At 31.7% G+C, this 72,089-nt stretch overlaps 5 protein-coding genes across 8 annotated transcripts; 3 read left to right on the forward strand and 2 right to left on the reverse strand.

The window, feature by feature from the left end:
* Window positions 1-4,809: 4,809 nt before the first annotated feature.
* LOC107914052 (agamous-like MADS-box protein AGL11) lies at window positions 4,810-9,237 on the forward strand. Of its 3 annotated transcripts, none has more exons than XM_016842773.2 (9): window positions 4,810-5,014; window positions 5,726-5,935; window positions 7,691-7,772; window positions 7,899-7,960; window positions 8,045-8,144; window positions 8,241-8,282; window positions 8,382-8,423; window positions 8,709-8,866; window positions 9,032-9,237. In XM_016842773.2, exons 2-9 carry the CDS (start codon window positions 5,754-5,756, stop codon window positions 9,033-9,035), a joined length of 672 nt encoding a protein of 223 aa, XP_016698262.2. In that variant the 5' UTR covers window positions 4,810-5,014; window positions 5,726-5,753; the 3' UTR covers window positions 9,036-9,237.
* Window positions 9,238-11,386: 2,149 nt separating this feature from the next.
* Window positions 11,387-14,560, forward strand: LOC107914051 (E3 ubiquitin-protein ligase RNF170). Its single transcript, XM_016842771.2, has 5 exons — window positions 11,387-11,541; window positions 12,285-12,484; window positions 13,299-13,400; window positions 14,069-14,120; window positions 14,203-14,560. Exons 1-5 carry the CDS (start codon window positions 11,451-11,453, stop codon window positions 14,313-14,315), a joined length of 558 nt encoding a protein of 185 aa, XP_016698260.1. The 5' UTR covers window positions 11,387-11,450; the 3' UTR covers window positions 14,316-14,560.
* A 7,317-nt stretch (window positions 14,561-21,877) lies between these two features.
* Window positions 21,878-36,489, reverse strand: LOC107914050 (vacuolar protein sorting-associated protein 52 A). Its single transcript, XM_016842770.2, has 21 exons — window positions 36,200-36,489; window positions 35,913-35,977; window positions 35,718-35,800; window positions 35,554-35,611; window positions 35,320-35,415; window positions 34,826-34,927; window positions 34,033-34,116; window positions 32,821-32,901; window positions 31,704-31,847; window positions 30,365-30,456; window positions 29,422-29,503; window positions 27,680-27,862; window positions 25,925-26,040; window positions 25,766-25,824; window positions 25,355-25,455; window positions 24,486-24,536; window positions 23,990-24,169; window positions 23,774-23,908; window positions 23,501-23,575; window positions 22,457-22,514; window positions 21,878-22,346 (listed from the first exon to the last, which is right to left on the reverse strand). Exons 2-21 carry the CDS (start codon window positions 35,937-35,939, stop codon window positions 22,042-22,044), a joined length of 2,112 nt encoding a protein of 703 aa, XP_016698259.2. The 5' UTR covers window positions 35,940-35,977; window positions 36,200-36,489; the 3' UTR covers window positions 21,878-22,041.
* Window positions 36,490-40,146: 3,657 nt separating this feature from the next.
* On the forward strand, window positions 40,147-46,740 carry LOC107914049 (ran-binding protein M homolog). Its single transcript, XM_016842769.2, has 10 exons — window positions 40,147-40,716; window positions 41,695-41,841; window positions 41,970-42,062; window positions 42,608-42,653; window positions 42,789-42,865; window positions 43,438-43,600; window positions 43,863-43,931; window positions 44,830-44,889; window positions 45,734-45,832; window positions 46,209-46,740. Exons 1-10 carry the CDS (start codon window positions 40,310-40,312, stop codon window positions 46,479-46,481), a joined length of 1,434 nt encoding a protein of 477 aa, XP_016698258.1. The 5' UTR covers window positions 40,147-40,309; the 3' UTR covers window positions 46,482-46,740.
* A 419-nt stretch (window positions 46,741-47,159) lies between these two features.
* LOC107914048 (uncharacterized) lies at window positions 47,160-50,964 on the reverse strand. Of its 2 annotated transcripts, none has more exons than XM_016842767.2 (5): window positions 50,723-50,964; window positions 50,064-50,639; window positions 48,107-49,381; window positions 47,953-48,023; window positions 47,160-47,715 (listed from the first exon to the last, which is right to left on the reverse strand). In XM_016842767.2, exons 1-5 carry the CDS (start codon window positions 50,816-50,818, stop codon window positions 47,382-47,384), a joined length of 2,352 nt encoding a protein of 783 aa, XP_016698256.1. In that variant the 5' UTR covers window positions 50,819-50,964; the 3' UTR covers window positions 47,160-47,381. The 2 variants fall into 2 exon arrangements, with proteins under 2 accessions (XP_016698256.1, XP_016698255.1); XM_016842766.2 differs by having other exon boundaries at window positions 47,160-47,721; window positions 50,723-50,963.
* Window positions 50,965-72,089: the final 21,125 nt, after the last annotated feature.

A 72,089-nucleotide genomic window follows, 5' to 3' on the forward strand; every position in this document is an offset into this window, starting at 1 on the left:
TAAAATACGAATTGTTTTTCATATATCATACTTCCTTATGCCATTAAATAAACACTTATTACAACATTTCAATCTCATTTCAATGCACTGTTGAACTAGTTCTCATTATAACATTTCAACATATCATTATACCAAATCACCATCAAAGTATTTAAAACAACATTTTCATATGTCATTTACATCAAATCTCATCATATTTTAGCCTTTATTAACTGAATGCAAACTTAAGAACAAATACGCAGATTAACCCCTTAACACTTCAGAATGATGTGCGCAAGTGCCAATTAGGCATAATTGCACTGATATCCCCCAACACTCCACAATGTTGCACACAATTGCTAGTACAAAAATGCACCCAAGTGCCAAGTAATATGATCTCACCCTCAAGGTATTGTACGAGAGCCAAATAAGGTGTGCACAAACATCAAAGCTTCCTCTTACTTAAACAAATTATATGGCATGCCAACTATACCTGAACTAGATCCAACATTGTTTAATTGGGTATTTTCAAGATTTAACATTATCAATACACAAATAAAGTTATAGTTTTCATCATAATATCATACTTAGAAAACACATATATGTTTAACCCAAAATATTTTTTTTATTTTTAAAGTAATTAAATCAAAGTAATACAGTTCAAATCATCAAACCAATCATGATAGTTCTTAAGCTTAACTACTTAATACTCTCATATAAAGAAAACGAATTAGGTTAGCACAAACTGAAATTGTCACACTTTGGATGTTTTCTCCTTTCTTTTGTCTTTCGAAGTCTTAGTCATGTATTTAGCTACATTTGATAATTCAAACATAAAAACAAAGTTAGATTCAGACATTCATACAAAGAAAGCACTGAAATCAAACATGAAATGCACAACCAAATCTTGACACTTGAAGCCTAAACATTTGATTTTCACATAACTCAAAAATCTCTTGTTCGAATCTAGTTTCGACTTTGAAAATATAATCTAGTGACCTCAAGTTATCCAAAAATATGCTAATTGTTCAAGTTCTTAACATCCTCTCTTTAACCTTCGTAAACATTCATCAATGGCTATCCAAACAAACCTTAACAAATTCTACATCTAGTTGATTGGGCTACACTTAACTATTATCTTAAGATATTAGTCTAACTAAAATTTAAAGAAAAGCACACTAACTTTAGTAGACAAACTCATGGCAATGGAGAAGAATAACATGCAATTTTTCTTTTCTTTCTTTCTAATTTCAGTAGACAAAAATGAAGATGAAACTAAAATGTCTCCACTAACTTTTCTATTTTCCTTAAGCTTAATTGTATTTAATAAAACAAATCTAATGGCTAAGAATGGATCGTAAAGTGGTTAGTGGAAGTTAATGGCATGGATGATGGCTTTTCACTAACTAAATATTAATCATGGTTTAATTGCACTTAAGGCCATGCTTAATCTCTCATCCAATCTTTCAAATCTAGTTATGTTATAATTTAGTCCTCATATATTAATTACTAACTTCTTTAATGAGTCAATAATTCCTTTCATAAATCAATTAATAATTCTCCTCTTTATTCTCGTTCTCGCCCCGGAAACCTCTCATTTTAATTTTTTGGAGTAGCTTGGTTTAAGAAACTCAACCTAAAATCATATTTTTTTGACACAGACGAAAATGGATCAATACACTACTCATCTTCTTTTGTTGACAATTTCACCATCTACTCTCGTCTTAGGGAAGAATAGGCCAATGGTGATGATTCACCAAACTTCATAATCATTGCCTTGGATAAACAACTTCATTCTTGTTTTACAATATGAGTAGTTTGAACCATTGAAGAGTGGAGGCCTCATGGTTGATTATCATTCTACCAACATTATGGAGTTTTGCTCAAATTCCATCAAACACACCTACTCCAAGGTAGAGACTTTTTTATGATGATTTTCCATGGTTGTTGTAGTTAAGCTCTTCAAGGATCGTGTCTCTTAATGGTTACCAATTATAAAGATCAAATGAACTAAAAAGGGGTGAATTAATGATTAAAAGTTTTGCAATTAAAGATGACAAATAAAAATTAACACTACGATTTAGAGTGGTTCGACCCGAATTGCCTACATTCATTACCTTAACTCTTCACAACTAAGGATTTTCAAAATCCACTAATTTGAAACCTTTTAAGGACAAGATTTAACCTTTATATTACTATATTTTAAGTAGGCAAGATAGAGCCACATCCCATTAAGGTTTTCTAGCCAAAACCTTAAGTAACCTCTCACAAAATTGAGAAATGAAAATGAAAGAAAGTATATCTCTCAAAGGCTAATATACAATGATCAAGCTCACTCAAATATATTACAACTCTTAAATGATAAAACAAAACAAAACCCCAAGTGTGTAAAGAAAAATATGAGAATTACAAGTGAAAAATTGGATTTTGACACAATAAGCTTTATAAACTTGTTTCTTGTCTACTTCTTTATGTTCTTGAGCTTTATTTATACCATTTCATTGATTTCTAGCTCTTTGGAGTAGTCAGAGGGAATATTGAATCGTTGAAGACATTTCCTTTGGCATTAAATGCAATTGCGAGTGGCTATGTCCCAATACTTGGACTTTAGGTTCTAATGCCCTAATTAAAATAATGTGGTCGTTAGAGCCTTAGATACTAGACCCTAAGATTGTGTTTTGATTCATCTTGGTTTGGGGTTAATTTCTTCTGTATTTAAGGTTTGATACCCTTAAGTATTCAAAAGACAATTTAGCCTCCTAGGTTTTGGAACACACGAGGCTTAGGTTCGATACATAGTTATATGTATCGACACTTACAACCAAGGGGTTCGATACCCTTGAAGCTACTAACTTCATGTGTTCCAATACCCTTAATAAGGGTATTGGACCATAGCCCAAGTTTTACCAAAATATGAACTAATTAATTAAAGGAATTTTGGGAGCATTCAACACTTATGCAAATTTTTAAGTGTTTAATTAATTTTTAAAAACCATTTGAAAATAATTTCTTAAAATTGAACATTAATCTTACAAAATTTGATTAAGGGAATATTTTGTTATATCAAAACATTTAAAAATCAAGGGCTAACAATTATGATCTCTAAACCTTTTATAGCCAATGAAATTAAAGATACAATTTTTTTCGTTGACCCTCTAAAGTCCCCAGGTTGGATGGAAAACCTACTGTATTTTTAATGCTTTCTTTGTTCAAATGTGTGAAGAACAACCCTCTTCGATTCAATAAGCTCTCATATAAAGTGATGCCTTGTATGCTTCGTTTGAGAGTGTGATACATTATTTTTGGAGATATTATTGCATTAGTGTTACCGCAATATACAGTTAAAGCTCATGTTTGAACATTGTTTTTATCACCAGTTTGAATAGTTTAAAAACCCACATATTGTCATACTTCAACTTAAATGATCATTTACGTGCATCCTGGGGCACATGCAAGTGAGTGTAGGAAGTGTCCCTACACCCCCTAAATGGTAAAATTTCTTTTAAGTTCATTGAAAAATTAAAAAAATATAATTAGTATAATAATAAAATTATCTTTTATCTCATATAAAATTTATAATTCAATGCGGACCTCATGCATTCTATGCAAGGAAGCTTGCATATGCCGACCTCTGAGCACTGTCGATGTCTTATCTAAAAAGTACAATGACCAGGAACTGTTTAGGAATCACTGCTATGATGCATAACTTCCTTACAATTCTCTTGCAAAGTCTTTAATGTTTCCTGGGATTTATTTACACAAGTTTGAATATGAAAATATTTATTCATGAATAAAAAGCATCTAGCAGTTTTTATAAAAACTATAATAATATTTATAGAATCAAATATAAGCAAGCCTCGATTGGCTTGCAAGGCTTACACTAACAATATATTAATTTTAATGTAAAATGAAATGATGTCAATGTCGTATCGCTTCAATTTTGGTAGTTGTTCCTATAAGCTCAGATCGGCCTATATTGGACAATATTAATTGTACAAATACTTAGTGTTCCCTATCAATTGGTCTAAGATTTTTATTTTCTAAATGTTTTTATCTTGATTTTTTTAGTATTTTTATCATAATTACATTTATAATAAAATATTTTTATTAAATTAGGTTATTTATTTATAATCATCTATAATTAATAATCAGTATATTTGAAAATATTTTATATTTACTTATTTGATATTTAAAAAAATTGGACACTAAATATATATAACTTTAAATTTTATAATATTTTCATATAAATATATGTAATTGAAATATATTTACATATTATTAATAAAATTGAAAATAAACTATATGTATGAAATTTTAAAAAAATATTGAGGCCAAAAAAGTTCATCAAAACACACCATTTGGAATCAAATTAAACAAAACCTTAAAATATATTTATAAATATTTTAAAAAATATTGATAAACTTTGATAGATTAATACCAAGCTAAAATCAACAGGTCCCCTAATGTAGTAGTACTGAAATTGTTGAATATTATCTTGATCTGGGGTTAGACTAATCTTAGTGGGGGTATTATTACACAGTGTACGTAGTGCAGGACTACGTGTATGGCACCAAAACCCTAACTCCATAGAAATGGAAGGCAAAGATAGAGAGTGTGAACGTTGAGTCTGAGTCTAAACACCGCCCATTAAATGGAGACAGTAGAAAAGATTCGAGAAGGGCACGTTAGTGAGTTCAGGGACTTTAAATAAGGATTACAAAATATGGAAACCTCATTGCTAAAAATGGTGGGAATTTGCACCTGCAAAGCTCTTTTCATTTTGCTAATTCTACACCCTCTTCTCTAACCCTTTCGGCAAATTACAATTCCAAGGTCTTTTTCCAACTCAGAAAACTTGAGTGAGTCTCCCACCCCATCTCTCTAAGCTCCCTCCCTATAATATCACCTATAAGCTTAGGCCTACCCTCCTCGGAGGAAAGTTATTAAATATATACTCTCAAAACACTTTGCTTTCTTTGGGATTCGTGATTTTCCGAAAGCTGAATTGGCCGGAACTCTTACCAAAATACCTCAGGTTTGAGGGTTTTCGTTTCTTTTCTTTTCATCATCTTCTTTTAATGAAGAAAAACAAAAACAATTGGTCTCAGTTAGATCTTGTTAAATATGTATATACTTACTTTTTTTAACTCTTATTTCTTTACCTAAATGCATGCTTTCTTTCTTTTTTTCTCATCTTCTTAGATCTGTGTTGTCAGAACCTTCTACTTCTTTGCATGATGAAGATCTGTTCTGTTCTATTTCTCTCCCTTCTTGCTTTTTTTCTTCACCATAATCATACAAAAATACATGATGGGTTTTCTCCATATTTCATGAATACTTCCCTACTTGTGTTTCAGATCTTTCCAAAAATCCCTTCAACTTAAGCTCTTTTTTTTTTGGAGTAATAATATGCAACCATAAAAGTAATATTACATCCATGAAATAAATTAAAAACCAAAAAGTCTTTGTTTTCATTTTACTAGGCCTTTAGATTTGTAAGTTTCTTGGAATTGAAGCTAGGGTATGGGAATAGGAATGGCTAACTTTTCCTCCATACCCAAAAGTTTTTTCTTTTTTTTTCAGTTTTTATTATTTCTATTTACGTCTCAAAACAAATGGATCTACTTCTTATACTCTCAATTTCCTTCATCTAAACACCATTTTTTTTTCTCAGATTTTCATTGATTCATACTTATCATCTATTTCCAAAAAGGTAAATATTATTCTAAACAGGCAGATCGGGTAGTATTTACAGGTACAAGTGATCAAAGAGAATGGGAAGAGGAAAAATAGAGATAAAGAGGATCGAAAACACAACAAATCGTCAGGTTACCTTTTGCAAACGCAGGAATGGCCTGCTGAAGAAAGCTTACGAACTGTCAGTCCTGTGTGATGCTGAAGTTGCTCTCATTGTCTTCTCCAGTCGAGGCCGTCTGTATGAGTACTCCAACAACAAGTAATATATATATTTACATCTCTTCATGCTATATATTTCATATTGTTTTCATTATTCGGGTTGAATTTCTGGGTTTTTCTTTCACGCCATTCATATATGTGTGTGTGTAATGTCAATCACATGATTTGAAACAACTTTTCATATGAAACAAAAGCTTTGTTTCGAGAGCTGAAAGAAGAAAGTCAGGCAAATGTTAAGTTAAAGTGGGTGAGAATTTTGGGTATTTGAGGGGTTGTCAGAAGCTATTTTCCTAATATGGGTTAAAGATTATGAGTACTACTTCAGTTTGTCTACAGTTATAAAACCATTACATTTCCATTCATTTTGGACATTGGTCAACGTAATCTTCTTCATCAAATCATTTATTTAATATCTTTTCTTCTTCTTCTGAAGATTCTAAACTATTTTTTGAAGTAAAAATGAATTATTGTTCTGATTTCAAGAATATATTATGCTCACCTTTTCAATTTCAAATACTATAAAATTGATTTATTAAAACAAAAAAAGAGCCTTTCATTGTACCATTTCTTTTAAGATTCCCAGATATCTTTTACTCTTCATGCATGCCCATTTTTAAAATCATTGGTCTGGGAATGTTTTTGTTTACTTGTTTATGTTGAATGAAAAAAGAAAAAGAAAAAGCATTACGGTCCATTCTAACATGTTGCTATCTTTGTGATATTTCATTCTTGTTGCTTCACAATATTATATACTTATTTATTGGAGTTTAAAGATGACATATATTTTAGGTTAAAATGTTTCGAAAACAAAGGCTTAAAGTGTTAGGCTTAATTTATTTTTATGATGAAGATACAACCATAATCTTAAGTGTGAATATATATCTTAGAGAATTCATGCATGAATATATATTTTAAGTGTGATTTTTAACCCTTCATGATCCAACGCTTGCAATTGATGGGGGTTTTCATACGACTAGCTAGCTTGCTAGGTCATCAATGGTGGATTCGAAAGATGGAACATTAAACTAAAACGATCATTGGTTTTCATAGTAGATTGGGATTGGCAATGCCAAGTGGTGTTTAACATATCCTTCTTATCCAACCCCAAGTAAAGTTGTCCACGTGTGAGATTAAGTGGTTTTCATAAATAGATTGGAATTGTCAGTGTCAAATGGTGTTATCATATTCCAATTTTTGTTTAGTATATTGGATTGTTTATGATGTTATATTAAGGTTAATTTGGTATTTCATATATTATCAATTAACTTTAGGTTGAATTTTTAATATAATAATATATAGTCCAGTTTTTTGGTCGTCTAACCCAAGCAATTGACAGTCTCCGATGAAGTTGTATACGTGTAGGGTCTTTGAACTATACATGCGTGAGGTCAATATATATAATATATAGAAAAGGTAAAATCTAAAGCCTCTCCAAGGAAAGAGTAATTAGGGTATGACATGCTATATATATAATATACATGTGATGCATGTGCAAGTTCAAGTGCAATTGCAACACATTAAGGCATGGTTGGCATTGGTTAGGTGTGTTTTTAGAGACTACCCAACCTTCCACATTGAGCCCTCCATGGATTATGTAAATTGTGTGAATATATACCATGTTATTAAGAGTGTATGTGATTTTTTTTCCCTAAGCTAAGAGTAGATGTCCATATTGGATTGGAAGTGTTTGATTCATTTGTACATGAAATTTACTTCTAGAATTGACCCAAAAATAAAAAAGTCGAATATATATATGTATCCCTTTTTTAACAATTTTGTTTTTTATTTGATGCAGCATAAGATCAACAATAGACAGGTACAAGAAGGCTTGCTCAGATACTTCTAACACAAACACTGTTACTGAAATCAATGCTCAGGTATATATAAATTTCTTATACATGTATATCATATATACTATCATATGTTAGCATTTGCATGAAAAGAATGATACATATACGTGTATATATGTATAGTGATTCATTAACTGGGTATGTACTATGTAGTATTATCAACAAGAATCAGCCAAGTTGAGACAGCAGATTCAAATGTTACAGAATTCTAACAGGTACTTTACTTTCACAAATTAACATTTCAATTTAAATTTAAAATAAAAAACTTGGATTTTTTTTTAATTTGTGTTTGTTTGAAGGCACCTAATGGGAGATTCCTTGAGTTCCTTAACTGTGAAAGAGTTAAAGCAGGTAGAAAACAGGCTTGAAAGAGGAATTACTAGGATCAGGTCCAAGAAGGTAACTTTATTTTACTTTCATTATTTTTTCTCTTTAATTCATTTATATTTCATTTTTCTCCTATATGTTTTAATTTGTTTCTGTTTGGTGCAACAGCACGAAATGCTGCTAGCTGAAATAGAGTTTTTGCAGAAAAGGGTGATTTGTTCTAACATATTTTTCCAATTTTCTACCAATTTTTACGACATTTATTATAACTTAATTTAATTTGCTATATTTATATATCATATCTCACAGGAAATCGAATTGGAAAATGAAAGTGTTTGTCTCCGAACCAAGGTAAATATATTACAACACACAACGTTGTATCTTCCTTCATAATTACCTCAAAAGACACATGCATTCATTTACTATTGCTAACGACTAGATACATAATTTGGGGTTTGAACTCTTCTCGATAATGCTTTTTTGTGTAAGGATAGATTTTGGTTTTGATTTAATGCTTCGCCTATGATAATTACTCGATAATTTTCGAAGTTTTAATAACTTATATTAAGGGTTTGTTTGAATAAGAAAAAGAAATAATTACATTTTTGGATATTTATTTTATATTAAAACGTTTAGATTGCAGAAATAGAGAGGCTTCAGCAGGCAAACATGGTGACTGGACCTGAGCTTAATGCTATTCAAGCTTTAGCCTCTCGCAATTTCTTTAGCCCCAATGTCATTGAGCATCCATCTGCTTACTCCCATCCCTCTGACAAGAAGATTCTCCATCTTGGGTACTTTTTTTTTTCCTTACGTACGAATGTGTCAAAAATAAAATTATATATATACGAATGTGTTAAATTTTATATAATATAAACAAGCACATATTCCGGGGTTTGCATTTTATTTTGACTCTGAATTTTTTGTATGGAACTAATGAGAATGATCATTGCTTGCAGGTAGAGGAGTTGGAGAAAACAAATATGGAAAATGGTGTTTTCCATAATATAATATGTTATATCATATTATATTATATATTGAAAGTTAAATAAAATAAGGAAATGACAACTCTTGTGAAGTTCGTATGATGTAAAACTGTGACTACTTTTGTTGTGTGCTTGTTTTTGGAGTATCACTTAATTACAAAGAAGCATAAATTTGGATATATTTATTTTTGGATTTTGCTTTTGAAATTGTTTTATTAGTTAATGAAAATATTAGTCTGAATGTTGGATAATAATCATATATGTTATAGAATATCTCACAACCAGATTGAAGGGTGGACATCAATGTGCATGGCGAGGTGAAGTATCAGTCTCTCACGAGGAAAACATGCCAACACACCCTTGTGACCCGGATTCCGACCCCTAATTGGCACATTCATGATCTCGCGAGTGGGATATCAATGTGTATCATAAGGTGAAATATCAGCCCCTCGCGAGGAAGACATGCGAACACAGCTCACCACCTTGTGAGGCGGAATATTCGAGCACTTATGATGATATCTGGGTGTGAATCTTATTAGAAAGACATGTTTATGATACGTGTCAAACTTAAAAGGGGTACATGTCGTCCTGAGTTATATGCATGGCACCTAGTTACCTCCCCAACATGTCACACCAAAAAAATCATGTTTTATAAATAAGGAAGAAATAATTCTCCAACTGGGGGAAAGTAAAAAAATAAACCACAACAATACCAAGTTTCGTTAAATTTGAAATTGAATATTTAAATAAAAGCAAACTTTTTCAATATTATTACTTTTAATCCAAAAACTACTCTCTCTTTTTTATCGTCTCAAAAGCCCAATTTTTAAATTTTGTAAAACAAGTTTAATAGCATTGCCCCGAATAAATAAGCCTAAAACATGAGTGATTTTGTGAGTTTTGAAATCTAACCACTAAAATTGAACCAAAATGAATATAAAAGTTTTGGGTTGGATTTATGGGAAATTCGGTATTTTTAATTATCAAATTAATTAATTCAACCCATTAAAAAATTGAAATTTTGATCTCTTAAACTTTTGATTTAATTGTTTCTTACATTGACATTACCACCTTTGTTTTCATTGGTAAGAAATAAAAATGGTTTAAACTCCTTTAAATTTCCAATTAACATCAATATCAAATTTCATCTCTAAACAATTTTTATTTAAAAGATTTAATAAATTTAGTTTTCTAATGAAGATAAAAGTAAAAATGTTTATGAGTCAAGTAAGGTCAGAGTCGAGGTCCAAATTTTAAAAAAAAAATTATTAGGCTCAGCCTATTTAAATGACTTATTTTATTGTTTAAATAATAATACTTTTTATTTAAAATTAATATAAATTTAATTTTATATTTTTATTATTTCTAAACAATAAAATAGGTGTTGATGAAAAATATAATCAAAATTCGCGCCATAAACACCTTTAGATAAATGCAATTAAATATAAATCTAAAACACATTTTATATGCATATTCACTTGATGATCATGGTTATTACAATTTTTTCCCAAAAAAAGACACTAAAAGTTGGTTGATTATTGTCTGCTAGATATTGGGTTAGGTTGCAACGAAATCTCTACTAGTATTTGTTTCGTGGGTGTAACCCAACTCAATTAAAAATTTAATGATATTAATTTATCTTTAATTTTTTAAAAATTGTAGCCAAGAGGTACTGCAATTTAATGATTTTTTATTTTTTATTTGAAATGGAAAATTGTTCTTAATATAGAGAGAAATGGGCCAAATTTGATAAAAATGTTGATTTAAAAAATTTAAAGTTTTGGATCGATTTCTGGGATAGTTAGGGAAATAGGTCGATTTTGGAGAGAGAAGATACATTTGCACTAAATGTTAGTAAAAATTATGCACGTGTTTTTACTGAACGTTAGTGAAAATGCATCTCTCTAAAATTGACCTATTTCCCTAAATATCCCAGAAATTGGTTTAAAAACTTTTTTTTTAAACCAACATTTTTATCAAACTGTCCGGGTTCGATGGGGTAAATGCATTAAAAAGGGACAAATTTTAGCGAATGTGCTGCTACAGTTGGTGGCGAACTCACTTTGGAAAAAACCGTACATGCATCAAAAAGTCAGCGTGTTTTCTATTTCTCTCTACATAATCGACCTATTTTTCTAAATATATTAGAAATCAGCTCAAAACCCTAAACATTTTTAAAAATCAGCATTTTTATCAAATTGGGCCGAGAGAAATGTATTAAGTAAGCGAATGCTTGGTGATTAAGAAATTGATTGGGCTCAGCGAATGGTACGGCTACGGCCCAGATTTTTACGGAGACTCCATTGCTTGTTTTTATACTAAACCCGGTTCCAGTATTTGATGATGTTAAGGAATCAGAATTTAGAATTCAGAATTGAGAGAGGCAAAGACAATGGAGGGGCCTCCGCCCAACGACTGCTGCTCTATTTGCCATGGATACTTTAACGTTCCTTGCCAAGCCAATTGTTCTCATTGGTTCTGCGGTGCCTTTCTTTTCACCTTCCTTTTTTTCACATGTTCAAATTGAATTTTATTTTATCTACACCAGGTGTATGGTTTTTTTTTTTTTGAAACTGTTGATGGCCATTTATTTGATGCTGTTAGGAGACAGATAAAAGCTAAACAAGAGTTAAGAAAATCAAATTAAAATTAGGGTTCGTAGGATTAGAGAGTTCCTTCGGTATTTGCTTGAATTAGTTGGCAAAATGGACAATTGAAATGAGATGAAAATAGTCAAAATTCTTCGAATTAGTGAGGTAGGGATGGATTCAGCTGCCCTGACTCAGATCCTAAAATGGCTTCAATATATGATAAACCTTTGCTTTCCATCTACTCTTTCAATCTCCATCCGCTATGAAATCAATTCCAATACATAATATACCTTCCTTTTACTTGAGTTACAAACTTTTAAGCTATGTTACTAAGAATCGAGTGTGTTGAGTACAAGTGTATGTTCAATATTTCTAAGTTTTTCCATGTGTTCGGGGGATCTTTGGAAGATCATATCCCCATACCCATGTCTGGATATGCGTTGTACAAGGGTATTTCGAAAAGAATGAAGAGTTGGAGTAACATTGCTTTTAAGCCTTTATTTTCTGTAGTTATGACATTAATTAAGCCATGTTGTTAGGACTGTAGGATTGCTTAAATTTGGACTTCGTGATTGTATCTTGTAATCATTGTTTTGTGATGAAATACTTATACCTGTTTCCCTTTTATTATTTAGGTAACTGTATTATGCTTGTTTGGCAACATGGATCCCCATTTCAAACTTGTAAATGCCCTCTGTGTCGGCGTCAGATTACTTTGTTAGTTCCTGGTGAGGCCTCATTAAGGGAGCGTCATAATCCAGCAGTTGCTGAGATTCTGGAAAAGGTTGAAAAATACAACCGTTACTTTGGTGGTCAATCCAATGGTCTCATTCAGGTATGTGCATGTTTGCTTCTATTGAATTGCTTTGCAACTTAACAAGCTTTATTCTGTGACATAGCCTTATTCCAATTTGTGTATTTACTTAACAGAATGTTATTCACTCTTTTTCTTTTTCCATCTTCTTTCTTTCTTGCTCAAGGTCCTTACAAGTGTGTAGAACTGTTTACTCATCTCTTCTGTAATTAGAGTCCTAGGCTAAGTGTATACATTGATTAAGAAATCTTTGACTATTTATTTTAATTTGATTTCATTCAAATATGCTCTTGATCAAGGAATAGAAGGTATCAAATTTCTGGATAATAAGGATTTCTTTCTTTCTTTTTTTTAAAGTGTCACTATTGTTTTGACTTGAAGTAAGAACTAGATGTGACTACATTGCTCATAATTGATAACACTGTGGTATACAGTAATAATCTTAACTTTCAAAATTAAAGTAAACTTGCGAGGATGATCAAACTGGTAGTCCCTAACATAAATAAACATAAAATGAGGACTGGATGAATGGGTCTTTCTGGCCTATGCAAGGAATGTCATGAAAACTTCTGGTGTAACTTATTTGTTTCACTTATCAGATCTGCATGTTTAAACTTTAAGTTTGTTTCCAGTAATCTGTACATTAACTAGCCACTCAAACTTTCTTGGTGTTAACATTCTCTTGCGCTTATAATTTATATGCATCATACTCATTTGTCCTAGGACTGACCTATCAGTGCAAAATTTGTAGACAGTTGTTAAGACATCCAATGTTTTTGACTTTTCTGCCGAGCTACTCTAATCTGATATCTGATTCCGGGTTTATTGTGTGCAGAGACTGCAAGACCTTCCTTTTCTGCTTCGCAGATTGTTACGAGAAATAACAGATCCTCAAAGAACTCTTCCTCTTGTTATCAGAGCTCGTATATATCTTGCAGTTAAGTTGGTTTACCTCATCACATCTACATTCATTGGAGAATTACTCTTCTTTTTTTCTCTCTGTTTTTTTGTGCTTTCATATGATGATATTTTTTATTGATTTCTATGGAGCCTTTTGTTTTTAGTTTTTTTTTTTCCCTTGAATTACCAGATGTCTTAGATTTGTTGCAGAATCTGTGGCTTTATGCTTGTAAGCATGGCCATGGAGCATTTGTGAATGTTTAGTTTCTACATGTCTCTGTATCCTATTTCTATATTCTTTTTAGCTGACTCCGCAAATTTAAAATATTGAATGAGAAGGGAGTCAGGGTGTTCTGATACTCCTATATCAAATACCTGTACTTGGAGACGATTTAACGATATGGTAGCTTCATACTAATGCTTAATTTTCTAAATGAGCCTAGATTTGGACTTAAGCTTGACCACAGTATAATAAACAAGGTCGAGTTGGATCAAGCTCTACCACTTGAATGCCTTCATTTATGCCTAATGCGATTTTCAAGCATCAAAAGGTTGTAATTGAATTTGTTACGACATAAACATTATGTTGCCATTAAATTATATCTTTTAGAGGAAAATGAACAATTTGTTCTACTTATGTTTCAGTTCATTGCCTCGGCCATTTATGGAAACTAATTCTCTTTTATCAATTTACTTTGTGCACAGATGTTCTTAAGTGCCATCTACGTATTCAGCCCCATAGACATTATTCCTGAAGGTATGTCACTTGAATTATCTTGAGAAATTCATTTGGTAACAAACGTTGCTTGATATTGTAAATGCTTGGAGTCAAATCACAGCTATCTTGGGGGTAGTCGGCCTTTTGGATGATCTTCTTATAGCACTTGTCGGTTTTCTCCATGTCGCCACCATCTATCGGTCTGTTCTATACTCTCGTCATGGAGGTTCTTGAAGTTTATCGGGGCATTGATACAGGTAAGGTTGCTAGTTCTCAAGAGAAAGCTAAACTCAGCAGAATGAGTTGGAAATATGTAGTTTTATGGATATTGAATCAATTTTAAATCTGTTTCAAGTAGTTATAAAGTGCGTAAAGTGTAGTGTTGTACAACTATGTTACTCCTTACTCGAACTTAGGTGTGTTGGACATGGATATATTCCTTTTTTTTAAAATATCATGTATTAAAAGGGTTTCTAGAATATCATCTCATATGCAAGAATTGAACTCGAAATTTGATGTCAATTTGGATTTTATTTCAACATAAGTCTTTTGTTATTACTTAATGGGTTTTGATTAGTTATTTTTATTACTATTTAATATACATTATAAATATAAATATAATTAACCTATTTTAATATAAAGTTTTTATTCTCGTCTCACTGTCACCCATAGCGTTTAATTCTAAACCTATTTCAGTAAAAATTTTAATTTCTTTGCTGCATTGTTATCATTGTTCTAATCTTATTGGAGTTGATTTTACTATCCGTCCGAATGGTAGACTTTCTGATTTTACTATCCATCCATAAACACATTTTACTGATCATAAAATCGAATCAAATTTTTGTTCAATTCATGCAATTGTAACAATGTACACCCATTGAATTGGGCGCTGGAATAATCCCCAGTTCTTTGATTGACAAAAATGGACCCAATGTCTCTGCAATGGGCCCCTGATTTAGTGAAAGTTTAATTAAACCATTAGTTTTTAAATTATGAGTAAGTTTTTGTTTTGATCATTTAATTAAAAGAAGTAACAATTTGGTCACTAAAATATTTTTAAAGTTTCCATTTAAGTCATTAAATTGTTAAAGTCGATACTATATGACTTTCTCTGCTCACACTGCATGTACTAATCAAAAACCTTCATTTTTTTCTGTAGTTTAATTTTTTTCATGAAACAATTTTGAAAATTACGAATCTGCGAACTAAATTTCAAACAGTTTTTTTTGTCGATCTTCAACATTGACCGTTAGATTGATTTGGATCTAACATATGCTCTTCTACTTATCAATGGATACTGATCCATCATACCGATTGTCAAATCGTCACATAGAGCTCACTGGCAGAACTTTAAAAAAAATAGTCCAATGACTTAAATATTTATTTTTAAATAGTTTAGTGACTTACATGAAAACTTTCGAATAATTCCGTGATCAAATTGTAACTTTTTTTTAGTTAGGTGATCAAAACAAAAATTTACCTATAATTTAGTGACTAATGTCATAGTTTACCCTTTAGTAAAATGAGACAGTTAGATTGTTTAAACATCGAACTACTCGATCAACTCTAAAGGTTTTCTCGATATTGAAAGAATTTAAATAAAATATTTAAGTATAAAATATATTGTAACACCCCATACCCATTCTAATTGTCAAACCCGGGTTATATGATGCTACAACAAACGACGAAATAGTTGCATGCAAATCTTAAATCAAAATATCAATTTAAACGTTTAAGAATCTCATACATACACACAAATCATGCTTTACAAATAAATAAATAAAAAGTCAAAATTAAGCTTGCGAAATCTCTAGAGTTGATCCGAAATCAAAAGGGGACTATTTTGAAATTTTTACAAAAAGAATGGCAATTGTGTAAAACAGGGGTAACACAACCGTGTGCCTAAACCGTGTAACTCAATGTGACCGCGTGGGTAAAACACCAATTCTACCAAAAGTCACATGGTCGTGCAATTGGGCCGCGTAACTAACTAAGGCAGTATGGAACAAAAGTTACCAAGTCTACAGTACTCACATGGGTGTGTTGTCAGCTCGTGTGTGACACATGGTCGTATGCCAGCCCGTGTGGTGCAAGAATGTGCCATTAAGTATCTAATTCATGCTAAACCAAACTAATGGCTCAAATGATGCACATTTGACCATTCAAACCTGCATAAAACCAATCTAAACACATGTTGATTCATCCTTTTAACCAACCACAAAACCATACAAGCTATTCCATATATAATCAACATTTTGGTAGACTTAATAATTTATATATATTCACCAATCACTCAAACAAGGCATACCAAACATCTTAACATTTCAAATTCAATCTACACATAACCAACATGTTATTTAAGCTTCTACCTTTACTTGACAAAAATGCCAAAGTACACATTTAATACACAACTCATTCACTAATTAAGTTTAACACCATTTAAGGTTCCAAAATCAACCACTTAGGATAACATCTATACTCAAGCATCACATATCCAAACCTTCTCAACACATTGGTTCAACCATTACACATTCAATACATCAAATATGTATATATCATGCCCCTCTCCTAACAGCCTTACTTATATACTTGTCGACAAACATTCAAGCATTCACATTATTCCTAGTTCAAACTCAAAATATTAAAAAGTAGACATATGTACAAAACAAGCCTTATTTACATGTCACATAACCAAGTTTGGAACGAATAAAAATCTACCAAAACGAAGACTGGATAGTGTGAGCTCTGCATTGATCCAATCTTCCCGATCCGCAAATTGCCAACTACAGAAAATAGAAAATGAAATAGAATAAGCATTTAGTATGCTTAGTAAGTTCATAGATAAAATTTTACTTACATTACCTTGATCAATTAATAATTTAAACAATTAGGACTTGCTAAGACTAACATGGAAATCATTTGACATCCTGTTACTTTCATGTACGTCAACAAGTACATTAAGGGGTTAGTCCATTTGCAACAAAACCTTGAAACTCAATTCAAGTACATATAAAACTATTTCATTATACATCATATACTATTCAAATAATGTTCGGACTATAAACACAACAATTCAATTCATGATCATACCTTTCAACCATTTCATTTCTATTTTAATTCCACAAACTATAGAGTTTATTTGCTTATACAAGCTTTATTAGATGCTACTCATTCAAGCTATCGAGAATCCACATTAAGTGTTGGATCTCAAGCATCGATAAAGAATAATTTGATTTGCTCACACAAGTTGTGATATTTGGCTACTCACACAAGTTGTGGGTCAGGTTTACCTTTGCAACTTTATTCGATGCTGCTTACTCTAGTTGTTGAGAATCCGCAACACATTATGGATATCAGTCATCGATATATAAACCCCTGACCAACGCCCAATTACTCTTTTGAACCTTAAATGGTATGTCATTCATATTCTAATTGTTTACTACATTCATTTAGGCACCGTTACAGTTTTTGTATCATTTCAATCCTGTAACTGTATACATACTTTTCATACATCGAATAACAATCCGTATATATTTTTAAACCTTATAACACCATCACATACATACTATTCAATTACATATCTGATCACATTCATTCAATATCATATACCTATTCAAATTTATTATTTAATTCGTATTTTACGATTGAGTCCATTTGATGCAAAAACGTTATAATCACAATAATACAACTAGAAAATTACACAATGTAACACAAACATATTATGAATTAATAAAATAAGTCTCATATGAAATTACCATATACAAACAACAATAGAAGAAGTGATAGGGACTAATTTGCAATTTCTCATTTTCCTCGATTATCTTCTGATTAGCTCAAATCTTGATCTACACGGTAATTCGTTTCAAATTATTAGTTCCAATTACCTTAAAAAGTATTATTCAACACTTAATTTCAGTTTTCAAAATTTTCCTAAAGTTTCACATTTTATTCAATTTACTCCCTAAAATCGAAACTATCATATCTTTCACATTTAAGCTCTATTTTTCAATCCGATTTCAATTCCATCCTTTTATAACCCTTTAGAAACCATAATTACAGAAATTTTACATCAAACTTAACATATTCACATTTTAATCCCTATACTTAAAATTAACAAATTTCACTTTATAAATTAGTCCTATTGTATTTCTAAGGTTAAAATCCGACCATTTAATATTAAAAACCTCAAAAATCATCAATGGTAATATTTTAAAACTTTAATAGTTTTACGATTTAATACCTAATTAACTAAATCGAACTACAACGATTTTAAAAACATAAAATTTACTAAAAAGGGGCTTGATTACACTTACCATGCAAGAAACCGAAGGCTTGAGAATTCAACATTGGCTTCCTAGGTTTCTTTGGATGAACTTTCGGTGGAAGGAAGGTGAAATGAAAAACAATTACCTTCCATCGTTTTGTTTTACTTATTTTATAATTTTAATATAAAATTCACGATTAAACTTAACCGTCCACCACTATTTAAAAAGTGGTTAATTGCCACTTTGCTCCTCAAACATTTATTAATTAAGCATTTTAACTAATAAAAATCAATTCCAATAAAATTTTACAGTTTTTACGATTTAGTTCTTATACCTTAATTAACTATTAATTCAATAAAAATTTCGGACCAAAATTCAATTCACCTATATAACAATTTTGTAAATATTTAATGAAAATATTTACGAACTTGGTTTACAGAAATGACATCCCGATACCTCATTTTTCAAGTCAAACTACTTGTACTGTAGCTGTCTAACAAATTAGCAAATTTTTCAGATTAAAATGCAATATACACTATAATAAACTCATAAATTTTATTAAATAATATTTACTGACTCAACCATCGAATAATGAGATTCAAAAACCACCACTTCTAGCACCATTGAAAATCAAATTGTTACATATATATATATATACTTTACAAAAGCAAAAAACTGAATTTGTGTATATGGAACTATGGACTAAAAATGCTAAAACTCCATGTTAAACAAACAAAATGCTAAAGCTCCTTTTATTATTTACTTTTTTTTTTCATTTACTAATTAATCATTATTTTCTAAACTCTTCAAATTAAGTGGGTCAACGTATGCTTTAACTAACGTTTTTTAATATTAATTTAGTAAAATGATAAATTTAACTGTCAATTTAACGCTTGTTTTGTTAGTAAAATGATAAATAAATTAATGTGTATAATTAAATCAAAATTAAAGTTTCACGTACATAATTACACTAAATTAAAATTCATATATAACAAATTTATGGAAAAAAGAAAAGTATGATTCAAAATTTTACCAAAATTTGCAGAGGGTTTAAATGAATGAATTGAACTAAAATTAGAATTTATTTACTCTTTTATTAACATTACATACAAATTTCAAAATAGAAGAATACACATATTTTCATCAAAGTAGTACAACTTTTATTTTCTCTGCTAAATTCTGGCCACATATTGAGAAAACTGCCCAAATAATAGATTCAGAATTGCTGAACATCCATTTTAGAACAGAAATTGGTTAATTTAGTTTTGGTAACTGAACATGATTGTTATAAATGATGATGATGGATGTTCTTCCAATTAAAAGACAACTGCAAAAATAGGTTTATTTTATCTCTATAAATAATTAGAAATACATTTTCTGAGACAATCAACAACAAAATGGCTCCCCCAAACCATTACTGCTTCTTTTCTACAATTTTCTTATTTCTCTTTCTTCTTTCTTTTTCACCGACGAATGCAATTCTTCCAAAAGTTAATGTTCGTCTTCCTGTAACTCCATCAAAACCAGTGAAAAGGGTTTGCAAAGGCGACACAATTGATCGCAATTTCTGCCTGCAAGTGCTTACCACCCCTGAAGCTGTTGCGGTGAAAGATCCGACCAAACTGGGAACCCTTATCATGCAACTAGGAGCAGCGAATGGTAAGGCAACGCTGGATGCGTATAAAGAAATGATTAAGAAACCGGGTTCACCCCAAACTTTAAAAGCACTTAATTCTTGCGTGGAAGCTTACAAATATGCAATCCAATCGTTTAAAATGGTATCTACGGAATTAGTTGACGATCCCATGACGGCAAATTATGATGTATCCATTCTTGCTCCTGAAATTACAAATTGTGAGAAGGCATTGACTGACGCCAAAGTTGAAGCACCTCGCCTCTACGATGGAAATCGATTTATAAAGTATTATATTGCGATGGGATCTCGAATCACATCAATTCTTGAGGACCAAAGTAACCAAAATAATTACTAGGCAAAGCAAATAAAGGGAATATATATATGTATGTATGTATATGTATAATACTAAAGGTGTTGCATGGCTAAAATTATGAATTACTGCCCGGATCAACTCGGTGGAATGTAATTAACTCAGTTGAATTGAGAAATTTATTCTTCCAATAAATAATCAGGTGTCTTTTAATTGTTGTATAATATTTTTTTTCACAAACTTCAACCATTTTGAAATTTTTTTAGACTGTGTTTGGAGGTGAGATATGGAGGAGGGATTTTATTTGTATCCAAGTTTTCAAAGATTCTAAAATAGGACTTACTTGTTTCGTTTTTTTTTTTTTTTGAATATTTTCAAAATCTATGATTAATTTCAAATCCTTTTTTCAAATTACACCTGATTTTTTCAAAAATATTTTATTTAATATACATTGTTTCACTATGCTAAACTTTCCAATTTTTTATTTTATTTTATTCTAATATAATTTAAAAAAAACTGTATTTTATTAAAAGTATTTATAAAATTCTAAAAGTATAATATATACCTATTAAATATTTTTAGATTATTTATTAATTTGTAAAAATCAATAATTTATTTTTCTTAGAACAATTATTTATCTAAAAAAATAATTATAATTGCTAGCATTTTGATTTGAGCATTTTAAAAATCTTCAAATTTTCAAAATTATTCATCGAAACACTTTTTTTTTCTTTTGAAAGAAATTAACTTTCCTTTTAAAAATTATTTTTCATTTAAATAAAGATTAATATTAAATTTATATATAAATTTTAATTTAATGCATAGATTTTAATTAAATACAATTATACGCATCAAACTTACTATTAGTTCAATCAGAAACATGAAACTTTGATGTCTTATTTAATAGTACATATTTTCAAAAAAAAAAATTGCAACATTTGATCTTCATATGTTACATAAAACATTAAACCAAAATTTATCTGATTTCATATATCAATTTATCAAAATTAAATCAAATTAAATTTCATATATTACAATTGCACATAACAATATATTACATAAAACATTAAACCAAAATTTGTAAACAGTTTTAAAATTTGTCTTTAAACTACATATATCAATATTTTTTTTTTCAAAATACTATTTCAAAAAAAAATTGCTTACTTAAGAATATAAATTAAGCTATATAGTGAGTGACGTAATCTAATTATAAAAAAAAACCATTAAATAAATTAAAATTTTCATTACTGAAAATCATTTATTAGTACATTTTAAAATAACATATAATAAAAAATAAAGTATATGATTTGAAATTAATTAATAATAATATATGAAATATGTCTGATATTAAAATAAAAAATAAATTAAATTAAATTAGATTAGATTAACTTAAAAAATAAAAAAACTCCCAACTCGATTGAATACTTATATGCCCAAAGCTATTTTCACAAAGCATAAAATTGCGGGTATCTTATACCCTTTTTTTACTTCGAAGAATACTTATATGCCCACATTTTCAATCAAACAAAACTATCTACTTTATTACTCTCTAAAAAAAACCCCAATTTACTTGAAACAAATCAAATACCAATATATTTTTCCTTAAAATATATTTCTCTTTAAAAAGTTAACAAAATTCACCTGCCAAATTCTAAGTAGTATCTGTAATGTACCATCACAAACATATTGATCCAACTCAACTTGCTTGATACAGGAAAGAGGTTTTGGTAAAATTTCTGCTGAGTAAATCTAGAAAGTCCTGGAGTATTTTCTGATTTCATACATGATAGATGAGATGGAGACAAGATCTTTGTTGAGGGCAGCCCCGCCATTGATTCTCTTTATGCAATCCGAAAGTCGTGTATAGTAAAGCAGCAGTTGAGTCAATGCAGCTCTTAAGATTTCCATCCCACACAAGAAGTTACTGAAAGACGTGATCACATCTTTGTGCATCAATTCTATTGCACCCTTCCATCTGCTGCCAAAATCCTTCACTATCGGCTCCACTTCACTCACACTTATAGGCCTTTCGTTGCTACCATTAGGATCCTCCGCTGGTAAAAAACAACTTCCACTAGTGAGTTGGATTTATCTTGGAAAATATGCAGTCTCAACTTATTCACCACCAACTTGAGTTTGAGTAACAGAGAGTTTTAGTACTTACAGGCTCGAGTTTTCACAAACTTTATCAAATCGCTAAAATGCTCCATCAGAAGTTCCTCCTGCAAGGTGGATGGATGAAGCTAAAAATAAGCTGCTAATAAAGGTTGAGACTAACAAAAATGTAGAATGTTGCATCAGAACCATCCCTCTTCCTTTCATCCCACTATGTATCCTAGAATCTGTCCTAAAACCTCTTGTGGTCTAAATCTGAAAATGCAAAATGGCTGATGAGGCCCTTTACCAATAGGTAGAGGTGACAAACAAGCAGATCCAGACACTTTGTATTTAGGTCATTTTTGGTCCAGGTTCAGATTTGGACGGTTTTTATTTCGGGTCATTTCTAGTGTATTTCATTCTTGGTTCATGCCATTTCTTGTTTTGGTTGGGTGTCAAGGGTTTTACATTTTTAACGAAAGGTTTAGTTTTTCAGCATGCTTTTCAAGTTCAGGTCCAAGTTGAGCTGGATTTTTCATGTTCGGGTAGTTTTGGGTTCATATTATTTGAGTCCGGATCATTTTAGCTTTGGGTTTTCTCAAGTTTGGGCCTTTCAGCTTCTTTTGCCATCTCTACCAACAAATATGCTAATTCCCATAGGCAAGATACACGCAGGTTCAACACGATTAAAACCTGCAGATTGCCACAATAGTTCTTTTGAACCATAGAGCAAGAGATTGGACCAGTGGCCACCATCAAGTAAGAATGTAATGCCAGTTCATACAAAGTAAAATTTTCTAATAGCAAAAAGTAATAATTGATAATGGTCTGGTATATTTAGTTTGATAAATGAAAAAGCATGCTATACTAACTAAAAGACTAAAGTTTCAACCTATGTTGCTCCAACTCTTCATTTTTCTAGAAGTACCATGCTCTTACATATTTTGGGACATGAATATGAAGATATGACCCTTCAAATACATGGAAAACCTTAGAAAACTTGGATATGGGTAATCATGCAAGCACACTCTTAACCACATATCCAATCAACCAAAAGTAACTATGATGCAAATGCACACGGTTTAAATACATATCAGAACCGATCACTTACTACAAATAATCCTGTGTTACTCTTTAGCATCTCCTCAAAGTGCTGTTGGATTTTCCCACCTTCAGGACCAGCTTCCTGGATTCCAATAAGAAAAGTGAAAACAGAAAGAAAACAAAACAGTTAAGATATTGCAGCTCTTTAACATCTAATACAAACAGATATTTCTGTCAATAGTTAGGCATTCAAAGCAAAAGAAGCTGTGAGGGACTCAACCTCTCTATAACATTATAGATGAAGTATAAGAAGAAACAAGAATTGAGAACCAATATTTACCTTCAGAACTGCAATTGTCATGTCACAGTTGTTTATTAGGAACACGATTTGTAATTTTGGTTTTGAAAACATTTTTGCAAGCTTCATAAGGAGCTCGTCAACAGCCATTCTCAACCGTTCCATATTTAATTCAAGCTGCATATTTCAGGGTAAATATTTCAGATGATTATGCTTATCAAAAGACTCATAATACAACAGTTTATGACGAATTCCAACCTGCCCATCTCCATATTCAACATTGATATGAATAAGAGAAGCTGTAAATTCAGCATAACGCCTCATGACATAATGAGGATGACTATCATCTTCCCATAACAACTTCACATTTGCATTTCGCAGACTGCTGAGGTGCATGTCAAATACCATCTTAAAACGAGGCCAGAGAGAAATGTTAACCTGTTCAGATTCAGTTGACACTTAGCTTTAGGATCAATTTGACACCACAAAAGCTTAAGGTAACTGCACAAAATTTTTGCAAACAGAAGCCGATGGAGCACTATGAAACAAACACTTCCATCTGTTATGATGTTATCCACAAATACAAGTTCCATGGTAACTCCTTTCCTTTATTTCTATTCCAATTATGGTAAAATAAATACTTTGAATTAGGTTTTCATATCACAATGTTTATTGCCTCCAAAAACTCAAATAAATATGTGCCTTAACATAACATAGAAGCTATTTTCTATGAATACCGCAGAAGATTACAAACCTTGTCTAGATATGAATCCAAGCATGGAATCCTTCGCCGAGACATAATAAGCTAGAAAGGAAAACCAAAATGTCAGAATTGGAAATTACGACCAAAAGACAGATTAAAATTACAAGGTATAGCTTAAACTGGTCAAAGAACAAGTTGCAAAAAGATTAAACCTGACTGGTTATGAAATGGGTTCAAGTTCAGATGCAGAAATCAATGAACCTAATAAAAATGCACTTAACATACTGTAAACCACCAGAGGTTATCTAAATCAAAGATGACTGAACAGGGGAAGGGGACAGAGAACCCAGAAGTTTGATTCAAAGTATGCTTAAACCTAAATGGATGAATCATGAATGAGATGCAACCTTACAAATCTGCTGTAAATCAGCATTATGAATCAAAAAGAAGCTGTTATGATAGGCATACTAAGATCCTTGCTTAGACCATTTAAGTGTAAACAATTAAAATCTTTCCCACGTTATGGCATCAGTATTGGGGAAAAGCACGGCTCAAACTACAGAAATTGGTGCAGCACATCACACGCATAAACACAAGTGTAAGCAGAAGAAAGAATGTTGTAATTTAAAGGCTTTATTTTGTTTTGCATATATCCAAATCGTGGTTCTCTTTCACCCACCAAGCAACACACGTAAAGTTCTCATCATATAACCACCAGAAATATATACATTCATACATATGCAAATCAAAGCCAGTTTATTCTTCATGAATCCCTTGATATAAATTAAATTTAACCATGTAGTATAGAAGTCTACTATAAATGTATGCTCAGCGTGAAAGCTTTAAACACAACTATTGGATCCAAAAATAACAAATAGCTGAAGGGGAAATATGAATATAAGACAACTAGAACCAATCACCTGGTGCTGGTGTACTATGCGTATCATAAGCATTAGGCCAATAGCATCATAACAATTTGGAAGGATAGAATTGAAGTGTTCATCAATGACAGCAAAAGGACCTGAAGACAAATCAATACCAAAGAAATCATTAGAAACCCCCCTCTGTAATCCTGAAGGTATAAGAATGGGTTTAGTGCCGTGTCCTTTTCTAGTTTTCAACAATAGATGTTTTTAGTTCATAAAAGCTTGATAAATTTCCACCACTTGTTGAATATAATGACATAAGGTTTCAATATCACTCATAACAGCCTATAAATGTGACAACAGCTGCTCACATGACGGATTGCAAACAACATAAACCCACAGTCCAAGTGTCTATGCAAGTCTGACAATAGTCCTAGTCATGCATGTGAGAAATCTGCACTTTACCAGCAAAAATTTCATAAAAAATGGACTCCTCCCCAAAGAACTCATCACAAAAAAGGTACCTGCACATTGAGAAAGGGGAAAAAGTTAAAATGTAAGCATGCACAGAACTCTGGACTTAAAATTAGTTGACAATTGAGCAAAGCAAGGAGAAAAGGGTACTCAGAAGTTGCTGTGTCCATAAGCAGCTTGTGCAAGCTCCGGAAGAGGACCTCATAAGGATACTTTAAAGAGCTTGCCTCTGCAATATGTGGAATAAGTGCAGGTTGATCAATTTCCTGTAAAACAATGTAAAACATTGAATCAATCCAAACAGTTCTAAGTGTTGCAACACAAATAACCATAACTGTTAATCAATTTCCTGAATCCAATCAATTTTAAGCCATGTGCTTATCAAATCAAGGATCTACAAGTCTAAAAACAACATACGCCACTATTACATGTAACATGCAGGTTTCTAATCTTCAACAGCTTTAGGATAAAGGCTTAATTAAATGTAGAATCTTGGTCAAAACTTAACCCACAGGACTTAAGCACTTAAAGTAGCATGAAAGAGATTTACCCTAAGCTTCTTTTTTTTTCTTTTTTTTTTGCATGATTCACTAAAGCCACTGTTGCCAGGTATCAAGATTTGTTGATTGCTGCAAGAAGTTGCCAGGTATAAAGTGCTACTTGGGGCCAAAATTAAAGGCGCAAAGATAAGTTCCAAAAGTTTCAGTCAATCTATGATATATCCATGATCTTCCCAGGTTATATACATGTAAAACAAGGAAGAGAAAGTTTCTTGATAAACTATTTATTACGCATTGTTTGATATCTACCTATGTAATCAAGGTGATTCAAATTGGAAGGAGATCTATCATTACCTTTGCCCATTTTCATAAAACCAAAACCAGATAAGGAAATGAGTCAATGAACTTTTGTCCCATGAAATAGGAACAAGCTCAGAAATGAATTTTTCAATTTTCTTCTAAGATAGGCAAGCTTACTAAGCAATGACCCATGTACCATATAAAATTAAAGGATTAGAAGAAGATAATAGACAAATAGCCAGAAAGGTAAATAAAGAAGTGCTTCATTTCCTGCAAACCAAAATTCTTCAAATGCTTAGCAATTTCTTCACGGAGTGATGTTAATAAACTTGTAGTTACATTCCTAATAAATTACAATAACCCCTAATAAATTCAGATGCTCACGAGTACTTCTCACTAGTCACGTGAGAGAATAAGTATGCAATCAGCTTACAAGGATTTGAACAATAAATCTTGAATTTAATGAACCACAGGTTAGCTATGTAGAAGATGAGAATAATCCATCTTTTTGACAACTCTAGGCTCTAAGTGGACTTCTATGCTAAACCTGTCCAATACACCTCCATTATCTGAAGACAGAAGCAATGCAGACATCCTAAAAGTGAAATTGATTTAAAAACATAAAAAAAGGAAATGAATAAATGTTATCAAGCATAGTGAAAAGAACACCATTCAAAAAATACAATAAAACTTAAAATGTATATGATTCACAAACATGAACATGCCGAGACCAAGTAACAGAAAAAGATATAGAATAGTAATGCATTTTTAGGAGTCAAGAAGATGGTTAGGAATAATAAACTGTGTGAAGCATTTCTACATCTACAGTGTCCGGTGGATTTATTCGATGACATAGAAGTAAAAAAGAATAAAAATCCTTTACATCTAAACAATTAAATGTCACATCAAATTCTTATATTATACTCATAAATTGTTATATAAAGCATAGATCTGCTGAAAACTTTCTCAGATAATCACTGAAAGGGAAGAAAAAGAATGATGCTCAAAGACTTGCAATTGAAAATTGTTCATTCAAAGGCGTATTAATAAGTTAATAGCAAACTATTAAATATATGACACCTATAACTAGGTTGACAGTCAGAACCTTTAGAACATTTAATCTTTCCCCCAATGCAAAAACAGCAGAACGATTTTTAAGTGGTTCTCTTCCTCTTGAGAAAAGACTAGTGCTTCTGGTCTCCACACCAATCAAATCATTAGATGTTGCAATATCCAACTGTAATTTCTCCAATGCTTGAATATAAGCTCGGAAATGAGCACTTAGAACCTGCAAATGTGCAAAATCATTCAACCCTTAGAAAATCACTTGTACCATGGCATCTCAGATACTAATAAGCTCATCTTTCACAAGATGCAAACTGACTAAGCTATTAACTAACAGTAAAGCTAAAAGAGGGAATGTGATAGAAGTAGATTGATCAAAAACTAAAATTAGACAATACAACTGCCAACATTTTCATCCAAGCTACTTAATAGTTAAATATGGTAAGGCTTTCCATAGAGCGAAGGGCAGTCAACAAGCTAAATCAGTTTTCTATTCTCATGTTAACCAAATTGCTACATGATTAACCTAAGAAAGAAAGGAAGCATTGCAGAGAACTCCTTCACTTTTTTCACAGATAGTCACAAAGGTTAAACTTGATTTAGAGCTTGTTAGGCCACACCAAAGGACCTCAGCTCAGATACACAGGGTTCCAATATATCATATGCTCTAACCAGTGAAAAGAAATGCCTTTCAAGATTGAATGGAGGGAAGTGCATACAAAGTGAGAAGGCCAGTTACAACACAATATAAGTAATCTCGAAAAACTGGCACAAAGCTTATGAGAAAATTTTCAACCTCCAAGTTGGTAGAGCCACCAGAGTATTAATATGTGAAGCAACTACCTCCAGATAAGGTTTTTATTTCAAGTAAAACCTAACTACCAAAACGAAGTCCCTTTTTTAAAATTTTACAAATTAAAAGGGAAAATTCCTCATAAAAGGTTTAGATTTATTGAAAAAGTTGTCGTTGTTTCAACATATTTTTCTAATTTGAAAAGATGGAATTGTTAAACGTATAAGCTTTCCTTTCTCTTCCACTCTTCAGCTAAAATAGTTTAGTTTCTTTCTTTTTCCTGCACCCTTTTAAGAAAGCCAAAACAAGGGGAACTATACCTCTTTCCCCCTCTACCCTTCCCCCATTTCGTCCCTTCCTAGCTCCTAAAATAGTACAGATCTATATGAGCTACATAAAGCTTCTTTGTTGCCTAAATTATTTACAAAAGTACAGTAGGAAAAATTTTTGGATTGACAAAGGACATATCCATTCATTTTATTTCAAAATTGCCATTTAAAATACTTTTATAATAAGTATTAATCAAATTTATTCAATTTGTAAATAAGAGTCCTAATTAGCATTATTGGCCATCATTAAGATCTTTTTTATTAAAAATATTAGAAAAACTTATCCCATTTGCAAATAAAAGTTCAAATTACATTTAATGACTCTGACTATTTTTTTTTTCTTAATACTAATAATATTGAATAATTTATATAGATTACTATAACATTTTTCTAATTATTTATATTTCAAACTTTAAGATTTAAAACATCTGCATTTTATGTATAATTGTTATCTTACAATGTAAAAGAAAAGAAAAAAAAATATTCATGTGCAATGCATATAACAACAAATATTAGTTACCAATAAATTACAACTCACACTAAGTTGATTATCCCATTTTCCTTTTTGGATTAAGAGCTTAACCTTTATCCTTTTCATAACAAAAAATATATAACAAAAAAGATGAACATTGAGAGAAATCAAAGGTCAAAAGCCTTCACCTTATTCATTGTATCAATGTACGCTGCACGAACTTCAAGGTGCACCTCCTTGCTATGTTCTTTGAGGAAGGAAATGATATACCTAAATTCCAGGTTATTGTCCATCAGATTATGGAAAATATGTGCTTTAGGATAAAAAAAAAAACTCAGCAAACTGTAAAATTCAGGCACAAATATAAGCGTGAAAGTGGACTACATTGTTAGATATATGAGGTAAATGTTGAGGCAAAATTTTATCCAACTCAGCTTACTAAATTTTATGCAAATGATATTAACCTAACCTAAAACAATTTCCTACTAATAGGGTCAACTACAACCCGTGTGTTCATGGTTGTGCAAGGATGTATATGCATGGACTGCAGGCATACATGATGCATGCAATTGGTGCTTATGCACGTGTCAGAGTCGGCATGTGAGATTATAAATATGAATATGATACAAATTCACTCAGTGACAATATATGGTATATGCAACATGAATGCATCACTAGAAGCTTGTTATGCAGTTGAAAAGCACTAGGCCAAAAAGAGCAATAAAAGAGACAAATTTAGACATTTGGAGAGTTAGGACACTCTACAATACTTTTAGCTTGTTAAGCATCCAACTGTGAACCAACAATCTAAAACCATTTGACTACTTGTTTTAGGTTGGACTAGCCCATAATGTAATTTAGCATGATACCAATTAGTCAAGGGCCTCATTTGTTAACCCAGTGAGATAGGCTTGCGATAGCAACAAGTGAAGTCAATATCACACAATACCTACACACTAAATACATGCCAATTGGCTTTTGGTTTAATGCAATTATAGAGTTTGGTGGAGTGTGATAGAGAATATTCATGGTTTTCCTTGAAATTCACATGCTAAGGTAGACCTAAGCATCCTAGTGTTGATCACAATAGGAAGAGTAAATGAGCCACCAAAAGAATTCTTAGAAGCATACTTGTATTTTAAAAGAACATTTTGTTGAAGAATCTGAATGTTTGTCTTTGGTTTCCTCAGTGCTTGAAGCTTTTGAACAATAAAATCAAACACCTACAGAAGGATAAACATGGATGAGAGTATTTCTTTATACTTATTATTAATAAATTTGTTATAAAATTTGAGTTTAAAAAGCATGCAACAGTTCAGTACTACATGATTAATTGGCATCTTTTAACAGCTAAATACCAAATTGACATCAATATAGCACTCAGAAAACATATGACAAGATTTATTTGAAAAACATATAAATAAACTCCAAAATACTGTAAATATCAATCTATGCTCAACAAAAACTGAACAAAGCATTTTATCCGGTTAAAAAGTAAGAACAGATTCCCAAAAATGCACAGCAACACATATTCCAACTCTTAGTTTTCTTAAACATGATCAATGTTAAAGCAAATCTAAAATCTGTAGGATAAGAAGTAGTTGCTAACTTAAGATAACATGCAAGAGTTGGTATATTTCAATAATCAGTTAACCTTCAAGTTTTATGTGAGAGAGAGCCCCACCAAAGAAAAGGTAAGTGCCAATTTAAATGGCATCATGCATGGTCCTGAAGGTGCTAATCAAATATTGCACCTGGCATTGTTAACCATTAAGGGGAAACATCATTTCTAATCCAGACATGGTTATATGGAGGTGATTACAGTTTTAAATAACATATAGTTTATATTTTTCATGTTCAATGCAATGACTCTTAAAAGCATAGGTGAACTAAAATAACATTTAAATTTATTTAACACCAAATCAACAACATCACAAAGTTTTGAAACAGAACTGATTTACGTACATTATAGCACTGGTAAACTAAAAATACAGAGGAATTTTCTAAATATTGAAATTTCACTCCATATATGGAAAGAAGCATGGAACTATAAATAAACAAGAGAAACAGAAAAAATAAATATATTTTGGCTTCTGATCAAGATGGTTTCTGCTACACATTAATAAACTTGTACACAACACTTTTCTGTTTCCTTTTTATTATTTGGGGGAAGGAGATTTGAACCCACTTTGAGTACATGCACCTATAATTAAGCATGCTCAGTGTTAGAAGTAAATAAAGTTCAGCAACTAGAAAATCTTCCCATGGACCTCCAGACGAAAAATGTTCCATCAGTTTTCTTTTTTTTTAAAGGCCTCTATAGAATCACCACAGAAACACTCCAAGCACAAGCAGAATGATATGCATGATGGCAGAAAGAGGGTTAAAAAACAAATCGCCTGGAAATTTTCAGTGTGAATAATATATTATTTCTCAGATGTGATCTAAGCATTAGGTGAATTAAGTTAACCTTGGATACTGCTTTCTGCCTTAATTTTTCAAGCTCAGGCTGAACATCTTTCAGTGCTTTTGAATCTTTAACCATGGGATCTGTATCAACAAACTTTAGCTTCTTGCTTAGAATGTCGAGAGTTCTCATATATTCATCATTTACCTGAAGGAAATAATTGCAAGTACATTAGTGAAAATGAAGCATAATACACTAGAATATTTAAGGACACTAATAGCTGAATTCAGAAAGACGTACAAGAGGATTAAACGAAGGAATCAAGACTGAGTTGTAAATTATTACAAGCCAAAACCAAACATAGAGCAGATACAATTACTCTGTCCAGACAAGCATCAAAAGGACATACCTCATCCAGAAAACAGATAAAGAACAACAAACAAGCCGTTCCCCACCATGTGAGCTCAAATACATGAGTCATTACACCATTGTGCTCTGTTTAGAACCATGTTTTTAAAGTATGATACGTGGAGGCAAGACTTCTTTTTCTAGTTTCCACCTATGACTTTTCTAGCCTCCTCCTTCGGACATGGCATCCTTACTCCAACATCTTCTGACAGAGACATTACTAGGCCTTCATTTCATATGACCAACCAACTTAAACACACCTCCCACTTTTTTTTCATGAATTTGAGTGATTCCCACCTTTTTCTAGGCATTCATTTAAGATCACAACTACAAACGGAAAAAGAAAATATACTCGGGGATGGGCAGGTGTGTGTATAATAGAGAGAAACGGTAAAAGAGTATTGTGTAAATTTCTGTTCTTTTTTTTTTCCTTTCTTTTCTTTTTCATCTTAAGTAGGTGACTTGCTATGCAGTAAAAAATCACACAATTTGCTCCATTACAAATGCTTTAGAAAGCTTACACCAGATCTAGAACTTTTCCTAACCTACATGGAGCATTCTTCAGCTCATATTTCCTAATGGAGTCATAAAAGGATTATCCCCAAGAAAGATTAGGCAACTGAGACAACCAATAATTGCATGAGAATACTGTTCTTAATAAGACAATATTCAAAGACATTTTTGAGCAAGACACCATGCAAGAAATATCAAAAGAAAGTTAAAATTATAATTTGCACCTTAGAGTAGGTGGACAAAAGAAAATCATAAATACCTCTCCATCAACAATTATGTCAACCATCCTTGGAGGGACTATAATGTCTTCAACAAATTTAGCCAGCTTTGATTCTGCCACCTGCTCCGAAAACAATATGAATTAGCATCACCATATTGGAACCTAAGAAACTACTGTTGAATGGAAAGGAAAGACAAAAGATTTAAAGGAAGTACATTCAAGAAGACTAGTCTACTGTGTCAAACCAGATGAGAGTTGAACATAGTAGCAGTAAATTTTGTTTTATTTGATTTACAGGTTTATTTGCATTCAGTTAATACGAAAACAAAGACAATAATAGCATCCTGCAGTCTGCATGTTTTTGCAATGAAGAGCACATATTGCCAACAGGCTCAAATGAGATTTTATAATAACCAAGTTAGAAAACAAAGAACGAAGAAACTTAAATATTATTTTGCAGTCTTGAAGAAACTTTAATATGATGTTCAAGTGAAGTGCAAAATGAAGGCAAAGGAACAAAGGAAAATATTGAAAAGGCTGGTCGAGTACATATAAAGGCTTTAATGATAACCATCAGTGATGAAAAGATATGACCGTTCTAGAGCAAAGATGAGAACAGGCGGAATAGACCTTTCAGACTCCAGAAGGAATTTTAGAACTTAAGATCCAAACAATACAAAAACTGGTGGTTTATTTTTCCTTTTTGTTTGAAGGGCTATATAAGTCTGAATCTTTCTAGTCAAAAAGGACATTAAATATTCTCTTATGGAAATCTTGATATATGGTTTAAAATGAAATTAATGATATAAGAAAGAATAGAACCTAACTATTGGCTATTAAAGGACCCTTGATGCATGAAACATGCATAGATAAGCATTTGCGACTATAAATCAAAAGAAAGCACGTAGAAACAATTAAAAAAGAACATATATCCTCAACCAATTTTGGACAACTGCATAAACCACACAATGCTAGTAAGATATTTCAAGGAGCATTAATATGCATGAACTGGACTACTAATCTGAAGATCTTCCAGGTTGCACCATTCCAAAAAAATGAGAGAGAAAGGAGAAGGGAACACAGGGTAAGATAAGAAAAAAACAGATTTTCACATGAAAAGCACATATACCTACAAACTCTCTTCTTAAAGGTTAGTTTTCATTTTGCAAATTTGAGGCAAGATACAAGATGACAATTATTGTTTATCTAATGATCAAACAAAGAACTTCTTTTTTTCTAAAGGAAGCACACCTTGCGATTCTTTAGCTTTAGACCCATATCCATAGACTTCTCTTGGAGAATTTTTATGTCTGAACTGATGGAACCAATCTCAACCTGGCACAAATTTTAGAGACTTGTAATTCAAATATCGTCATAATAAACAACTCCAGTATGAACAGTGAACATCAGAGACTTGTAATTCAAATAAGAGAAGGTAAAGCTGATTTACAAAAGTATAAAAAGATAAATAGCAAATCACGATAATATGCCCATCAAATCTGTCACAACCAAAACAAAGCATGACAAGAAGATTAAACAGATGGAGTCATTTGATTTGCCCCCTATGTTAAGTTTCAAATACATTTTAGTATATGCTTATCTTTCCTGAACTTATTTCCAGTCGATATTCACAAGTAATACTTCAAATGGCCTTCCCAATTGGAAATTAACTAAAAGCCGTCTACTCCTTAATCTAACTAGCCAGGCAACAAGCTTGGAAGTCATTTCAAATGATGTAATAGACACCAAATCAAATCAATATTTCTCTCTAGTTGTCACTTTATGCAAATGTAATTTATTACTATTTGTATATTAATTTGAACAAGTGACATCTAGTTATATACTTAAGTGTTTGAAAGTAGCTGTTTACAATCAATCTGGAAAAGTGAGAATTTTCATTTTATTTAAAACATGCAAACTTCACACATCCATCAATTAGTTATTGACCCTGGAAAAAGGAAAGAAAAGCATATATATTTGACAAGATGATCTAATGGTACAAATAGCAACAAAAACCTCAATTGTATTTCAAGAACTAGCATACCTGAAATCCACTGAGAAGGGTCTCCATTTGTGACAAGATGCTATCACAATCACGAATTTGATCATGGAGGGACACTAGATTATCACTTTCTTTTATATAATCCTGCATCACCCAATACTTGGAACACCAATTAATAGAATGATCCTTGCCTTAGCATGCAAAAATATTGATAACAATTATGGTTCACACAAAACAAAACTATATAAAATAAGAGTGTTGAAGATAATAAAAGAGTGCTCGTGCAAAGATTGGTTCTAAACTTGAACAAATGGCTTGGAGAATAGCAACCATGCAACATACAACACAAATAGCCTCCAAAGAAATAATGTGCGCTAAACTGCTAACTAGCACTTCTTTGTTACATGTTATAAGAATGGCTAAGCAAAAACAACAAAAGAAACACAGTTAATGTACGGCCCAAACATTAAGATGCTCTAGCAACAATATACCATATCCAATGTATGCAATGAGACAGAATATAAGTAATTACAAACCTGAATTGAATCCAACTCAACTTTGCGCAGGTTGTGCTCAACCCCCTTTGTGTACTCCCTTAGCTTTATACCTTTAGACAATATGTTCGCAACCACCTACATCATATATGTGAGGGTAAAAACATATAAGCCTCTACAGCTTAAGTAATAAAACTTTTCCTTTTGAATCATTAAATGTGTGGTCTAACGATAGCCTAAAAACATTAGGTATAAAAGCAACCAATATCTACTTACATCATCATTTTTGCATTCTTCCAACTCTTCCTGAAGCCCCTCCAGCGATATATCATCACTACAAACAAGAAGAATTAAATTAAAACCTTAACTAGCCTGTGAATAAAGAAGTCATTTTGTTTTCAGATTCAAGAGTTGTAAGAAGTTAAATCCCTAAAAAGAACCTGCTGGCATCTTCGTCAACAATCAAGTCTCCAACAAATGCCCCAAAATCAAACACATTTTTGGGGGTTTCACATGGGTGATTCTGAAAAGAGAGATAAAGATAGAATTGTAATGCTAACATATCAATGACAACAATAAAACTTAAAATCTCAACCTTGAAATCTCAAGCTAATTGAATCATTAAAAAAATATACCGCATTATTTGCTGCAACCTCGGCCATGTTTTCGGATACTCAATAGCTCAGTAGCTACCCTCTACCTGAAATAAAATTAAATACAGCCAATATCAGTTTCTTCCCTGTTTTTAACCAACAAAAAAAAAAGGAAGATTTGAAATTTGACTCGATGTGTTAGATTCGGATCTTGAGTAGCTAACAAATCAAGGAAATATGCATAATTCAAGATATAATTATAAAATTTTATAAACCTGAAAGAAATACAACAGATCTAAGAAGAGGAAAAATCGATACCAAGCCCGTACCTCATCAAAGATTCAGATTCTAAACGAAAACGAATGCATTGCCTGCTTCGTAGAAGCCAAAGCAAAAGAGTAGCAACCGCGAGTGACCCGATCTCCCTTTTTCCCTCGTTTTATGTGCAGCTTGGGTCCGGTTAGGAACGGTGGTGGAGATCAAATTCGTTATTGTATAAGATACTCGATTTAAAATTGGCTATCTGTTTCCTAAACTAAAAAAAAAAAGGTCATCAGAGAGTTTACTCGCAGAAACAAAATAAAATATTTACGTGAAATAAAAAGTTATAATTATTTTTGGCTTAAATCCAAAATTGCCCTCAAATTATCACATTTAATCAAAAATGATACTATTACTATTAATTTAGTCTTCTTTTTTTTTCCTTAAAAAATACTCTTGTTTTACCCAAAACACCGTATCAGCTAATAAAAATAAGAGAAATTAGCCGGTTGAGATAATATTGTTAATGTAGGAAGATGTAGTTTTAAGTACGTTGAAATGTATTATTTTTTATTTAAGGGTTTGAGAGGAGTTATAGATAATTTTAAGTATTTTTTTTACAAAAAAGCTCTCATTACTCGTCTAGTCTATAGTTCAATTTTTTTATATAAAATAACTTTGAATGTCACAAATTTATAAATCAAAATCCAACTTTCTTTTTTTATCTTCAACATCGATTATCAGATCGACTTGGATCTAAAATATGTTTATCTACTTGTAGCCATACCGATCAAACCGTTGTAGGGAGCTCGCTAGCCTAACTTAAAAAAAAAACTTAACAACTCAATAACTTAAATAAAAACTTTCGAATAGTTTAATAACTTAAATGAAAACTTGTGAGTAGTTTAATGATCATTTTACAACCTTTAAAGTTAAGTAATTAAAACATTAGTGACTTTAAGTACAATTTACCCTAAAAAACTGAAAATCAATATATCAAAATTATGCAAATATGTGAGCAAATAATAATGCAAATAAAATACCTAAATAAGAAACATTAGAAAGAAAATGCGAAAATAACAAAATAAAAATTGAATTTTAGAACTAGAGTAAAAATGATAAACCTATAATATTGAATTAGATAATGAGGGATATAATCAAATAAAATCTAAATTATGAACGTATTTGAAAGTTTCCCTAATGTAAAATTTATAAATCTATATTAGAAATAAAAATTATGACTTGATTATATTGACCATCCCATCTCACCCATCTAAGAGAGGAGGTGTATATGTAACAACTTCCTCGCTTTTAACAACATGATAATAATGGTAATGAACTAGTGTGCATACTCAACAAATCCCTATATGGTATTTGACAATTGCCTCGAGCTTTGTTTCAATAAGCTCAAAGATTATTTGTATCTTTCTCTTTTTATATAATGGACTGATTCGAGTGTCGTGGTGATTATGATTTATGTCAACAATATCATTGTTAAGGGTAACAATCTTGATGAAGTTAGTTGAGCAAGTCACAAAGTTACTAGATTCGAAATTCTCCTCGAAGGATCATGGTGACTTGAACTACTTATTAGGAATGGATGTTCAACATGTGGATGTTGTGTGATTCTAAGCCAAAAGAAGGACGTCCTGGAGTTGTTACACAAAATGGGGAGGTCTGATGCTACACCATGTCTAGCTCCAATGGCTACATCACCTATTTTCACGGCTACGGATGGTGATCCACATCTAGATGCTACTGCATATGGAAGTGTTGTTGGAGCACTGCAACACATTTGCATAAAAAGGTCTGATATTCATTATTGTGTGAATAAGCTCTATCAATTTATCCATCTTTCGTTGGACAAGCACTGGAAGACGTTGAAACGAGTACGACGTTACTCAATCATGGGTAGTTGTTCAAGCCATCAAAGGAACTCAGTTTTGTGGGTTACTCCGATCCCGATTGGGGGAGTTGCTTGGATGATCGCTGTTCTACTTCCTATCATGTATGCTCCTTGGAGGCAATCTTATTGAATGGAGCTCAACGAAGCAACAAATGGAGGCTCGTTCATTTGCCGAGGTAGAGTATCATAGCTTGGCTAGCTAGTGCTGATGTTATTTGGGTTCAGTCCTTACTTTTTGAGCTTGGAGTTTCGTTGCCAAGTGTTCCAGTCTTTGGAGTAACAAGACCAGCACAGTAGCTCAGTCGACTAATCCTCTTCAACATGCCAAGAGGAAGCACGTTGAATTATATTTTTGTTTTACGTATGAGAATGTTACACCAAAGCTACCTTGATCCATTTTATTTACCTTTACCTTATGGCTTTATGAAAACTCACCGGTCTTTGGTCAAAATCGACCGAACGATAGACATGGGCAGTGAACTTTTTCGAGTTCTGTTGAATTTGTGGCTCTCTCTCCTCCGGTAAGGAGTAGAGGCCTTCCTAATTTTGCCCTGGTTTTTGGAAGCCACCTTTGTATGGATGATTTAAGCTCTATTATGAATAACTCCTCTTTGGAAAATTCGAAAAAAGAAGGAGTAAGTGCATTTATTCGGGATCACAATAACAATTGGATTGTAGGAGTTTTCCATCACATCTCTAGTGCAGCTAGCGTGGAAATGAGACTTTAGGCATTTATAAATGAACTTATGTTTACTCGTGAACTTAACGTTTTAAATCTTTAGACTAAAGTAGTGTTATCAATGTGATCCATTTTATGAAAAATACTTCTAATTGTATCTCCTTTTATTGATAAATATAAGATATCTTTTTATACCATGCGTTCTAGTTCCTTAAAACATGTTTTTCGTGAAAGGAACAAATATGTCGATACTTTAGCACGATTGGAGAGCGAATTTCAATCTTTTTCTTTTTTAAATGTAGTTAATTTTAATGAATTATTTCGTATTTACTCTATCCCACTTGATTGCTTGAATAATTTTTCAGTAGATGACGTTGAAAGAAAAGTTATATATCGAATTTTGCTTTAATAGGATAATAAATATTGTTACCATTTGACAAAAAAAAATTATATTACTACCGTAAATTTCTATTATTGCTAAGATTATCCCATAAAAAAATTTTACTTTACTAGAAATTTTTTATTTAATCGATTTATTTAATAAACATAAAAAGGTAAATTTTAGGTTAAATTATTTTATTTTCAAAGTTAGTTTTTATCAATAAAATAATTTATATGATGAAATAAAAATTTCGCAATAATAAAATAAAAAAATTTGTATATTTCCAAACTTTATATTTCAATTTTTTATTTTATTAATTAGTTATAAAATATAAAATTATATATTTTAAAATAAAAAAGTAATGACAAATAGCTGAACAAACAAATTCAATTAAAAACCAGAATTTATGAACAGCATAAAAACTCCAACTCAACACCATTTATTCAAAAACGAGCACAACAAAGAAAAATTGTGTTATATCAATGTTTGGTTTCAGTCCAAACAAAGATCAACTAATGAACAAAACCAAAATCAAACTGAAACCGAACAAATGAAGGGAAAAGAAGAAGCCCATAGCACAAGATAAACAATCAGAAGCCCATAGAACAAGATGTAAGTAAACGGTTTTTCTTTATTGTGTTCGTTTTTGAATAATGGTGTTGAATTGGAGGTTTTATGCTGTTCATAAATTCTGGGTTTTAATTGAATTTGTTTGTCCAGGGTGTAAGAAGAGAAAGGAAAATAAAGAGTGTTTTTGGATTAATTACATAGAGATCCCTAGGCTTTTGGTTAAAAGTAAAAAAAAAATCATCTATCTTCGTCTAATTGGCTAATGTGTTATATCAGCAATTTAATTAATAAATTGTTAGTGTGATTAAATTAAGAAAAATAATGTTAAAGTGACCAAAACAAGACACAATTTTTTTTAGACTGATGTAGTTTATCCAAATATAATTTTGATTTTTTTTTGTTTTTTAAAAATATTTTCTCTATTTTTATTTGTTTATTAGATTAAAAATGAAAATAAAAGAATAAAAGGAAAAATGAAAATAAAAGCCCCGTAATTTTCCATCTGAAAATCTTCTTTCGGAAGCAAGACTGAAACTTGAAAAACTGGAGAACAAGGAGAAACAAGAAAAAACAAAAGAAAACTCAAGAATCGGAAAGAATATTTGAAAGAAAATTTTAGAGCTACGTTATTCTTAGGTAAAATGAACTCCAGCAACAGCAACAGCAACAATGGCCAAAGCAACAGCTGTAAGAGCAGCAATTTCGATAATTTAAACCAAGATCTCGGTTTACACTTCTTGGAGTTGGCTCGGATCGGCTCGTCTAAGACTCCGGTCGAGATGGAGGAGGATGAGGAGGAGGCACCCAAAGAGCTCAACACAATAAATAGCTCAGGAGGGTTCTTGGTTGTGGCGCCTGATAAGTTGTCGGTGAAGTATACGAGCGTAAGCCTCCATGGCCACGATGTCGGTGTGGTTCAAGCCGATAAGCCGGCTCCAATGAGGCGTCTGCTTTATTACTTCGAGATTTATGTGAAGGACGCTGGGGCAAAGGGACAGATAGCTATTGGGTTCACCAATGAAGGCTTCAAGATGCGAAGGCAACCAGGGTAATCTAGGGCTTTTTTTTCTTAGTTTCTAGATACTGCTGTTAAATACGAGTTTTAATTGGGGTACTTGGTGTTTATTATAGTTCAAAGTTTGAGTTTGGTTTTGTTCATTTGAATTAGTTTGCATTTGGTTGATGAAATGAAAAGTAATTAGTGGATAGGGTGAGAATTAATTTCTTTTGATGATTTCTTGTTTTATTTGTTGAACCCTTTTTTGACTTCAATAAGAATTGAGGGGCAAGAATGTTTTTACTACTTTATGTCTAAGTTTATTAGGTGCAACTTAGAAAAACATTAAACTTTTACTGCGTAGTCTTTCTTTTTTTCTTTTCCCTCATTCTTGTTATAGTATTACAGTATGTATGATTGTATATAGCTGCTTGAGAATGGAAAACAATGCATAAGAAGATAAAATCCAGGGCAGTGTCTTATCTCATTCCTTTTGCTTCAAACTGTTTGTTTTTTAGTCTGGAAAAAGAGGGAAAAGGAAACATAGTCAGTTTTAGTATGTCTTAGTGGAAGTGAAAGGGTGGTGCCTTGCTGTGTAAAGAAAGAGAACTGATCTTGTGTTTGAGGGATTTTCCATTTTTGTTCATTCAGTTCAGTTAGTTTATATCTATTTTTTTATGAGAGATTATGGATATTGGGAGAAATGAATCTCCTATGTAAAAGAAATGATCTTGTGTTGAGGGTTTCTATTTTTGTTCATTCAGTTCAATTGGGTTTATGTCTTGTTTTGGTGAAGGTTGAGTATTTAGAGAACCGAGAAAAGAAAAACCAAGGGAATGGGTTTTCTTTTCTAACATTGCCAGCAACACAAGCTTTTCTAAGCATAAATCAGGATGACTGCTTTTAATTCAGTTTTTCTGGTTGGGATTTGTCAATTTTCTGAGAATCTGTCGGAAAATAAGAAAGATTTTATTTGCCTTAACTTCTTATATGTACATAATAATATTAATGTATCCTTATCTATGGCAGGTGGGAAGTAAACAGTTGCGGGTATCACGGGGATGATGGATTGCTATACCGTGGGCAAGGAAAGGGAGATGCTTTTGGTCCAACATATACAACGGGAGATACCGTTGGTGGTGGCATCAACTATGCTTCGCAGGAATTCTTTTTCACGTTAGTACAGTTGTTTATCGTGTGCTGTATTAGGAGCACTTGTGGCTCGAGTGTCTATGCTGCTTACGTGTGAATTTCTATTCTTATGAAGATTCTCATGATTTTATATGCTCATATGTTGATGCCAGTAAAAATGGGGCAATAGTAGGAACTGTTAGCAAGGAAAAGGAAATGAAGGGACACTTATTTCCCACAATTGCTGTTCACAGCCAAAATGAGGAGTATGTTTTCCATTTTTTTTGTGTATTTATATGAATTCTCTCATTTTATATGTTGTTACAAGGCACCCATATGCATCTAGTGAAGCATAAGAATAATGAATATATCATTTCTTTACATTCCTTACTCTTTAGTTGCATTTAATTGCTACATTGGGGTTTCTCTACAATGAGCGTGCAGTGTGTTAGTTATGACACCCTTGTTTCTGGCATTTTCCAACATATTGTCTGGCCTTGTAAAATTACTTTGAGCAGTAAAGTAAGCTAAAAATTGCTTGAGGTTGTTAAAGCTTATTTCATGGTAGTGACAGTTCAAAAGGCAGTTTATACAACTCTAAGCTGGTGAAGTAAAATTTTAAGCTGGGTGATTGGTGCCTTGGTTGTTAAACGCACCTAAAACGCAATTATGACATATCTTATCTACTTAGATTTTTCCTTACTACTTGCTTTGATATTTATTACACAGTTTCATCACTATGCAAGTTGTTATGGTTAAAGTGGTAATGATTTCAAGTTGTTCTCATGAGTTTTTATTTGAAAATGTGCAGGGTTCATGTCAACTTTGGGCAAAAGAAGTTTGCTTTTGATGTGAAGGCAAGTTATATTTCTTTTTCTGCATATGTATATGGTATCCTAAGTTTCAGTATATCTTTGTTACCTCAGTCTGTCATATTAAGTGACTTCTTGAATCTTGCTTTGCTGTATATAATATTTGATGCCATATATCAGGAATATGAAGCTCAAGAAAGGTTGAAGCAGCAGATGACTATTGAAAAGATATCTCTACCACCTAATATTAGTTATGGGTATTTTTTTTCCCTTTTGCCACTGTATTTTCTGTTCTGTTGTTTTACATGTCTGTCCAATGTGATTATCTATTGGATGATTTAAAGAAGTATCTGAATTGTTTGAATCTAGGCTACTGTTTTTATAATATAACAATTGCTGTAATATAGAAATTTGTGGTCTAGGCAACTGCGATAATACTAATTGCAAACTGTTGGTTCTTGACAATTGGTCCAGGCAATGGTGATAATACTAATTGCAATGCCTTGTGTAAAAAGGCATTGCAGAACTCTGAAAAGGTTTTGAAGCACCAGAAGCAGTATGAGTAGAAGATAAAATATTTAACACTTGAAGATAAAGTGTCATACTAAATCTAGAAAATAAAAGCACATGCATGCAAGTTACATGTAGTCCTGAACTCGAAGTTCAAAATATGAGACTTCACTGTAGAGCTGTTGATGTTGTCTGCCACTCTTTGGATGGGTGTAAAAGTCAACCTGAGACCTTATTGCCCTATCACACTAGACTTAATAAGTAGTGTAATATGATGTATTTGTATATTTAATGTATATATTTTTATCATGTTCAACAGACTTGTTCGTTCCTACTTGCTACATTATGGCTATGAAGATACACTCAATTCATTTGATCTGGCTAGTAAAAGCACTATCCCTCCTATCTGTATAGCTCAAGAAAATGGCTTTGATGAGCAGGATGTTGTTTATGCACTAAATCAGAGAAAGACTATACGGCAGGTATGGTTCGACAATTCACATTTTTATGTTACTGTTATTAGTTATGCATTTTTCTTCTGGCAGTTCTGATCTATTCATGTTATTTTCTCTTTTTTGGCCTATTTCTGTGAGCTATTCATTTTATTTTTTCTTTTTTTGCCTATCTATCTTTTTAGAAGATAAGAGTATTCAGTTCTGATTATTTGGAACTTGATATCCATTATTCTTTTCTTTTGGCTGTTTTAGTTAAATTAAAGATTTTATATTTTTCTTGCCAATGAAGCTAATCAGGAATGGTGAGATTGATGCAGCTATGAACAAACTCCGTGATTGGTATCCCCAGATTGTTCAGGTGCGTACACAATCTGTCTACTATTGTTATTATAAATAGACTGTCATAAGAGGACCAAATTATGTTGTCAATTATTACACATCAGTAAAGCATGTATGTTTTCCTTTAACATTATTCTAGAAAAATTTGTTCTGTTATGGCATCTTTCCCTCTCTTAATTATTTCCTTTGGGGTTCTATCAATTTTTGGCTTCAGTTTATTCTGATTGTTCTTTATCAAATCTATGCCCATTGGGACCTTAAGGTGACCTGCTTGTAATTTAGAAGTTTGTCAATGAGATGGGCTTCATTTGTTGCTATAAGGTCTGACATGCATTCTGGACCTGGGGGCTAGGGCTTAGAGCTAGATTCCAGCAAGGCTAGTTTGATCCCAGCACTTGCAAATTCCCGTTTCCTAATTCCACCTAGGCATTCCCTCTACTTTTATAATTCTGTTAATTCTCTCTTTCTCTCTCTCTCTGGATTATATGCCATTTAAGGATGTATAAACCTGGCACTTTACACCAGGAATTCAGCAGAACATATTAATGTTCATGTCATTATCCCTGGAAGAAAACAGAGAGGGACGAATTGCATATTATTCTACTTTCAATGGGATTACATTAAAAACTCCTAATCTCTCTCCTTTGGCCTTTAAGGTTGCCTGGATATTAAGTCACAAGATTTTTTATTTTCCTTGTCTTGTAGCTTGCTACTAATTGTATGTTACATTAGCTAAAAAATCCTGTGATTGTTTCTTCTTGCACATAAATTTTAAGTGGTAAGAGAATTGTTATGGAGCGGATTTAGTTGTGCTGGGGCAAGATTTTATTTCTGCTTGGTCATTATTCTTAACTTGATATGGTTAGACTGTTCTGGATTGATGCATAATGTTATGTCCACTTACATGCTACATGCAGGACGACAAATCAGCTGCATGCTTTCTGCTGCACTGCCAAAAATTTATTGAATTGATTCGGGTATGTATTCTTTCCTGTATATCTATCATTTTTACTTAAAAGTACTGATTACAGAAAAGCACATATTCCTCAGGTTTTAACATCTGACAGAATATAGTTTAGTGGTGATACATTGTCGTCTATTTCAAATTTTATTCTAACCTAACTTCTAGTTTTCAATAGGTTAGAGACATTCTGAATAGCTGCAAGAAATTCCATAATTAAATAATTTGGTCTAACTGATTGACTCACTCCTTCTGTGGGCTCAATCCAACATTAAAACAAATGTTCTTAAGCAGTAAGCTCCAGAAGCAAATAACATAACAAGTGCACAAAGAAACAACCATGAAAGCTGACATCATATAAAAAATTGTGGTAACCTAACTTAGAAGTTAAAACTAATAGGTAAATGCGAAATAGATAGGTGTCTATAAAAATTGACATTGTATCTCTTGGGGCCTTGCAGTTCTGTTGTTAATCACGTGATAAATTTCTTATTCTTGTTTGAAGTATATGCTGCATGATAGGCTAATTAAAATTGGTCATAAAAGTTATTCTCCACATCGGCAGCTTATAATAAAAACATTGTGTTGCTTCTTTGATCTAGCTTCCCAAAGAAGCCTGAAGTTGTGGGCATATTGCTAGCATGGGTAATAAACCTTGCATGGCTAGATACCACCAAAACTGAATAAAAAGAAAAAAGCAAAAAAAATCTGCGTGTTTATGACCTTTGGATATTGATTCCAGAACTACATAGCTTGTCCTTGGGTGTTTTTTATTGTATATCCGTAAACGGTTTATCAGTATTGTTTATCCTTTATTTATTGGTGATATGGATGGAAAAAGATGCCATATTTGTTTGTAGGTTGGAGCACTGGAAGAGGCTGTCAAGCATGGAAGGATTGAATTATATAAATTTTTTGGGTCGGCTGAAGCTGATGATCCATTTGACGATTTAGTGCAGGTAGTAAGAGAATTCCTTTCTTTAACTTTTCAATGATATTGGGGATATGCTAGTATTTGCTTTACTTTTAGCTTATGTTAACTCAGCTGATCATGTTTTTAGTTCATCATAACCGCAAACACAAGCTGATATAATTTGTTTTTCCAGTTCAGTGCATAGTTTTAAGAAAATTAAGATTCAAGACTGCCTTTTCCCGTTGCACTTGCTTTTAGGCAAATTTGACAAGCATTTAGTCTGGTTTGCATGCCTAGTTTCTTGAATACACCCATGTTTGTCATATGCCCAAATGCGACACTTACATAGGAAAATTAGAGCCAGATCCTTGTGTACTTTAGCTGCATCCAAAGCTAATATTTTTAGTTGGTTTTCATGTTAGAAATGCGTTGCTCTGCTGGCATATGAACGTCCACAGGAATCCCCTGTTGGATATCTTCTCGAAGAGTCACATCGAGATGTTGTGGCGGACACAGTTAATGCAATGATATTGTCAACAAATCCCAAAATGAAAGACGTGCACGGCTGCATACAATCTTATCTTGAGAGACTACTCCGGCAGCTAACAGCATGCTGTTTGGAGAGGTCAGCAAATGGCGGTCAGGGTGAAACTTTCCATTTGCATCGGCTTCTTAATAGCAGTAGAGAGATATAAGTGGTAGCTGACATATGTGTAAATTTGCATCCCTCAGCTGTTCTTTAAATCTCTTTTATGTCCATATCATCAGTAGCTTCATAAGAATTTCTAAGTGATTTCATTGGTTATAGAGAGTAGAGCACCCCCTTCCCCTTAGGGTTCCTAACAAAAAAAAATGATTTATATAATATTTTTCTAAAGATGGGGTGTTTCTCCGTATGTTTGTAAGCTTTTCTTCACAAACTTAAAGGCAAAGTTTCAAGATCTTCTGAATCCAGGTGAGGCTCACTTGAATTATATACATTTTTCATTTGCTGTAGTCGGTAGGTTATTATCATATATATATATTGGTAGAAGCGATTTTTAAATAGTTTTTCTTTATTTCATATATATATATTATATATTACAATTTGAGACAATTATCCAAAATTTGTCCCAGGAGTGATTCTTAAATTTTGTTTTTTCAGATTTAGCTCTTTTTTCCCAATAAAAAGACCATTATCCAAATCAAATTTCAAGTTCAATCCGACAAAATCATCTTGTATGTAATTAATTTGGTTGCCAACATGTTAACATGGATTAACTCGTTTTAAAGCAACTTAGATCATCGATAAATAATTAACTAATTAGTTTACTGTCATCTTTAATTTTCATAAAACATTATTAAATAATTATCATATTTCATTACAATTGATATAAGGTAAGCTCTCTTCATAGTCTTTAATGCTTAATCATAGCCAATGTTAGATTCTCTTCATAAGCGTAAATATCTACATTTTACACAAAAATCCGATAGTCAACTCATCCGCTCTATCCACCCTAAATAGTGAATATAATATTTGCGAATATCTGAAGTCATCTACATTTTGCGGCATTAAGCCTTTTAAGCCAAACCCCAACATCAAAAATAGGGATAACTTATGCTTTCTTCTGAAAAGCTCTTCTCTTTTTCTTCCACCTCACGTTTGCCAATTTCTTGGATTTCCATCGTCTATATCTTTCTCGACCCCGCAGCCAATTGGAATAATCTTTTCCTTGCTTGCACTCTATGAAGTCTGCTAAGTCTGCAACGGCAGATGAGTCCCGGGAGCCTTCTAATACGCATTGGAGAAAAATCTCACCATTACAAGTTTCCCCGGAATTCTCTTCTATGCTGAGAGCTGATTCAACATGATTCAGCATATGGTTTTTTTCGGAACTTCCTGGTTCCTGCTCGTGACCTCTGTTTTTAGAGCTTGTTTGAGATCTAGTTCTGCAACTATAAATAAAAATGAGAATGAGATTTTCTTACTATAGACACTACTGGACTCTAAATCTATGTTACTCGGACTACAATGTACCTAATATGGACATATGTCCGATAAGTATTTCCCTATCTATGTTGGAATATGTGTCAGAGACGAATATGAAAGCATAAATAGGCTCAGTTAGGCACTTGGCATAATCAGCAAGAACTTTTTATAAGATGAACACAAAAATTGTCACCTACCCCAAGTACAGTGTCTGAATTTTCTGAAATTTTAGTGCAACGGCACGGCTAGATTTCCGATCCGCAAGCAACTGTATCATCATTCACAATTATTTTCATAAGGAAAAGAACTAACGAGCTTCACAAATGACAAACAAGAAAAAGAAAACCTCACCTCTCTAGCATTATGGGAAGGTTCTGGTTTTCTGACTTCAACATGAGATTCACGTAATGGAGATTTTATCCTTGAATCTAATATGGATCTGAATGCATGTAGATCTCCCGCTTCGTAAACAAATAATTTCAACAGTATTACCAATGTAAATATGCAGTTCTTAACTAGAAAATCAAGTCCACTAGCATAACTCAGTGACAACAAGCCTGACAAATGAAAAAACATCCACTTCGACTTCTTATGCCTTGTTGGCTGAATTTCCATCATGTCATGTAAGAACTTTTGAACTGGTAGACGTATACCGAACTGTTCAAAACAATTAAAAGTAGAGGCCAAAAAATCGTACTCCTTACTTAATGCAACATTTTCCAATGTTTTCAATGACCCTGAATTTCTGCCTTGTGTTAGAATCCTTATAGCTTGTAACATTGCAGAACTCATTAGCTTCAAAATGGATGCAAGAAGACAAATATCTTGAGGGCTAGTGTCTTCCTTTTTATGCAGTAGAGTGTCATCAACATCATCAGAAGAACCCCTTAGTGTAATACAGCTTATGATTGATAGAATTTCATCTCTACAGGATTCCTCAACGATATGAAGGCTCTCTTTTGTGTATGCAACAGACGCAGCAACCAGCTCAGACCTTTCTTTTAGTAAAGTACTGCTTAAATATGAATTGCATAAGTTATCAGATTTTGTGATCAAATTATGAATTTTCTCTTTTGTAGCTGGCATAAGACAAGACTCAAAATCCATCTGACTGTAACTTGCACGAAAATGTGATTTCACAAAAGAATAATTGTCGACTATGGGGTAGCCTTTCATTTGCAAATTGGACATGTGTCTGGTGTACAAGGCAACAGACCTTTCAAATGCCGATAGGTATGCTCTCAGTTCACAGCTTGGAATCAAATACTCAGAAGACATGCTAATTCCAATGACCTCGGAAACCAATAAAATCAGGTATGCCTGAAACATTTTGGGCGCAGACAATATGACTGGGTTAAGCAACAATGACAAGACTGTAGTCAAAGTCATTTCAGGAACTCTGAAGTTATTGTCAGGAAGCCAAAATAATCTATTAAGGAAATTCTTAAATACTTGGTCATCAGAAATGGAGACTATAAAGTGAGCAGAAAGAACCTCCAGCACACTTCCAATATTACCATGGCCAAAGTGACGTATGAATACAAATTCATTCCCGCACGAGAGAGAGTCAACAAGTAAAAGGTACTGCCTCACTGGTTCATGCATCAGAAGCTCATCTGCAAATACCTACATATGGTACTTTTAGTATTATGTCTCTGTTTTCCTGCTTAAGTATACCCAAATAGTAAGTTTTTCATGGAAGCAACCTAACTATCAAAAACTATGTATGATGAGAATAAAGTCACTTTAAAAGAGCATAAATGAAGCCCAGAAACCTAGAAGACGAGCCTATCATTTAGTTTGAAAAGTTGCCATATTTTCTGAGAACAAAGTGCCACCAATATAGAAGAACACAAAAATTATAGCCATATGCATAGCAGAGTAATATCAGCAATCTATGAGGACAAATCACAGTTCAATGCAGAGACTAAGAACAGGATCATGTCCAAAATCATTGATAAAGAATAATACAAGCCTCATGATATTAAGTAAATATCATGGCTAAACCAAAAGGCAGCTTAATAAAGCAATCCACAGCAAAATCTGAAACTTAAGGACCTATGGAGGACCTATGGATGATTACTTCACACTATCCAAAAATAAAGAAACTTTTCAATGAATCTATCTAGCCAGGCTACTAATTTTTCCCTATGAGTTTTCCTGAATCAAAGCTAAAAATTTGTTCATTTAACTCGACGGTTTGTAACATATAAAACCTAGTTGAATGACCTTATGTAATTATCAAAAGGCACTAACATTACAAGCAATTGAATAATTGGATTTTGAATCAAAGCATATGCAAAATTACCTCAAGCACAGCACATAAAATGGCCTGAAATGGATTAGAAAGTTCCGTGAAACTTAAGGAAGTTACGGAAGTAACCAAGTGCTCAGTAAGAAGAGTAGCGCCGCCATTCCCGACATACATACATTCACACGAAACCTCCTTCTCGAAACTACTACAAGGTTTCTCATTCTCTCCGTTTAACTCCACAGACACACATTTCCTTAGTATCCCTAAAAGAATTCGACCTTTTTCGACAAGAAGCCTCTGATCCAGCAGAAGCAATTTGAAAACAACAATGCAGCATCTCAAAAGCAAGGTTAGCTCTTTAATGGCAGCTTTAACATTGACATGGAAAATAGAATGCGAGTGCTGAACGGAGTGGGCAGAAACATCATTCAAAGCAGAGAACAATTCATCGAACCTGGCACTGAGTTTACAGAACAAGACATCCGACATTTGATGAACATCTTTGAACTTGAGTTTGAACTCGTTGAAACTGAGTTGGGTTTCCGAGAAATTCAAATTGGATTCAGAATCAGAGCAGCATAAAGTAAGCAGAAGCAAATACAAGCCTTCCATTGTTTCTGGTTTTAGACCCTAAAATCAACCAAATTAAAATCAGTAAAAAGAAAAATTAAAAGGATTGAAGAGCAAAAAAAGTTGGGGAGGGGAAAGGGTACCTGAGGAGAAGAAAGGGAGGAGATTAGGGTTTGGAAGTTGAAAGAAGTGGGGTTCTTCACAGGCTTCTTGGTCCTGCTGCTTCTCATCGAAGCCATTTCTTTGACTAGGAAGATAAAGATTGGCGCCTTCGCAGGGGCTGTGACTTAAAAAACCAGCTATGACTCGTCGGTTGAATCAATTGGAGCGGGAACTAATTTATCTGATTTTTATTCATACAAATAACTAAAATATTAGCAAATTAATTCGAATCTGTAAATTCGACCGAAAATATTATTAAAAAATTGGACTTGTGTTTATTATGGTTTTGGGTTTATATATTACCAAATTTTTTTGCAATAATGATGGATGAAGTTAGTTTTTTTTTTTTTGGTTAAAATATGTATTCTACAATTTTGTAATGAATTAAATTTATTTATTTTTCATATTCAAAAATTTAGCTCCAATTCTTAAGTAATTAAAATTTGTTGTTAAATTTGTTCGAGTTAATATTTTGAAATAAAAAATTTACTTGGGTAATATACAAAAATAGACACTAAATTATTGATTTTGTTCTATTTTGATCACTTGACTAATTTTTTTAGTTAATAAGTTGTTCGAAATCAAATATTTTAGTTTTTTTTATTAGTCTAATAACAAATTGAGCCCTTTAGTGTTTACATATTCTATCAATTTGATCTTAAATATAAAAAAATTATCAAATTTAACCCTCAATGCTTACTAAATTTGTCGGTTTAATTCAAATTTTAAAAAATTTAATAAATTTAATATTCAAACATTTACAAAATGAAAATTTTTGATGTTTAAAATTTAATCCAGCTAAATTAAGAGTACTGTTTCAACATAATTTGGATTCTCTTTTATTCATAAAATTCAAGCTACTCCTAAAATCATGAAGATGTCTTGATTATTTGCAAAATTACCTTTAGAAGATAAAAGGTGTTCAAACATCACTATTAAAGGAAAATATAGAGAGATAGATAGATAGACTGATTAACAAGTAGTGACAAATGTACTGCCAAGGATTTATAGATAGATTGATTAACAAGTAGTGACAAATGTATTAGCAAGGACTTGAAAAGGGGTTCTATGATTTGAGGTGATTTGGTCACTTTGTTTGCTGACAGTTTTTATCTCATTTGTTCACGGTGAAACTTATTGGATTTTGATTTGCTCTCTTTTAAACGGTGAATACTTGATACAAGTATTGTTTTTTTTTTGTATGACTTAATTTTGCATTAAGCGTACACATCGTGTCTTTGATTATAATTTCTGCGGAACTTATTAATGTTTCGTTAAAAAAAATAGTGACAAACGTGTTGTTGGTCGGGAATGAAATTGTAGCGCTTATACAGCCATGGTTCCTAAAGCCATGGTTTATTGGCAAGTGAGAGAGGCCAAGAGGTCACTGTTGAGCCACTTTCACGCCCAAGTAGGGAGGAAAGAGGTAAATTAGACTGTCTATAGTATCACGTTTTACTGTTGCACATCTTTCTCTTACATTAACGGGTTTTTTACCCAAATAGTATAAAAAAAATACTGAAATAAGATTTCAGAAATTTTTTTATTAAAATAGGTTATTTTTTCATTGGAGCCTATTAGATAGGCGCAAATGAATAAAATAATAATAATTTTTTTAATAAAATATAATTTTATACTTTTCCGGGTTAGTATATAACTCGTATAATACATAGTATTGGCGCCTATTTGGGAGGCGCCAATAGTGGTGCCATTCTGAGAGGCGCCAATGCTGTTATTTTTCCCTATAAATACCCCCAACACATACATAAATTTTACTCCAGAAACGAAAGAAATAAGAAGGAAGGAAGCAGAAGAAAAGAAGGAAGGAAAAGAAGAAAAAAAATAGGTATTTTGGTTTTTCTTTTTAAATAGAATGTAGAGTATTGTTAGTAATTTTATTATTTGAAAGTTATTTTGTCATGTTATTAATTTTGTTAGCTTCTGAATGAAAAATTTTGCATTAAAATTATTATGTAATTTGTTTACATTTTGAAACTGTTTTAAGAAATTTGAAATTCTTTTTTATAGATCTAGTATTGAAAATGGAGAATCAGTTTTTTGTATGCGGTTATTTCGATGGAAAAATTTTGACAACAACTGTGGGATGTATATTTGAATGTCGCAAACAAGTAGTAATGAGATTTGATAGAAACATCTCGTTTGATGATATGAAGGAAAAAAATTAGTGAAAAAATTTATAGACGTTGTGGGAGAAGGATATCAAAAGTTTTCTATAAGTTTCCAGTTTCAACAGATCCAATAAAATTTACCGAAATGAAACTTGTAGACGATGAAGACGTGGAGACAATGGTCACTCTTTATTGTGGGACTACGAGTAACAAAAATGCACCGATTCAGTTATTTGCTGAGTTAGCCAGTGTGGAGGCAACTGAAGATCCCACTCCATTAGGTGAAGAAGATAGAGTTGAAGCGCCATGTATGGTGGTTCCGTATTGTATGTTGATAATCAATCACCTATACATGGGATAAATATTGATCTTAATGATGCAGTCGAGACTGATGTGGTTGGTGATGATGTATACTATAGTAGTGATCATGTTGATTACGAAGTGGATAGTGAGAGTGATCCCGACGCAGACGAGGTCCCGGATGATATTGACGACTAAGGCGTGAATGAGGATGGAAACGTTAATGCGTCTTCAGTCGGAAACCAGATTCGTCATATTATGATACACAATAATCTTGGGGCACATATGTCTCGGATAGACCCCGATGCAGCACAGGCAGCTGAGTTTCTGGAGTACCTTGAAATACCACATGCTTACTGAATGGGCATATATTCTGATCCAGATGAGTACGTGTGGGCCAGAGATTTGAAAGTAAGGAAGAATGCATGTTTGCGATTAAGCGGTATAGCATGAATATATCAGTAGATTACAAAGTCATCGAGTCTAAACCAACATTATATATTGGAGAGTGTTGGAGGTCGGCAGAAGGCTGCAATTGGCACATACGAGCTGCATTTATGCAGAAGTCGCAGATGTGGGATATACGAAAATTTGTTGGGCCCCACACATGCACTTCAACACGTATGACAGAAGATCATCGAAAACTTGACTCCAAAACTATCTGTACATGCATCATGCCAATGGTGAAAGACATGCCGACCATTAAAGTTTCGGTACTGATTGCTGAAATACAAGCACGATTCCAGTATCGAGTATCATACCGGAAGGCATGGATAGCTAAACAGATGGCAATTGAGCAATTGTACGGAGATTTCGATGCATCGTACAATGAATTACAGGGATGGATAGCCGCCATGAGGGAACACGTGCCGGGGACTGTAATTGAGTTGCAGACACAATCTTATTACGGGCCAAATGACCAACTACAATCGAGAAAAAGAATTTTCCATCGGATGTTCTAGACTTTTGATCAATGTGTGCGCGCATTTCCCCACTACAAACCAATTGTGCAAGTAGATGGAACCTGACTATATGGAAAATACACACAGATCTTACTTCTTACAGTTGCTCAAGACGGCAACAGGAACGTACTCCCGATAGCATTTGCCATCGTCGATAAGGAGAACATGGAATCGTGGGAGTTCTTTCTTACCAACTTGCGGAGGTATGTGATTAGCAATGATAATATTTGCATCATTTCTGATAGATGGAAAGGATTAATTGCAGCCATTAGGCGTTCAGGTGTACCGTGGAGATCTGTTTACTGCATCCGGCACATCGCGGCTAACTTTCAGTGAGATTATAAGAATGCAGATTGGAAGAGACAAGTTGTGAGAATGGGTAAAGAATTATCTTATCTTTTAAATATAAGTTTTAATGTTTTAGAGCAATACTGTAACTTAAATTTTTTTTAATACATATGTAGCGTACGAGCTAGAGCCACACATTTTTCGCTAAAGAATGTCCCGGCTTGAGAGTGACATGGAGGGTCAAACTAACACATCTTTCCGGCAGTGGTTGGGTACCATGGAGCCGTGGCAATGGGCTCAATATTTTGACGAGGGCTTTCGTTATGGTCAAATGACTACAAACTTAGTGGAGGGGATCAACGCTGTGTTATTAAAAACACGACATCTTCCAATTTCATCTGTCTTCTCGGCAACGTTCTACAGGTTGGCTACCTTGATGCCAAGAATGGGTCAGCAGCAAGTGAACCAGATGGAGGCGGGACATGTCTTTGTCGAAGCATTAGGGATGCAATGGTTGTAAACCGTCGAATGGCGAGGTCGATGACAGTAGAAGTATATTCACGACATAATGAAACGTTTCGAGTTACAGAGACCATCGGTTGTCGACCCAGTATACCACCTAGGTCCTACAGAGTTGATCTCCGAAATAGACAGTGCGATTGCAGGAGGTTTCAAACACTTCATTTTCCATGTGCACACGTCGTGGCAGCTTGTGCTAAAGTTGGGCTCAATGTAGAACAATTTATCGATGAAGTGTACACCATCGAACGCACGTTGCGTGCATGGGAAAACGAGTTCCCCGTGCTTCCTGACCTATCTACTTGGGAGGTACCTCCGACGACCTTCGAGCTAGTCCCAGACATAAGGTTGCGTAGAAACCTGAAAGGTCGTCTGCAATCATCCAGAATCCATAAGAAATGGACATTAGGGAGAAATCTGACGGGAATTTGTGTGGCGTATGCAGATTACCCGGTCATAATCGGAGTAAATGCCCTCTCCGAAACTACCATGTTGGACAATCGTCTCAATTGGGTAGAAATTAATATGTACTTCATCTGGCTGAAACCCTACACTATTAACACGGCCCCTCAATACGCGGTACGGACCCTGACATTATTAAATTAGCAAAATAGTTAATACAATATAATTTAATTCAACAAATAACATGAATATCAAAAATAAATTTTATTACCATCTCATTAATAGTACTTGATATGTGATTATTATTAATTAGAGAACCCATTTCCTGTAAATCTGCAATAAAAAATGAATTCAGTTAATTTGTTTCAAAAAATCAATAATTACTGTTAAATAAATACAAAATCAAATAAAATTTAATTATATAAAAGTTACATTATATAAAAATTAAATGAGTTAACAACAACTATATGATTAAAAAAGTCAGTTATAATTAAACTTTTAATAAAATGATTTTTAATTTTTTTATAATTAAACTTTTAATGAAATGATTTTTAATTTTTTTTATAAAATTTATATGTTAAACTCACCAAATACTAAACTAAACACAACAACTTATAGCTTAATCCTAAATTACTAATAAATTAAATTTTAAATAATTACAAACACAAAAATTTATAACATAACCCCAAATTACTAACAATTTAATTATAAAATAATTACAATATTCATACAAAAAATTACAATATTACAATATATCTCCACATTACAATATTCATACAAAATTACAATATTACAATATTCATACAAAAAATTTGCAATATTCATACAAAATTATAATATTACAATATTCATACAAAAAAATTATAATATTCATACAAAATTACAAAATTACAATATTCATACAAAAAAATTGCAATATTCATACAAAACTATAATATTACGATATTCATACAAAATTACAATAGTCATACAAAAAATACTAATCCAAAACTATAAATACAAATTTAATTATAAAATAATTACAATATTCATACAACATTACAATATTCATAAAAAAATTATAATATTCATACAAAAAAGTTAAAATATTCATACAAAATTCTAATCTAAACTATAAACACTAAATATAGATAATTTATAATTAATAATTAATAAAAAAATTCACAATATTTTCTAAAATATATCCTAAAAAATTCACAAACTATAAACCTTTTAAATTATAAACAAAATTATTTATTAAAAAAATACATTACCTTTTTTCTTTCTTTCTTCTTCTTCTTCTCCTTCTCTTCTTCTCCTTTCTCTCTTTTTTTTTTCTCTACCGTGTGGCGTTTGGGACCATTTGCTATTACTTATAGCCAAAATAAAAAAAAGCATGAAGGGACAATTCATTAGCAGCAATAGCAGCATGCAGGGGCTGCAATGGTGGGCAGGGGGCACCATTGGCGCCTCTCCATCAGGCTCCTTCATTGGCGCCTACTTGACAGGCGCCACTCGACCCGACCGTATTTTGACCCGTATTTTTTTAAAAAAAATATTAAAAAAATATAAAATTATATTTTATTAAAAAATATTATTATTTTATTCATTAGCGCCTATCTAATAGGCTCCAATGAAAAAGTAACCTATTTTAGTAAATTTTTTTTCTGACATCGTATTTTAGTATTTTTTTTTCTATACTATTTGTGTAAAAAACCCTACATTAACAGATCCTTGAAGACTATTGAACGACGACAACAACAAAAATATCCCTAAGGACATTATGTAAAAACTAAAAGAGGAAACCACTTACAAGTTTCTAGAAATCTGATTGCAAGTTTCAAAGAAAATGAATATGAGAGCACCAATTCTAGAGCGTATCCATTGAATGTTCTTAATAATCACTTCACTCACAACCCATGTGTTTATTATAGTGTATCATAAAGGAAAATAATGAACAATATATGGGACAAATTACTCTCAAGATGAATATGTTTATGTTCCATGTATATCTATACTGGAAATACCAACTATTCACATCTTTTTATAAACATCAACGCTGAATATTTTGATCAATCTAGAATTTATTTGAAAATCTTAGAATGTGGTTCAGTTTAAATCAATGTTAAATATATTGAATTTTCTAGAATTTGAATTAAAATAATAAATTTTGTAAACATTAGAAGCTAAATTTGTTGTTAGACCAATAAAAAAAAAGGGCTCTATTAGCTTTCAATCATTTATCTAAGACAACTAATAGGAAAGTGACTAAAATATTTAATTTCAAAAACTTTAATAACTAAATCGAAAAAATTAATAGTTGACTGACCAAAACATAATGAAGTCAATAATTTAATGACTATTTTTGTACTTTACCCATAAATTTTATCCTAAATTTAAAAATACATTGTTCATGAGTCGAATCTACTTTAAACATGTTTATTTTATATAAATATGATCTTAACCCTTTTCAATAATTTTTGTTTCATCTGCGAGTGCTTAAATATAAATATAGATTACCATCTTCAAATTTTTTTTGTGTTTATAGGGCTATTAATTAAATGAATCATTTGGAAAAAAAAATCATGACTCACTATTAAAAATAAAAATTCTCACAATCAATTTATAAGTTCCATCTTATCTTAAATTTCATAATGTTTAGAGTTATTTTGATTTTAGGTTATGTTTAAATTGTACTTTACAATGACTAATTTTGCCTGTAGTGATTCAAATTATATCTATTATAAGGTTCTAAATAAAAAAAAAGTGTGTTCACATTACAGTTAGGGTTCTTAATTTGGGTTTATTTAAACGACAACGATTATGGCAGTAGTAAGGATAAACAACCTTAAAATGCCATAGGTTTTGTTTGGCAAATTTTACTTTTGATGGTTAGCTAAATAAGAAGAAGAGGCCAGTTAACTGACCACGGCAGTTGTCTTGTTAAGCCTGTAACGGAAAATGTTTATGGCTGGTTGATTTGTCACTTTTCAATAACATTAATGACTGATTTGTTATTTTACGAAAATTGAGTGGCTGTTTTGTCAGATACATAAAAGTTAAGTGGCTGTTAATATAATTTGCCCTTACTAAAAATACCTCAATTTTTAAGAGTTCAAATTTACATTTTACCCCTACCAAATAAGACCAAATCAAGACCCCTAATCAACCAAATTGAATTTCCTATCATCGAATCACTCCCTTTATTCGGATTTCCCGCAAAATAAAATCCAATAATAATTTTTTTTTAAAAAAACTTGTCCTTAAGAATTAACAATGATATCAACACTACAAAGGAAAAGGAAATTCCAAAATCTCATTAAATAAACAATTTCATTAAAAAAAGAAAAGAAATAAAATAGGAAAGGCACAAAAATACTTCAGAGCGAACATTAAAAAACCTTGGGCTGAATGACTTAGAGCCCAATAAGTAATTGTGTTCTTTTTTTTTTCTTTTTTGGTCAAATAATTAATGGGGTTAAAAAAAAACTGAGATTAAGGCGTTGGCTGAAATGGGACAATTAAAGGGTTAGTCTTTCTCAATTAACAATACTTTTTTTTTATCAATAATTTAATTTAAGCTTTTTTGAGAATAAAATTTTTAATTTTGATCTCCCAACCATATTTTTAAATTCTTGGCTTTGTCTATGAGTCTTATTTTTAACTTGTTCCATTTTAATGATTTTAAAACTTAAAATTGTTATTTTAGTATTTCATTATTTTAAAGAAAATGCAGAAAATTTAAAATTCTCGTAAACATATTACATCATAATGAGTTAGTGACTAAAAGAATTTAATAAAGACTCAATCAATATAAATATTGTTGTCAATGCAAGAGAATATGAGTTTGAGTGTAATGAAGAAAAAGAATAAATATTTTATTTTTTAATTACAATTGTAAGTTTAATCATTTATGTATTCATTTTGCAATTTACTTCTTATATTTTAACTTTTTTTTATTACATTTTATTTGTTAGTCTGTCTGTTTATTTCCAATAGTGAAAATTAGAAGAATCGTGAAAAAAGGTAGAAGTGGAAGCCACATGTTGAAATGCATGTGAGTGAAACGTGAGCAACCACATGATCATGAGGGTATGAGGTCACCCATCTCTAACCTATCACTTTCCAAATGGATTCACTCTAACTAACTCAACTGTACCCACACATCACATCACATCACCTTCCATTATTCATCTTATAATTACCTATTTCATATTTTAATATGAAAATAATTATCGTTAATTTAGATAATAAATAATTAGAGGACTTAAAAATATAAAATAACCCAAAAAGGAAAAATAAAAAAGTAATGTGGGAATGGAAAGTCACAATCTAACCGTTGGGACCGTGGCTATTATCTGAGAAACAAAACGATAATGTTTGGTCAAAGGCAAAGTAAGGAAGGCGTGTACGTGTTCTCCCAAAATTGGAACCACAATTTGAAGCAGCCGTTTCAAAGCCGACCAAACTCCCAACATCTGTTTTCGCCTTGATAAGAATGGAATATTTACTATTTAAGTTACAAAGTCAACATCTCTTGTCTTCTATCCGGTCTAGAAACCCCCCCTTACTTGCTTTTTTCTCTGTCGGCAAATTTTGTAGACCCACCGACAATTTTACTAACATTTTATTAATCATTGTGGTGCATATGTCGCATGTTATATTATCTCTTCGCTATTTTATATTTAATGTCATTTAATTTATAGTATTACATGGCACTACTCTCTATTTCGGGAGAACTTATTTTATACACTATTCTCACCACATCATTTATAATTACTTTTAATTATTTAATGATATTTTAGTAAATTTTTTCATGTTATTAATATAATTTTTATATTTTTTTCACCATAAATTTCGGACCTAGAACTCGAATTTCAACCTCAAATCTTAAATCTTGAACTTTGAATTCCTAATCTCAAACTTGAATCTTAAACCCAAGTTCAGGGTGTAAAGTTTAGAGGTTTAAGTTTAGGGTTCGAGATTTAGGATTTGGGGCTTGAGATTCAGTGTTCAAGGGTAAAAGAAAATTACCAAAATTACGTATCAGTGACATGAAAAAAAATACTAAAATGTCATTAAATAATTGAAAAGTGGCCATATATAATGTAGTGGGAAGGGTCCATAAAATAATTTCTCTTAATCTAATGATGAGATCTTTGTGCTATATGATATAAGAAATTGTGTTCAATTTTGAATATTTTTCTCTTTCTCACTTTTCAAAAAATATATTACACTTAAATCTATATTAATGTGAGAATTTTAATTAAGTTGGTGTTATAAATTAATTAAACATAAAATTAATTAGAAAATTTGTGCCAAATCATTATTTTTAAAAGATAATAAATATTGTTATAAAGATATTTATCTTTTTTAATAGTTTATATATAAATTTTAAACAACTAATTAAAAACTCAATCACATGATATGAACCTAAGACCACAAGGTGTTAATAAAAAATAAGTGTTAATATATCCTTTGATAAATGAGTTTAGTTTTTATGTTTAATGGGATACTCAATTTTTTTTAAATTGACACCTAAGTTTGACTTTTGTTTCAAAATAGTACCTAAGTCACAACATTATATTTTTTATATTCAATAAATATTTGACACGTGGGCAATTTAGTATTTGACATGTGGTGATGATGATGCCATTATTCACAATAATGTCATCAGTAAAAAATTATATAAAAATAAGCTTAATAACAAATTTGGCCACTAAGGTTTGCATGTTTTGTCAAAATGACCTTAATTGTATTTTTTTAGCCTTTTTGACTATCAACCTTTGTTCTTTTTTTCAATATACTTTTTCTATCAAATTTAATAAAAGTACCATTAAAAAAGTTAACGGGGATGATGTGGAATTTCATATGTGAAATATTTTTAATGAGATGTAATTTATTACTTAGATAATCCAATAAGATAATTACTTGTGGAAAGTAATAAATTAATAAATAATGCACCAAATTTAAAAAAAAACAACTTCTCAGTAACAAATATATGAAAGATTGAAACCTTGAATTTATTCATTAAATTTGTTAGAAAAAGTAGATTGAAAAAAAGAACAAAGGTTGATAGAAAAAAGGCTCAAAAATACAATAAAGGTCATTTTGACAAAACATGCAAATGTTAGTAGCCAAATTTATCATTAAGCCCAAAAAATAAACATATATATATTAAATATTTAAATTATAAAATTAAAAAAATATTTAGGATGTTTCATTAAAACTAAAAAAATATAAAAAGAAATAATTTTATTAGTTTTCATAATTTTTTATAAAAAATATACTTTTTCTAAAATAAGAAAAAGATAAAAACCAAATTTTTATAAAAATAGATTTTTAAAGTATGGTTCTAAAAAAAATAAATCAAATTCCTTAATAGTCAGTTAAAATCTTTCATTAAAAACCATGTAATTTTTACATAAAATATTTTTATAATGTATAATTTTTTCATATTTTTAAAGTTTAAGATGATGGCATCAACGCTGCATGTCATCACTAAACCACATTAAAAAATTAATACCATTTATTATTTGATTGATAAAATGTAAAATTATTTAAAATAAATTTGACTAATCGCCCTCATAAAACTTACTTTTTCATATATAATTTTCACTACTCAATAAGTAAAGCTTATAATATTTTATTAACCAAAAAATAAATTCATAAGAAATTGAGAAACCTACATTATCTAAAAAAAATGATAAGATGAAATTATAGTCAAGCAAAGAAAAAAAGAAAAGAAGAAGCGATGGAGAGAAGAGGGTAAAAGGAAGGGTACGTTTACCGAAGCGGATAAAGGAATGGGCTATAGGCTATTGCCTCCTGCCCTCTCTTGCCTTGCGTCTTCGAAAGTCAATCACTCAGGCTCTGTCTCTGACCCTGTTCCTGTTTCTTCCGCTCTTCATCGGTTTTCAGTGCTGCCCAGCATAATAATATTTTGAAATTAAGAAAATAAAATTATTAGATATTTCTAACATCAATAACTAATTACAAATCATTCATATAAGATAAATATAAAAACATAATTGCAAAATATGATAAAATTAGGTTTCTTACAAAAATTTTAATTAAACTCGTTAAACTTAATTATAGGATTCATCACTGTTAGAAACCACAAATTATAATTACATGCTCAAAAATAATCTTACATGCACGCAAGAAGGTAAAATGTGGGTCAATTGTACTTTTTTCCCCTTTAATGGCTTCAAATATTTTTATTATTAAATAATAAAATAAGAATAGAAGTTAATGAATCAAACGCCCTTGCATTTTTAATGTATTTTCTCAACTAACGTTCAAACTATATTATTATTTTAATTTGTTTTCTTTAAGTAGCTTTAAAATTTGGGGTGTATCTAGGGTCTGGTAGGAGTTTTGGAATTCTTAAAATGAATTTTTTTATTTAGGCTCTTTAAAATTTTTAAAATTTCAAATCAGTAAATGTAAAATTATATTTTGACCGCCCTAAAAATGATAAAAAAATATTTAATCCTTTAAAAATTATAAAGATATATATTATTAAAATAGTGATATTATATTTTTACTATCGTAAAAATTAAAATTTAATTTCGACTTTTAAAAGAAATTTGTGGCTTCATCTCTAGTTCAGGCTATATTATCATTAAGATTCATCGGCTGATAGATTTTTTTTTAATAAATTATTTGTAATTGAATTCAATATAAATTAGTGATTTTGTCATTAAATGAAGAAATAAAGAGTGAAGAGTAAAGATTTATTAAAGGAAAATCAAATAAGTGATTGTAAAAGGATTAAAATATTGTTATAGTAAAATAATAAAATATAAAATGACGCAATGGGAGCACTGAAGTCATTTTTGTTTTTATCTCAATCGATATATGGTAGCAGCCAGACTGATACCAAAGGGTAGTAAAGAGCCTATAAATCCCAATGTGTGTTTTGTTTTAATACCTGAGAATCGAATTAAAGTTCCAATTTAATAACCAGGTATCTACATTTATTACCTTTAAAGTAAATAAAAAAAAGTCAACTAGGGATTTTCTCTTTGGTCCTTCAATCTGGTCCTGGTGGATAAGTTCAACAGCATCGAAACAATTCATAGTATGAGTGAATAAAATCATATTCGATTCTTAAAAAAAAAATTGAATTTTAAATGATATGTTTTAAGTTATTTGGATTTTTGAGTCAGTAGATAGTTCAAAATAAATGATTTTTGCTTGAATTTGAATCGTTCGAGTTACTGGAACAACTCAAATAATTCAAGCAATTTACTACGTATCATTCATTCTTGGACATAGCTTTGATTAAGTCAATGATAGCACAATTATTTGTGATCCAATGATTTTTTTTTCTTTTTTATAATGGTTAGAGGAAGCGAGTTTTGAATGGTCGAATTAGTCTTATATATAAACAATATAGCTTTTTGGAGGGGATGAAAACTCATGACAATGCTCTGTCTGGTGAAGAAGTTAACCATCTAGAATGAAACACGAAGAAAATCAGAGCTTCATTGATTGAAGGGATTGGGAGAAGAAGAGTAGAGTCTTAGTCATTCAAAAACTCTTTCATGAACTTAAAGGTTTTCCTTAATTTCTGTCAGGGGACATTTTTCATGGAGGAAGATAATCCAAATTCGGATGGGGAGAATGACCGAGATCTAGATGAGATTAGAGTAATCCCTAAGGTGGAAATCAATAAAGACTTCAAAAAGGAATTCAAGAAACCATAACGACAAGTATTGATTATCATATTGCTCGGAAAATCCATATATTTAAATTCACTTAAAAACATAGCATCACATTTATGAAAATTAGGCGAAGACATTGATTTCATCAATTTGGGGCATGGATTCTACGCGGTAAAGTTCGAAAAAAATAGAGGATAGTGAAAGTGATGACCAAAAGGGAGTGGAAGATTATGGATAATTATCTCACTGTTCAAAAATAGAAGCCTAATTTTCATCCTAATACAGCGGTGGTGTTGTCGATGACAATTTAGATTCATCTCTTAAGGCTACCACTAGAATATTTTCACAAGTCAGTCTTAATGGAAGTCAGGAAATTAATGGGGGAACCAATTAAAATGGATTCACATACATCACTAGTTACTAGAGGGAATTTCATTAGAATCTATGTTGAGATTGATTTAACAAAGCCATTACTTTCTCAAGTTTGTATTGGGAGATTTATTCAGAACATTGAATATGAGGGGCACCATACGATCTATTTTTCGTGTAGTTACTTCGGCTACTGTATGGAAGCTTGCCTTCGACGCGTTATGCTTAATGATAGTAGCATACCAATAGAGGTCAACATATAGGAAATGACGGTGATGGCAGAGGAAAAACAAGTCGAGTGAAATGTTGTAAAGACATATGGGCCATGGATGTTGGTTCAATGGAATCCAAGAAAGGTAAGGATCGTGGGAACAAAAGATTCATGGATTCAAAGAAATTTTAGGGATTCAAACAAATTTAAATCCCTAAATGAGGGGAATATCAAAGGAAAAAATATCCTATGAGATGTCACCAATATGAAATATACTTCAAAGGGTATAAATGCTTTAATGTCGAGAGATAAATATTGGTATTTAAGGAGAATAAGGCACAATGTGTGAGGACTTTTGAAGGTAGTGAGTGTCGACCAAATATGAGCAATGGACCCTAGACTGTGGGTTATTTCAATAAGATTGACTCTAGGCTATGTTTTTATCTTAGGCGATGGAGCCATAATGTGGATGAGCGCCAAGTAAGGTTGTACTGCTGACTCCACTATGAAGGCCGAATATATGACTGCTTCTAAGGCAACAAAATAAACAATATGACTTCAAAAGTTTCTTACGAATCTCCAAGTCGTTCCTTGTATGGAAAAAACTATCACATGTATTATGATAACATTGTGACAGTAGGTAACACCAAAGAAACCAAAAACCACAAGCGTACAAAACAAATTGATAGAAAATATCACATAAAATGGAGGTGGTAGAAGACAAAATAATGGATGTAGTAAAAGTCACATCAGAGGACAATCTTTTAGATCCGTTTACCAAAACTTTTATGGCTAAGAGTTTTGAGAAACATGTAGAGGCTAGGGGAATGCGAAACATCACTCATCTACTGCACTAGGACAAGTGGGAGATTTTCGGGATCTAGTGCCCTTATTGTAGTGATATCGTCAATGTACTTCATGTAGTTATAATATTTCAAACAAGTTGATTCAATAAAATTTCGTCGTTAATATTAATATATATTACATAATGTCCTCAATAGTTTTTGCACGTAAGACAAAATGAAAATAAATATTAGCTCGTTGATTATCTAACCTTTAACTAAAACTAAGTGTAACACTCGAACTTCTAATAACCCAAAATTAGGAACAAATAATGGACAAAATCGAAAGAAATTGCAAGCTGACGACCTATATTGAAAGAAAAAGAAAAGATGAAAACTGAATTGGACATGGTTGAAATCTAATTCTGGTTCGGTTATAATAGAACCAACCGGTTCCTTAGTGGGAGACATCATAATTAGCCATGGACAACTCTCACAGGAATGGAATTGGCACAAGAAGGGCTATAAATAGTTGAAAGATAGCTTTCAAGGTTGACTTTCTTCCCGATCTTGTCTCAATTTCTCCCGTTCTTCATCTTTTTGGGTAGCTCGATGAAGGAGCAACTATGGAAGGTTCTGCTAGAGCAGACTTCATGACGATGAAGCTAGTAAACTAAGGTAAACATTAAGCAAGTAAGGTTTTTATGAAAACGATAATGATTCAGGTGGTTTCTTAACTCCAAACTTGTTGTTATGAGTTATGCTATTTAAGCATTCCATGATTGTATAAAAATGAGATATTATGATATATACATACATTGCATGACTGTGGGGAAAACCTTAATGGGATAGATGAAGATATGAAAGGATATGGAAGAGAACCCATTAGTTACCGCCTTAGTCGAAACTCCAAACTTTGCAAAGGGAACACTACGGTATTTCAACATCAACCGAGAAATGAAATAATAGAACGGTATGTACTGCGACAATGATATCGACTGGTCCTTTAGGGCGACATTATGATGACGTTATACGATGTAAAGCCATAGATGAAAGATTCTATTACAGTTTGGTATGAGGTACGTAGCATAAGATCATGGATGAAAGGTGCCATGGTAGCATGGTACACAGTAAAAGTATATGGATCAAGACAATTGATGATAGATGCCATGATAACCCGGGATAAGGTATGCGACGTAAGAACAAAGATGAAAGAAGTTATTATAGCTAGGTATGATGAGTAAGACCATAGATGAAAGACTACATGGTATCATAAAGATAGTGCGCCAAGATGGCGGATAGGTAAACACGAAATAAAGATAAGTTCACCGGAACAGTAAATATAAAATAGAGATAGTACGTCGGAATAGTAAACACCGAGTAAGTTCGTTAGGACAAGGGAAATGGGATGAGAAGAACGTAAAACCATAGCTCAACTATTGCAGCTGAAACAGTCTGTAGGGACATCAAAATCAAGGCATGTTACCAGTACACCAAGCATGATAAAACACTTAGGGGGAAGAAAGGTAAAGAAAGTGTAAGCATGATAAGCGGATCATAAGGAATTCACCAAAATGGTGATAGATGTGAAAGACAATAAGGTACGGATAAACACCCAACAAGAATTAGAGGAAGATAGGTCATGTGAGAGTTGGCCTAATTATGGATGTGTAATAGGGGAAATTATTCGAGGACAACAAGCAATGATCTGCCATGAAAAACCACCAATGAGAGCTCAAAGAAGTTGTACTTAAAAAGTAAATCTCGAGAAAGGAATGAGAGTCTCACTCTTAGGATAATGATACTGTCCAAGTAATAGTATGTCTATTAAAAATGTTCCTCATTGAGGAAAGTCTATTCTGGGCTTATTACCAGAGTAAAAATCATAAGGAGAAAGCGAGCAAAAAAGAGATGGCAGACCCGTATGGCCACAGGATAATAAGTCATTTGTTTATTAAATGGGATAGGTGATGCCCTAGGTTAGACTTGTGCATAAGGTGAATTATTGAAAGTAATCCCACTATTGTTGCCAAAGGGACAGAACAAGAATGGGTTCGCTAGAGTGGCGAGGTTAGTTGTAAGTTAGCACAATACGAAAGTGTTAACAAGTCCTTCAAGACTATCGTAAGGAAGAAAGAGTTCGCCAAGGAGTAGTCCGACCATGAAAGTTTGCCAAGAAGTTATGTCTTAAAAACCTTTGGGCAAAAAGGGGAGAAAGCTAGTATAGAGGTACAATATGGTAGACAGACATACAACCAATTAAGATAGCGATCATCGACCATCCCGTATACAGTAGGTCTGAAAGAGGAAAAGATAACATGTAAGGATAGGATTCACGGATGTGGAGAGGTGTTTGGATTTGGATAGAATTTTAAGTTAGAAATGAAAAAGGGATTGAATTGGAAAATAAATTATAAGTTTTGAATATTAGGGACTAAATTGTAAAAAAATTGAAATTTAGGGATTCGAGTGAAATTAGAAAGTTGAATTTAGTCTAAAGTAGAATTTGAATGAAAATATGAAATTAGTTTTGAAGAAATAAAGTTAGTCTCGGTTTAGGGACTAAATTAGAATTTAGACAAAAGTTGAATAAGAATTGAAATATTCAATGTGAAATTGTATTGTATTGATGAAATTTAATTGTTTTAATTTCTGTAGCTAATGCTGTACTGGAAACTTTGACTAAGAAAGGAAAAGATAAAGTCGACGAGGAGTAGCTCAGAAATTCTGGTTTATATTTCTATAATTCGAATTTAACTATTACTTGATGTATTTTGATTTAAATGTTTATGGTAAGTAAATAATGTAAGTGTTAGCATTTTTTATATTGAATTGAATGTATGTGAAATTGTGATTTATGTGATAATTGAGTTTTGGATAATTGTGGCATTAGAAAAGTGAATTGAAACCCTATTAACTGTATCAGGCTGAGTTAGATATAGATGGCATGCCATAGGATTGGAAGAGTTTAGGGATACTTTGACTTCGAGTTGATGAGACACTGGGTGTCAAATTATTACTTCGGATAAATTCAATGAGGTACTGGGTACCAATTTACTTCGGCATGGCCGATGAGACACTGGGTGTCAACTTATTGCTTCGAATTATCCGATAAGACACTAGGTGCCAAACTGGTGTGTTTTGGTTGGATCCGTGTATCCGTCCGAGTTCGTGTCATGTTAATAGGTGTTATTGAATAAAATAGTGTTATGATTGATATTGAGTGGTGATTTGAAATATGGTTACAGACACATGATTTGTGTAATTATGAATTAAATATGAATGAGCAATATTGTTGTTCAAATGATTTATGTTCATATTGTGAAAAGCTATATGGGATAGCAAATGATAAAAAATGAATGTGTTATAAATACCTTATTTATGAATTGAATAATTGTATTACTATGGTTATTGTATGTTATATTATTTTACTTTTAAGCATTCGAATTATAGAAATACCACTGAGTTTATACTCAGCGTATGGTTTGTTTCCCGTGCGTAGGTTAGGTTAAAGTTAATTGCCGATTCAGCATCCATCAACGATCTCGAACTCAAAACACGGTGATCTATATTTCTTTTTGTGTTGGCATGTACCTAGGATGTCTTATGCTTGTCATTTTGGAAAGTGAATGTAAATGATGTTATAAGATGATATTGGTTACTTATATACATGATTATACGTGTTAAGTTAAGGTTTAATATAGAATGTTTAAGTTGATGCATAAGTGAGAGTGATATAGGCAAATTTAGGTTGAAATTGGTATGAATTTAGAATTGGCTTAAATGGTGTTTTATTTGATTGTTTTGATAATATATGTGAAGTACCTATGAGGGTACATTGGTTAGGAAACTAGGATGATTGCTTTGACATGTTTTAAAGGTATTAAATTGTGTTTTAAAGTGATTGAACGATTGGTTTTTGAGTCGCTTGGTGTTCAAGGTTGCAGGGAAGGCTAAACTTGATGTTTAAGGTTTATTTTGAGTCCACACGGCCAAACACATGGGCGTGTGACTGGACCGTGTGAGACACGCGGCTAACAAATGGGCGTGTCCCCTGTTTCTTTAAAAAAATTTTGATGTTTTCGAAAAAACTTCCTAGAGTACCCGATTTAGTCTCGATTTATTTCTAACACATATTTTGAGCCTCGAGAGCTCATAAAAGGGACAATATGATTAAATTATGATGTGTATGCTAAATGATTATATAACGTTCATATTTGATCTGAAAAGTCTGGTAATGCTCCGTAACCTTATTCCAGCGACGGATAAGGGTTAGAGGGTGTTACACCTTAGCTAAATTTTAAAGAGTCATTTTGTAAATAAACAGTTTGAATAGTAATAGGAACAGTTTGAATAGTAATAGGAACAATTTATTAGATAGTTTTATTTTTAGACTATTTTATATCAGTTTAGTTAAAAGTTATTAAGTATAGGTTCAATTGTAACACTCCATACCCGAATCCAATGGCCGGGTCGGGCATGGGGTATTACACTAAGTCATATTATGTGTTGGATTTAATACGAGAAGACAAGTTGTAATAGTAAATGATCTAAAAGGTCCATAGTCTAATCAAAATTGAGCAAGTTAATTAAAATACTATTAAGTCGTCTATCAAGTCCGATTAAGGAGATACCTTGTGCTAAGCATTGAAGTAGATGAATCCCAAAGGATAAAGATATAGATGTAACTAACTGGATTGATAGTACATCAAATAAGACCCAAGTAGAATAAGTCCTAGATTCGGCTATAGATTTATTCACTTGTGACATTCATAGTGTGGCTTACCTAAATTTTGAGTAAGTGATGGACTATGTGTGCATGACTTGTATACATTGATGTATTGAAAGCCCTAGTTCAATTGGTAATAGAGTTGAAAGTTGGTACGTTGACTTTTGCATGACATAGTTTCACTTAGAATAGAATTCATAGCCTAATAAAGGGTAAATGATATTCTCTCATTAGCATTACATGATAGATGGCAAAGTAACATGGCCAGGGGTTATTTGTCAACTTTTAATGGAGGATGAAACTGTTCTCATGAGATAATATATGATCATATTGGGAGAATAAATTTTATTCTAAAGTGATTAATGATGTCCTATGAGTGTAACACACATATGAGAAGGTCATTAGACGAGCACTTGACATAGTAGCTTTCGTAATGATATATAATGAGAAGAGGTCAATTATGGTACTTTAGTGGAATAACTCCATGACTAAATAATATTATCATTAATAGGCGAAATGTCGGTACTTGTTTATAGAAAATTGATTTCTAATGTGACTTCAAGGTGTTAGTATAAAAAACTACAATAAAATTTGAAATAAAGTAATTCTTTAATCAGAATTAAAGTAATTCTATATTATATATTTTGCATAAGAATATTTATTTTGTCTATTATGAATAAAAAAATCTTTACAATTAATGATCAAACTTTAGTTCAGTTGTCATTATTTCTATTAGCCTATTGCAATAATTTAAGGGTGAGGGAGTTATAATTGTATAAAAAATTTTTACAAGCATAATTAAGACCTTATAATATATTAAAAATCAAAAATTAAAAAATATTACTTATAAAAATAAAAATAAAAATAAAAATAAAAATAAAAATAAAAATAAAAATAAAAATAAAAATAATTAAAAATACCATAAATTCTATCACACAATATGCGTGTAGAACCTACGTACATAAAACATAAATGTTAATTTAAAAATAACATATAATAAATAATAAAATATATGATTTGAAACTAATTAATAATAACATATGACATACGTATGATAGTAAATTGAAAAAAAATTGACTAAATTACGAGTTAAATAAAATTTAAACATGTAAATTTATCGTATTAAGAATTCTAAATGCACTACAATTGTCTATCTTGTTGTTGTGTCACCAATCTTGAGTTAATGTAAAATTGACTTGTGACACCAACTCAATTAACAACATTATCAATATATATACAATTGATGAATATAATAAAGTATGCATAATAAAATTAAAATGTAAACATTAAATTAAAATGAAGTTTTAGTTTAGAGATAAAATTATTGTTTTATTAATGTAAACAACATGGATTCAAATCCATCACATGCAATTTTTTTATTGTTTTTAAATAAAAAGACTTTATTACCTTAGAATAAAATAACTTATTTTAATTACGAAATAACATTTTCGTAATTTACCTAACCGAGTTGGAACTCGGTTGATTTGTGATGGCAACTCAATTATTGACTTAAATAATAGTAAGTTTAGATACATGGTAGTGACATAAAAAGTTTTTTATTTCACTAGATTTAGACCGCATTAGGATCTTTTTGAAAAATTGTTCTATTCATTGTTAGAGGAATAAAAGACTTCGTAACATCAGAATATATACTATTTTTTTCTAAAAAAATGTATTCCTATAACTTTTTAAATAAATAAATAATTATCTACACTATACTTCAAGTGCTTGATTAAGTTAGTGCACGCATCAACTAAAGTCTAATTTAGTTGTGAAATCATAAAAAAGCCATTAGTTTTACAAAATAACAAATATTATTTGAGGATGCTTCTGTCTTTATAATTTGTTTTATATAAAATGTAAAAAAAACATGAAAATGATAGAATTTGAACTTAAAATATCATCATGGTCTTTAATATCTTTATTGATATAGAGAATCAACAAGGAAGAAATAAGGAAGAGAAGGCAGTGGTTGTTTAGGGATCATTTCACCTATAACAAGCGAA

Source organism: Gossypium hirsutum, chromosome D05, assembly GCF_007990345.1.
Source record: "Gossypium hirsutum isolate 1008001.06 chromosome D05, Gossypium_hirsutum_v2.1, whole genome shotgun sequence".
NCBI classification, from domain to species: Eukaryota; Viridiplantae; Streptophyta; class Magnoliopsida; order Malvales; family Malvaceae; genus Gossypium; species Gossypium hirsutum.

Coding starts and splice junctions, on each gene's coding strand:
- LOC107914050 (XM_016842770.2), bottom strand. CDS start 35,939: ATGGCCGAGGTTGCAGCAAATAATGCG. Junction 31,848..32,820: donor ACATAATTGTTGATGGAGAG/GTATTTATGATT, acceptor TATTTCCTTCAG/GTAAATGATGAATATATGAG. Junction 22,347..22,456: donor GTTTGTGAAAACTCGAGCCT/GTAAGTACTAAA, acceptor GTTTTTTACCAG/CGGAGGATCCTAATGGTAGC.
- LOC107914052 (XM_041092120.1), top strand. CDS start 5,754: ATGGGAAGAGGAAAAATAGAGATAAAGAGGATCGAAAACACAACAAAT. Junction 7,773..7,898: donor TTACTGAAATCAATGCTCAG/GTATATATAAAT, acceptor TGTACTATGTAG/TATTATCAACAAGAATCAGC. Junction 8,424..8,708: donor GTGTTTGTCTCCGAACCAAG/GTAAATATATTA, acceptor TAAAACGTTTAG/ATTGCAGAAATAGAGAGGCT.
- LOC107914049 (XM_016842769.2), top strand. CDS start 40,310: ATGAACTCCAGCAACAGCAACAGCAACAATGGCCAAAGCAACAGCTGT. Junction 42,063..42,607: donor GTTCACAGCCAAAATGAGGA/GTATGTTTTCCA, acceptor GAAAATGTGCAG/GGTTCATGTCAACTTTGGGC. Junction 42,654..42,788: donor AGTTTGCTTTTGATGTGAAG/GCAAGTTATATT, acceptor GCCATATATCAG/GAATATGAAGCTCAAGAAAG.
- LOC107914051 (XM_016842771.2), top strand. CDS start 11,451: ATGGAGGGGCCTCCGCCCAACGACTGCTGCTCTATTTGCCATGGATAC. Junction 12,485..13,298: donor AATCCAATGGTCTCATTCAG/GTATGTGCATGT, acceptor TATTGTGTGCAG/AGACTGCAAGACCTTCCTTT. Junction 14,121..14,202: donor CATAGACATTATTCCTGAAG/GTATGTCACTTG, acceptor GTCAAATCACAG/CTATCTTGGGGGTAGTCGGC.
- LOC107914048 (XM_016842766.2), bottom strand. CDS start 50,818: ATGGCTTCGATGAGAAGCAGCAGGACCAAGAAGCCTGTGAAGAACCCC. Junction 49,382..50,063: donor TTTTATGTGCTGTGCTTGAG/GTAATTTTGCAT, acceptor TACCATATGTAG/GTATTTGCAGATGAGCTTCT. Junction 48,024..48,106: donor CTTCCCATAATGCTAGAGAG/GTGAGGTTTTCT, acceptor ATGATGATACAG/TTGCTTGCGGATCGGAAATC.